The sequence below is a fragment of the Amblyomma americanum genome, chromosome 4 (genome assembly GCF_052857255.1).
Source record: "Amblyomma americanum isolate KBUSLIRL-KWMA chromosome 4, ASM5285725v1, whole genome shotgun sequence".
In the NCBI taxonomy this organism is placed as follows: Eukaryota; Metazoa; Arthropoda; class Arachnida; order Ixodida; family Ixodidae; genus Amblyomma; species Amblyomma americanum.
Window position 1 is genome coordinate 89,666,723 of NC_135500.1, and position 72,089 is coordinate 89,738,811.

Below are 72,089 nucleotides of genomic sequence, written 5' to 3' on the forward strand. Positions count from 1 at the left end.
AGAAAAGTGAGGAGCCTGTGTGACCAACCTGCCGCTAAAGGGCACACACGCAGTGCCGGTGCAGGCGTCAGCCATGGACCGTCAAGCACGCTCGACGATGTTTCCGACGAGCCGGCAGCAATAGAGGAGCCGACTGAGAGCTCATGCCCGCAGCAGCAGATGGGCTGTATTGCTGTTGAAGATCAGCATACGTTGGACTCAATTTGTATCCCTGCAACCTGGACCAAAATATCTGAAACACCTGCTGCCTCTGTAGACTACGCACGTTATGGAGCAGAGAAAAACAAGTTTGCCACTTTTTATATAGAAAGAATGCTAACATTTGGAAGCTTGATGCCAGAACGCAGCCTTGTAGTCGCTACAGTGTATTTTCTCGGAAAAGAACAAAGCAAGCGCGTGCTTACAACAAGCTCTGTTTTTTATCTGTTTTTACTGTATTCCAGATTTGTAAATAAGAATCAATATGGTACAATCACCATTTTCTTTTGTTCAGTTACAAAGGGAAGCGCAAGCTCATACACACCTGCATAAGTTGTATGAAGCAAGCTGTGATTAGCAAATCAAACAAATCAATAGTGAGACCTATTCCAACTGATTGTGTTGATCGTCGCATGCGATGTTTGAAGACGGAACCCGTGGTGGGAAAGAGCGAGAGTGCCCTGCTTTTCTTTTACCTATATGCGACGCCATTCCGGGTTTGCTGTTCTGCTCGCCATTGTCAATGGGGGCCACGACTCGGTCTTTCCACCTGGGCAGAGGTAGCCGAGCGCTCACTCAGCATGAAGGTGTATACAATATCCTTCACCCGCGATCGCGATGCTTGGATCGCAATCGACTGGCCTCTAGTCGAATAAAATCTCGATCGGAAGTTTCCATGTAGCAACAATGAGTCCGAACCATACTTGATCGTTCAATCACAACAACGTAATGCGGCCAACGCATCAACTTTCGTTGCTTATTTCAAGTTGGATATCTCACTGAACATTAGGCAGTCAATATACATCTGCTTAAGTCCTTCCGCGGTTCACCACAAAGAATAAACGAATAAAAATCGAGTAGACTGGACCTCGTGGTACATATCAAACGCTTCGGCGAGCGCTGTTTCAGTCCAGGATTTTTTTATTTTTTTTATTTCAAATATTTATTCCAACATTACACCATACAGATATAATGTCGAGCATGGCAGGCAAAAAGCCTCCTGGAGGCTTGACCGGTCCTGCATCCTGGTGTACACTTGGCAGAGCAGCGGTGGCAGTCAGCTCATCAGAACACAAGAAGTGAATAAAGAAAGCCCAAAACAAAACATAGAAACATTCACAAATATGTAAGAAGGAGAGACAGAGGTATTAAAGAAATAATAAAGACAAAAATATATTACATTTTATGCAGTATAGGAACGCATGAAGGCTTTAAAGTTTGACGGGTTCATGCTTAGAATGTCGATACCCATTTCAATTAGGGAATTCAACAACCTTGGTAAATTATTCTCAAGCATCTGTTTGCTATAATTAGTTCTGTATCTCGAAACATTCCATATTTCTGTGCGGCGTGTAGTGTAGGCAGGTACATTCTGATGCAGGTTCGCGATTTTCACTAACGTAAAATTATGTTTCCTGCTGCTATAGTAAAAATCCCGCAGAAGTCTGTATGTGTAAATGTCGTGAATCTTTCTTATATTATACTTCTCGAAGAGTGGTTCAGTGTGTTCCGTAAAGGATACATTGGCAGTAATACGTAGAGCCCTTTTCTGCATGATTAATATATTATTAAGATTTGATTGTGTCGTTCTACCTCATACTAAATGACCATAATTAATGTGCGAGGCAAACAAGGCATTATACAAAAGTATTTTAACAAAAGTAGGAAAAATGTGTCGATTGCGACTTAGCAAACCAACCGTACTGCTTAGCTTCTTGAGGACTGAATCTGCATGCTCGTCCCATTGTAGGCTGCTGGAGAAGGTTACACCAAGAATTTTAATTGAGTTAACAACCTCAATTTTCATAGACTCGAACATTATATTATGGTACTGTGGGATTTCTTTTCCTTGAGTTCGGAAAATTACTGCTTTTGTTTTACTGCAATTAACCTGTAGGCAATTTTTTTTCGACCAAATCGAAAGTCTCCCGAGAAGTTCATTTGCCATTCTTATTAAGTCTGTGTAATTGCAGGACGATAAAAAAATACTCGTGTCATCTGCGTACATTATAAATTTTGCTTCTTGATAAATCGATACTATATCATTAACATAAATGTTAAAAAGTAGCGGCCCGAGAATACTTCCCTGTGGTGCACCTGAGATTATGCCCTTGGTTTGCGATTTGAATTCGCCTAATGAGACACATTGGTGCCTGTTTTTGAGGTAGGAAGATAATAAAGCGAGTGGTGTGCCCCGTACGCCGCACCATTCTAGTTTATTGAGGAGAATATTGTGGTTGATATGGTCAAACGCCTGAGTGTAATCAACAAATACACCGAGAGTTAAAAGCTTGTTTTCAAAGTTTCTTAATATGTGCTCTTTCTGATCTAAAAGCGCTAGTTCACTGGACTTCTTTTTCTGAAATCCATACTGTGCTTCGGTTATAAGCTGGTGTTTACTGCAAAATGAAGACAGCCTATTGAGGATAATTTTCTCAAAACCTTTAGAAAAAATGGGGAGAATCGATATTGGACGGTAATTTTTTATATTCTGTTTGTCGCCTTTTTTAAAAATAGGAACTACTCTTGCGGTTTTCATTCTGTCGGGAAAAACCCCGCAAGAGATACACATGTTATAAATGTACACCAGTATAGGGGCGAGTTCATGTATGGGATATTTAACAGGCCGTATCTGTAGGTCGTCTATGTCGCAGCTGCGTGAATTTTTAAGGTTGAGATAAATGGAGCACACATCATCACTGTCAGTTGGCGCGAAAAAAATGGAATTATTGTTTCTAGGTGCAGTGAGGTCATTGCTAGGACGAGCATTCTGATCAGTATCTTTTGTTACAAAGTACTGATTAAATGCATCAGCAAGCTCCCGGTCTCTCACTAAGCGCCCATTTAACGAAATCTCTTGTGGTTGTTCTCCCTTCTGTTTCCGTCCTGTAAGAGCATTTACCTTGTTCCACAGTTTATTCGTCTGTCCGGCACAGGATACAAATTCCTGAATATAATACGCGTCTCTTGCTATTCTTAACTCTTTAGTTAACTTATTTCTGAAGGTCTTAAACAATTTGAGATGTGAGGGTTCTCGAGTTTTTAGAAATTTCGCATACAACCTGTCTCGTTTTCTAATTTTCCTTAAAAGCTCATTGGTTACCCAAGGCTTCCGAATCTTTTATTTATTTTTTGCTCTTTAGAGACAAAGTGTTTCTTGTATACTGTCACAAAGTGACTTATGAAGGTATCATAAGCCTCCTGTGCTGTATGTTGTAAAAACACGGTATCCCAGCAAGTACCTTGTATGTCGATGCGGAAAGCCTCTAGAGAGTTTTCAGTGATGCTTTGCAAGTTTATACATGCTTTCTTCGTATTCGGTGCTCTTTCGGGTGCTTTAACAGACATACATATTGGCATATGATCACCTATACAGCAGCTTAGTACGGCACTGGACACACATGGCAGATCGTAGTTCGTGATAAAGAGGTCAAGTAAAGTAGCTGACGTGGAAGTTATCCTTGTTTCAGATTTTATAACATTCGCGTATCCATAGGATGCAAGTAGTCTTTCAAAGTCTATTGATTTGCGAGTAGCACCTTTGATATCAATGTTGAAATCGCCGCCAATTATAACTCTCTGCCTATTCTGACTTGCAAAGACAAAAAATTTCTCAAGAAAATTGAAGAATGCACTATGGTCTCCATCAGGGGGCCGATAACATGTAGCAAAAAGTAAACAATTGGTTTCAACACAGCATTTCGTAGTCATCGGTCACGGAACAGAAATCAGATAACAAATCAGTTTTCATAGAGTCATCTATCAACATTGCAACACCTCCGCCACGTCTTGATGTCCTGTTCAAATAAAATGTGTTTTTATTGGGCAATCTAAATACCTCAGAATCTTCATTATACCATGTCTCACTAAACATAACAACATCACAGTGTATGTTTATGCCAGCAAAGTAGGCCTCCAACTCTGGAATTTTCTTATTGAGTGACTGGACATTCATATGAACACAGCTCAGTCGTTTTGAACCCAAGTTATGAAGAGTGAACCATTGTTCTTTTGGTATAGATTGCAAGCTGTCCATAAGGAGAGAAAGTTTCAAAAAGCTACAAAGTGGAAAGGACGTCTACGAATGTAGAGCGTCTAGGTCACTTTCACATTTGATCACTGTGGCTGTTTCACCTGGAGCCCTGCGCACGAGAACCTTGCCGCCTGTGTGCCACACAAATTTGTAGTCTGCTCCTTTCGCCCATTCTTTAGCGAATGTAAGCAGCTTCTTAGACCGAGACGTCATATTTTCACAGATGTACCGCTTCTCGTCAGGTCTATTCAAAGCTTTCCTTTTAGCCATGAAAGCATTCTTAAGTTCTTGGCGAGCACAGCGCATTATAATCCCTGGCGTGTTTCCGGGTTTTGCTGGCAGTCTGTGGAGTGCTACCACGTCCTCTCTAGTTAGAACTTTTAGGTTTAGTTCTTTCGCCAGGTCATTCACTTTCTCAAAAAGATCTTCGCCCTTCGTTTCAGCAACACCGTGGATCTCGATGTTGAGGCTTCCGCTACGCCACTCATGTGCATCTATGTCTGTCTCAAGCTGCACTAGCTGCTTAGTGGCTCCGGATTTCTCAATGCTCTCGACTTTGCGCCTAATATCTTTGAGTTTTTTTTCTTGGCGGTCCTGAAGTTGCTGTATGGCATCAAAGCGGTCTGAGAGTAGTTGGATAGACTCTTCTATGCCGTTTACCTTGGTCGGTAATTCAAGCAGCGTGTTTAATTTCCGGTCCATCTCTACAAGTTTAGCCACCACTTCACTATCGGATGTCCTCGTATGTGGACTCCTGGTGTTTCCTGTTTTACAAACTTCACACTTCCAAGACTTCTTAGCAAGCCTTTTGGACTTAAACTGCTGCTCAGTGACGCCAGAGCACGTTCCTACATGAAATAAAAATTCACACTCTCCGCAGGTCAATGCAAAACCATCATCACTCACTGCACACCGACAGATGTTACACCGCTCCATCATAAGCAAACGACAATGGTAGATAAGAATACTGCCTCTGCCTAGGGCGCTCTCAAACGTGCGTATCGCGTTTACATTGTCAGCAACCCATCACACCGGCAGCAAACGGCGGAACGCCTATAAACAGTGCAAGCGGCACTGAACAACAATTACTAACCTGGGACAGTACAGAAAGAAGTATTCAGCAGGCTGCGTGTGATCCGCTCCGCCGCTGCTGCCAAAGTGAGAGGAACCGCCCTCGCCGTTTCCGTAGCGTAGCTTGCAGATAACAGCAGCGCTTGCGCAGAATCGTTGCAGCGATGTGGCCAGCAGCGATGTGGCGCGTGTTTCAAAACGTTGGCTCCGCTAGGCCGTCGAAGAGTGCCGGGTACAGAACTTCTGCAGCACCTCGGGAGGCTCACAGTTCCGCTGCGTATTCCGGGAGAGCGCGATAACCTGGGACAGTACAGAAAGAAGTATTCAGCAGGCTGCGTGTGATCCGCTCCGCCGCTACTGCCTGGTAATGCCAGGCCGGTTAGACTGTCTGCAGCCAGTAGTGTTTTTTATGCAAAAGTGCTCTCAAAGCGTTCAGAGACAGGCTTCCGTAGCGAAAAGCGCAGCGCACCTACGCAGCCTCGGCAGCGAACGCGGCGTGGTGGCACCTTAGCGAATGGCAGCGCCGCCACGCGGTGGCCGCAGGAAGGCATCACCGCAGCGGCCACGCGAGCGCGCTCCCTCGGCACACTACCAAGTATATTCTAGGCACTATAGTGACGCGATAGCTGCAGCTGGCTGAGTGGAACTTGGTGACGTGACCAACCACGTGACAAGCCACATGATCACCCACGGCGCTGCGCCGCTGGCAGCTGCTCCGCACTACGTGACCAACCACGTAGCGGCGCATCCACAGAGTGCCGCGCCGTCACGCTGAAAGCTCGAAATGCTACTGTGGCTGCGTTCCAATACTCCCAAGTAGACGGCTACTTAGACGTCTAGCCGGACAGCCGCCATCTTGGGACGCGTTCCATTTCTCGGCGAAGCAGTCTCATAAGACTGCTTCGCCGAAGTCCACATCGATGCAGGCTAACTTGCTGTCTAAAGATGGCGGAGCTGATGTACGCGGATGAGCGAGTCGTGCTCTTGCGGGCGTCGGACTGTACACGGAGTATAGGAAAGGAAAAATGTGAGTCATTCTATTATGTTATTTGGTACGCAAACTAGTGGCTAATTAATCTTCGTGGACGTGCGATTCGTAGAAGTGAATCACGATGCCGGATCTTAATTAGCACCTTTATTTTAGAGAATACTGGTCGCTGTCGTTGGTTTCCTCGACGGGCGTTAAGACGGCTGGCGTGACGGTTAACAAATGTGTTCTTCTGTTGCTGTATTAGTTGCATCAACTCTTTCGCGTGCATTCTTTTTTATCTCTACACTCTCAGAACAAATACACCGGCATGTTGCGAATTGATTTTAGTCTTTGCAGGATTAAAGATCGCTGCTGTATTTAGGTCTCTCGCTGTCTCCGAGTGCCACGTAGGGCAGACAGCAGGTTTAATGTCACGTATGTGTTTTCCTTTTGCAGTGTATATTAGCCGTATCGCATTTCGTGCATATTGATTACAGTCTTTCGTATTCTTTCTTATGTTTACAGGACCGTCTGAACGAGCACGTTCGAGGAGCATGTACAGTTGAGCATCAATAATAAAAGAATAATCGCATATCTCTTTAGCGTCGTCTTCGGAGAGCGGCCCCGTCTGCTACAAGTAGACTGACCGATAGGCACATCCACCAGTCCGGTTTACGCGCAAAGTCATTGCAGAAGAAATGTGTAAACTTGTTGAAAACACGTTTTTAATTATCGTTATTGCTCACTTTGTGAAAAATAGTAGTACAACTGTTCATAAGCTTTAGTTACATTATTATGCCGCGAGGCGGCGTGAGCAGTAGACAAGTTCCAATACATGGACATGTAGACTGCTTCCTAGACGTCACACTAGACGTCTTGTTAGACGTCTAGAGTATTGGAACGCAGCCTGTATCACTACAATAAATGGAGGCGTGTTACTCCGCGCTTGTTCTGTCCCCGAGTGGTCTAAGGTACAAGAAAGCGACAGCTTCTCGTCAGCATTAAGAGTGCTTTTAATCAAGCTGATGGCAAATGTGTCATGAATTAAGCCGGCATGCAAAGAATTTAATATGTTTCTTTCACCAAAGAGAGCGCACTACTTTTCGGTCGTGGACTCAGGCAGCGCAAACAAGAGCGCTAGCTTTCACAGATTTGCACCTGATGTATGAAACGAAGTATAGATTTCGGGACCGATCCATCTGCCTTGGACGACAGCTTTGTGTTTCACAGCTCATGCGCATGTTTTCACGCTAAAAGCGAATGAAAAGGTTTTTTGTTGGCCGCGGCATCGGCCATCGCATTCATAAGCACCGAGCTGAGGCCAGAGGAAATAAAAGAGATAGGGAGAGGACAGGGATAACTGCCGTGCTGCGGACGCCCAGTGTTTCGTGACTGCACGACACATACACGCATGTCTTCGTCGCGACAATGCACAGTGTAGCAGTGTAAGTAGCACAAGGTTATTGCGGTCCTCTGCTGACGTAGAGGCGACTGGATGCCCCATTGTGAGCGGCGTCTCCCTTTTCTGGGAAGAGGGGTGCGAGGCTTTCTTTGTGCCCGCGGCCCGCCTTCTCTCCCCCGCGGTGCTGAGCCTTGCCGCGTAGTTGCCATTCTAACCAGGGTAGCATGGCTGCCTCTATTCCCGTCCGCGTCGTCTCCGTGCAGGCAAGTGTATTTGCAGTGAGCAGTAGCAAAGCTGGCATCCTCGAGTAGGAATCTGCACAACCAGGGAAAAATCTTGTTGGGAGTGGCTGAAAGGAATGCTTCCTAGAAGCCTCTTGGAACGGGTGATGAAGCGGCCGTTCGTCGCCTTTCGCAGGGCCATTTGGGAGTCCCTGAACCCGGTAGTGCGGTGGGTGGGAGAGAAGGCAGAGGGATTCAGCGACCGTGACCGGTTTTCGTCGCGTCGGCTCGCTTCAGGGAACGAGAATCAGCGGCCTAAAGGTAGGCTCACACTGGCGAGTCCTGGATGTCGCGCGACAGGTCGAAATCGATTTGCTACGCTCTCTCCCCGCTTTCCTCGTCCTTCGGGAACCGTACTGTCGCGCGACGTTTGCGACTGGCCATTGTGGAATCTGCCTGAACTCCCAGCTGGGACACAAGACGGCGCCACCATCGGGGATGCTTCGATGCTCTCCCATACAAAGAGTGCCTCATCGCAGCGGGCGCTGTTCGAACTCGCTCCGCTGTGACTCTGTCCCTAACATGTAACCGCGGCTTGTGTTTGCGGCAATCCTCTCATCCTGTATCGCTCCGCCATTCTGCGAGGCTGGCATGCACAAGGAGCTGTGCACTAGCACGCTTAATCTTAGTTTAGTTGAGACGTTTGCGTGTCCTGAGGTGTGCAGTGAGTGCTTCAGAGTGTGCGCGAACTGAGGTGGTGCGTGCTGAACGACTTCGTGGATGCAACCAGAGGCGGATGCCATGGAGCTTCGGTCATCGCGGCGACGTCCGTCTCCTCAGTCTCGGACACGTGACGGCCCCCGCGACTGCAACAGCGCAGCAACTGGTGAGCTTGTCGACACAGTGCTCGTGGCGGTGGCTGCCCCCTAGAGCTAGCTGCAGATTGCGTCGCGAGGCTTCTGCCAAACTTTTCCTTGGTTTCCGTTGTGCGCGTTCGGACCTGGTGGGAAAGGGCGGGAACCTAACTTCCGCTGGACATGCGTCAGTCGATTACTTTTCGCGATGGCCTCATGCTGGTGTATCCGTGCAAATCGCAAATAATTTGAGCAATATGACGAATTCTGACTTGCCACTAAAATGGCTCTAAGAATAGCGCGTTGCTATCGTCTTCAAAATGTATTTGCTACCGATGAACGCTCTGAGCCAGAACTGCTCAAAAACATTGATTTCACAATGACTGCCGCATGGTATCCCTTATTCCAGTGTCCTTGGACCCTTACAGTTCGCCGCACACTTCCGTGAGCCGTGCCACTTAAAAAGCACTTCATCACATATGCTCTCACGTCCACTGCGCATCATCCCTGCTGCAACGCCTCCTGTACGCGCACAGCATACAACCGCGTGAAAGCGTTCCGAGAAACAAGGGAACACTACGATGCCCGTCACGCCTGCTTAACAAAATTTATTACTTGCGAGGTATTCGGGATCGGCGGCTTCAGTCGCATTCGCGGAATACTGACCGCGCTAAAAATGAGTCGTGTGCACGAGGCAAGTCTGAGGCATTTAAGTTTATAAAAATTTATGTTCATTGCCTTTGTTGTACAGTGTACGCAGCATCCCTCAACTTCAAGTCACGATTTTTTCTATTTTTTTTCAGTAAAAATTTGTAAGCACTGACTTCCAGTTTCGAACATGAAAGGGCGAGCGTCGACTGCCCGGCACCGGAAGAAGGCGAGAAGGAAGCATGCGAGAGCAAGGCTAAGCTCGGCTTCATCTGCTAGGCTGTTCTGATTAGCGCAAAGCAACCCCTGCCCATCATCGGCGGTTATGCATCGGAGGCCCAAGAATCGGCGAGTAATTGTTCTTATCCGCTGCATATAGTGCGCATGATTCCGAGAAAAGCATACATTTGGGAGCAGCTTAGCACACCCTAGGAACCAGTTGCGGCAGTTAATTGCTAAAATCTGACTGAACAGGACCCTCTGTCTTGCCGCGTTAAATTCGTTAAAGCCAGTTCGTTAAGACGCTACCCGCAAATACAACCAAGGCCTCGTGCCTAGAAAGCTACACGTTCGCACCAGCCCTGAGCCAGAAACAAGCAGCAGATAGAACACGGAACAAACGCTCTCGGAACTCGGCCATAAAACCTGTCTCACAGTGGTTGATTTTCACGGAACAGCACAGCCAAGCAGGCGACGTCAGCCACAGCGGCATGTTCGGCGCAAATGCTCGTTCCCTCTCCCGGTTTCTGCTCTGCTTCCCCTTGTCACCGGGCAGTTGGCGCTCGCTCGACCATTGGAAGGGTGCACATATACAATCGGCCCAGAAAAAAAAAGGTGTCCTGGCACTTCGCTGTTTCGTTGTAGTGCCGTTCTCAGGTCACATTTCCAATTGTCTGGACTCCCAGCAAGACCTCTAGCTTTGAAGTCTAGGAATAGAGTTAGATGTACACATTGGGGCATGTAAATGAACTAAACCTTCTATTTTTCGGGCACTTTTTTGTAGTATAGATTAAAAACGCCCTTAAAGCAGTTTGTGCATATGGGTGCAATAACGTTGCCTGTTTCATCGTCAAGTTGTGTAAATGAGACGACTGGAGCCAGCACATTCTGAAGACGACGGTAACGACGCTTTTATTTTTTATGTCAGACTGTTCGTGATCCTCGAATGTGTAAACATAGGTGATCCTGTAAACGTAAAAAAAAAGACGATAAGCATAAAAACAATAAGCACGAAAGATAATACGGCTACTGCAGCGTGCCAGCGAGCGAAACATGCAGTTGCGTGCCATTATATCTACGGTCTGCCGTGTCACCCGGCAAGAAACTCAGAAAGAAAAGCCAGTTTTAATGTAAGTATCTAAAATTAAGGTGCAGCAAGCCGGCATCGTCAGGTGTGTTTTTCTTACGAGAGTGTTAGTAAAAGTGAATATGCACAAAATGATTTGATACACACACTACAGAAAAATGAACATGTGCGTGCCGTTACTCTAGGCGTCCCTACATGGAAAGGAACCAAGGACAGCAACTAGGTTTAACCTTAAACAGGCTATATAGAAGCAAGGTGCAAAGAGACAGCATCGTCTGATTTTAACTAATCCTACAGCATCCAGTGGTCTCAGTCCGTGTTTCAAGCAGTCCACTGATTTAGCAATACTCTCACGCATGATTTCCTTCCCCAGGATTCACGAATATGCACAGCCGGAAACGCACATCCACGAATGTTGCGCAATCAGCCGCTAGTTCACGTAATTAACTTAACGCTATGACTCACGCTTGATGGATGCTGCCTATCCGTAATAAAGCGGCCACATGGTTCGGCAGTTTGATCCCCATAGTGCCCGACCATGTTTAGACAAGAAGCTTGCCTGCATTGATGTCCTCGCTGCCTGGTTCGCGCGAGAATGGAACGCGTCTCAAAGTGGCGGCTCTCCAGCTAGACTGCTATTCGTTTAATTACACATCTATTTCGAAGTATCAGAACGCATCCTCAGTTTGTCGTGAGAGTTCGTTTAAGGGCTGGAAACATTTAATAGTGACGTTATTGGTGTCATTCCCTTTGTAACGGGAGATCAACGGTTAGACTTAGATCGGTCCGTAAAAAAGGGGTGAGAACTGCAATCTCAAGCCCGGTTAGCGACAGCACAAGGAAGCCGGTGTGGTGTTTGGACGGCGTCGTCAGTGGCGAGAGCGCGATAAGTGGATGAAGACATCGAAATCCAGATCACTGGGCCAGAGACTGGGTGTTTCACAGGTGGGCTTTTTGCCTGCGGCAGTGGCGTAGTGGTCTGAGGCACAGGCTAGCGGAACGCATCTGCTGGTATCGGCCTTGGATCAACTTGCGCTTCGGCTATGTAGTTTTTATTTATTTAATTTATTTCGCGCTGTGCAACATGAGTTAACGCAAAAAGGCGGAACGGGTTCTTTATGCTATAGCGTAAAACAGTGAGTTTCAGCAGGCACTTTGGTCATTCGTGATCATGCGGCAATGTCTCGAGAACACTACCAGAGCTCCAAGTGTCGCTCAGCCTGCTCCTACTCTCCGCAGTAATGCCCCTGCCACACGGCCAGTTTCAATGGCCATCGAGTCGAGGGCCTTCGAAATTCTGAATCGCCATCGAACTCGAAGGAGTTGTGTCGCTGCTACACGGCAAATCTCACTGGCCATTGAAATGGTTCTCATGTTTTACGCCAAATTTGAGTGGCGCCACAATCGCTACTTTGGATTTTGCAAAAAGAACAAAAATATTTGATAAATATATACTAAATTCTTAAATACGCGCATGTCGTTTAAAAGCCTTTTTATTGCACGTACGCGACGCACAGATACAGACACTGTTGTAGCCATTCTAATACAAAGCGAGCCAAAACCAAGCCAGTCCAACTACGTCGGAGGGCTGCTTTGTCAGGCTTAACACCTGGGAAATCGCCTTGATATCTGGAAAACACAAGTTTTTTGTCTCTTTAAATTTTAACTTTATGCGAGGGTAAGAATGAGCAAATCGAAGGCGAATACAAAAGTTTAGAACACGATTTTGCTCTGAGGGATTAGCGACAAAGCTGTTATAGCTGTGAAGCGGGCGGGCAGGGCGCCGCCATCTCAATGCTAAGTACGCAAGCAACGCAAAGACCGCAGCGCAAAATTAATGCGCTTAATGCGCTTAGAACCAGTCTGATACAATTTTAAAATTATTGTACAGACTGCTTGCATTAAAATTTAGGCGAATAATCTTTTTTCATGCTTTTGTACCATGAATTTATCATGTACGAAAGTGCGCGTGGCTCCGCTCGAAGCAACGCTAGCAACCTTGGGCCGCGTTCGAAGGCCCTCTAAATCTCGATGGAGTTCCGCGCTGCTCCGTTGACTCGATTAACTATTGACACGATGGCCATTGAAACTGCCCGTGTAGCAGCGCTCGATCACCTTTGAGTCGATAGGCTATCGGTTCGAGGGCCTTCGAAATGCCCGTGTGACAAGGGTATAAGGCTGCACGTTTTTCCTTTCGAAACCGACAGCGTTAGCGGGACTATCTGCAGTGGTGTGACTGGTAGCCCAAGTGTAAATACAAGCAAGATGTGCGGTCGTCCCGTTGCTCATAATTGCATGCTAGGGAAGCAGCTTTTCGCCGCGTGTAATCACCATGTAGCTCTGGTTTGAAACTCCAGAGTAGTCGTGGTACACGTTACAAAAATTAAGTAACCAATTGCAATTACTCCATCTGAAATGTAACTGACTACAGTGGTCACATCCCCAGAAAAACCGCAGCGGTGGCCGAGTGGTTGAGCGTCCGCCTCGCATGCGGGAGGCGCGGGGTTCGATTCCCAGTGCCATCGGGTACCCACCGGTGATACAATGGGTACAAGATTTCCCCTGCCTGGTGCTCGGACTATTTAATGTCGATGCTAGTGCGAAAGTCGTCTAAGAAACGCTATGCTTCTTTGTTGCTCGGTGCATTATGTGGAAGGATCCGAGTTTGGTGCATAGTGAGAGGTTAGTTGCTGGGCTATCGGAAATGACGGAGGTTACTCAGAGCAGCCACTTGATATTTTTCGACACGGGGACTGCTGTAAAATGCGGCAGTGGTGACATGGAGTGTGATGTGGTACGATCATGATTACACAAGATGCTCCTCCGCAGCTGGTAGGTTCTCGCTGTGTCACGGCGGAACTATTTCCGTGACCACCTGTGTTTTCGTTAAGGTTTAGTTTCTCCAACCTCAACCGGCCGTTAACTCTGTTTTAAAAAAAGTAATTTATCACCAGTAATCAATTACAGACAAAAGTAATTGAATTACGCGAACCATTGCCGTTTGAAAAAACAAGGTAATTGAGTAAAATTGCAATATTAGAAGGAAATGTAATTGATCACCAGCAATCAATTACCTGTAACGTTTTAGTTGCAAGGGTGGAAAGTTGGGCTAGTCAGTATCGATCCATGAGAAAAGGAGTGCGAAAACAAGACGACAGACGAAGACAGAACACACAGAACGAGGGCTAACTTCGGACAAAAGGATAAGCACAAAACCTTGTCGACCGGGACTTGAGCCAAACCACTGAGCGCAGGCGCCAGAGATGTGAAGCCGAAGAAGTAAAAGGAAAAAAATAAGCATAAGAGGATAAAGGCTATTACAAACGTAGGAATCTCAATTCTCGTTTAGATAAGAATATAGAAGGCTCGCTGACACACAGTTCACGCAAACTATACTTATCTGTGTGGCTTCAATGATTTCTATTGTCAGTTTATCTCTACTTCTGGCTCGACAAAGCATTTATCCAAAACTGGCACGCACCCGCATTCCTTGCAATGCAAGGCCCGATTGCTGCCCGTTAAAAACTTCACGTTGTTGTGGTCACGAAGCCTTTCGTTGAGGCACTTACCGGACTGTCCCACATATTTCTTCCCACAGGACAGAAGGATGCTGCACACGATGCCCTCTGTGCATTTAAGAAATCTTTTCCGGTGGCGGATGTTGCACTGCATTTTTTGGGGACGTTGTTCGACGGGCATGGTTCTTGTGCACATGACACTTAGTTTATCTGTGACTGAAAAAACCACCCGAACATTCGCTTTCTTTTCTATTTTCTTTAGATTGTGCGACAGACCATGGTTATAAGGGATGACAACTTTCTTCCTTTGCGCTTTATCTGCACTCTTGCTTCTTCCTGAAGTTTCTATTTCAGCAAGCTTTCAGACGCGGAAGCACTGATATAATAAGGATGCCCTGCTTCGAGGAATCTTCTAAGTTGTACTTGAAAGCTGAAGCTGCTAAGGTGGGGGCATGACTTTTCGAGAGCATGCATAGGTTAATGATGGCTCATTTCACGAGTTTAGAATGAGCTGACTTGTATGGCACCTTGCGCTTACAAACCCCTTCTGCCTAGTGGTGTGGCCTAGAAGTCTGGGCGTCCGCTTCGGCATCGGGAGGTGGTTGGTTCGAAACCCACCGCCGGACACCCACCGGTAAAAAAGTGTACAAGCCACCCCCGGCCCGGCGCCAGGCTTCTTCAGATGTGTGTGCTTGGAGGATCAAGGCTCTCGCAAACACCGCTGCGCCCTTTCGGGGACAAAACCAGTTTCGAACACTATGCCTGCAAATGTGGTCCGTGTTTCACTCCCAAGTGAAGAGTTCGACTCAAAGCTCGCACGCTCTAACCAGCGTCTCAAGTTCATCAATTAGCGATCCTTTGTCAGAAGTGATTCAGAATATCGCTGCAGTCCTGGGCAAGTCCGGTCTTTCCGGCTGTCCGACCCGCCTCTGCTTTGGAAGGTGGTGGGTTCGACTCCCGCTGCCGGCCGGTTAACCACCGGTTTTCTCAAAATGGTTACAAGCTATGGCCGGGCTGGTGCTCGGCTTACTAGGGTTACATGGTTTCGCATAAGAGCCTGCGCCTTCAAATCCCGTCCTTGTCCTTCAGGGGTGTGTGCTTGGAGGAGGCTCCGCAAACCCCGCTGCGCCCCTTCGGGGCCAAACGCAGCTTCGAACACTCAGGCTGCAAAGGTGGTTCGTGCTTCACTCCCAAGTGAAGAGTACGACTCTCAGCCTCGCTCATGCGCCTCGCTCATGTGCAGACAGGCTCCAGCTTACGCCCGTGCCCGTAGGTCGTACGTCAAATGTGTCCATCGAGTTGGGCTTTACAAGTTGAAAATTTTTGCTGCGATGTCCCGCTCAGTCGCTTGCGTACGAACCGGCCTTAAATAAGTTCGATCGCAGCCGTGACAGTCGAATTTCGATGGAAGGGAAACTTGGATGGAAGGGATGTCAGTGCACGTTAAAGAAGCCCAGGTTGTCGAAATTTCCGGAGCCCTTCACCACGGTGTTCCTCATAACCGGAGTACCTTTGGGACGTTATACACCCCAAAAGAAAAAAAAGCAAAGCAAAAAACAACCTTAAATATTGGAGAAAAGCCGGATTCACATTCTCGATTCGCGGAGGCCGCCCGACAGGTTCAGGTCGATTTCCTACGCTCCCTCCCGTTTTCCGAGTGCTTTGTAAACCGTAATTAATTGGCCGAAAGCAGTCGCGCGACGTCTGCCACTCAATTCGCCTAAAAGACGACAATTCTGTCAGGTGTAGGAGTCCCGTAAAAACAACGCATACAGATGACCAAACTTGGGAAGCCCTTTTACCACTTTGGAGGAGGTGTTTTTTTTTTTTTACATCCAGGTGGTCGTAGCTTGTTAGAACGGCCGCTCGAAAGACAGCAAAGTAGGCTTGGAAGTTCACTTTTGCAGACTCTGCGGGGTGTTCACAAAATTCAGCACTAGAGTATCTGGTAGCTGACTCTTGATAGTCCGCGCTTATTCAGTGTCGTGTCTTTTTTTCGTGCTGGCTTCTCACAGCACAGAGCACTGTGCAGAAATTAGTGTGCCGTTCTCCTGCTACAGGACGCGAGCTTGCAGTATCACCTTGACGCAAGCGGAGACTTAGCATCATCCACGTTAAGGAGATGCCGCCTCGGTGGTGGCGACTCCACGGAAAAACGAAGCACATGCCCCAAGAATTCACTCAAGGCCCAAGACAGCACTAGATCACATACATTAGTTCAACTCCGAACCAATCTTTGGTGGCTGCCCAACGCTTGTTAGAGGTGCACTTTGTCGTAAAAATTAGCGAGTCATCCTAAGATTAACACTGGAAGCATTATATGAAGGCCACAGATGTATAGTAGAGCTCAGAAACCAATGGGTCTGCGCATATACGCAGTCGACAGTTACGCAAGAAGCACCGCAGACGCGCCGCAGATATCGAGTGGCCGGATCACCGATCTCTTCCCCGTGAAAGCGCCTGAACTACATACAGCTCTCTGGTTTCAAAGAAGCGCTGCTGTCATTGAATGCTATCCGAGCTTGGATCCCAGAATGTAGGGCAACCAAACCCGCGACCATCTTTATCCCTGTGCCTGTATTCTCGACCGGCTCGAGCAGCGCTAAGAAGCGCAACTGCCCAATCAAAGTGGCGTTCGTTTACGACGTAGTTAAGTGCGGTTATCGCGCCCTGCCACGACCAATTGAATAATTACGGCACTTCAGCTCTAGAGTTCGTAATGCGGGCTCTAGACTGGCGCTATATTGTTCGTGAGCTTTGCAGTTTCTTTACATTTAAAGTATATTCTTTTCCGGTACTCGCTCTAAAGGTATCTGCGAATAAGGAATTATTTTGCGCGTAAAGAAAGAAAAATTGTGTGTCCAGACAGCAAAAATTCAGCGGAGCACTGCAGCAACGCTGACGGAGACCACCACCGACCAATGTATGCATGCAAGGGGCAGAGTTTCATCCCGTAAACCCTGGTGTAAATGCAAGTTACCATGCGGCGTCGCAGTCGAGATAAAATGGCAACCGTAAAGAGGACTCCGCCTGTGACCAGCTTGGGCGCATTAACAGGTTTTCTTGATTGAACGATTGACTCATGTTTTTGCATTGAACGTAGGCGCCTACAGGTTCAGCTAAAGGCTTTGCATAGTCGGCGTAATACATAAAACAGATTACAAACTGGCGATCGTCGACCTGTGCCTGCAAACGTCTACCATGCAAGGTGACCGTGCAGAATCATCGCCCACCTCCACGACGTTTTTAGTGACGTCAAGATCGCCAGCGCTGAGTGTTCCTACCCGGCATTGTCGCGTTGCATTGATTAGGTAAGCAGGGCTGTGCTTAATTGCTGCATAACGATGAAAGCTATAGAATGGATCGCGATTGTTTCGCTCTCGACAGTCGTTTGCTTGGATTTCAATTCAGGAAGCTGAGTCCCGGTAGCATTTACTTGCGCCGAACACTTCAGTTGAGCAAGCAACGTACTCACATGTAATATTCGTGAGAAGACCTGTTTACAGCGCTGGAGTGGTGTGCTGCGGAACAAATCATGGCGCGCAAGTGCTGTTCGTTCCTTGCATGTATTTCGGTGCAGCTTAGCGTAAGCGTGGGGTCAGGCTACGAAACGCAGCACCTGCTCTAAAATCTCACGCCGTTTGCTGCGCAGACGACCGCCTAAGCACTACCATACTAGCCTGTTCACGTCTCTACATTTACGTCGTGAGCATGACATCATCGATTCGAGGTGCGCCCTCGAAGTACTGACGGCGCGGATAGGGTGGTTTCCTTAGGTTTGATTTTTTGTTTATTTTGGAGACCGGTAAATACGAGTGCTGAGAACGAATAGACATCGATGCGAAAAAATAGAATGCAGAGAGGAAAAAATAAATCTTTGGCGCTTGAATAGCAGCTTCTGTTATCACGAGGTACAATTTGGCGAGCTTTACCGTCGCATTGCGGGAACAGTTACAGCGACAAACCACGATTAACACCCGAGTCGCTCAATTAAAACCAGAGAAAGGTATAATCGTGCCGAGTTCTTAAAAGGAAGAAACGAATCGTCTTCCTGAAAATGCCGCAAAAACACGACCATCGGCTGTTGGCATCAGCATCGGCTGTGACTGGTTGCCAATCCGCACTTTGGGAACACAAAGCTGCCTCCTCTTCGGGCTGCTAGCAGTGGTGAGCAATAGAATGGTATCTCCTGGCTGCCCTTCACAGCTGAGGGCCGAGCCTGAGAGAAGTGGATGGGATGAGGGGGATGGGGATACATGCTGGTCGTCGCGTGTCGGGAGGTTGGTTGGGGCAAGCCGCCTCGGAGCACAGATCAGATGTCAATTGCATGGAGTCCAGAAACTCGACGAGATGTCTGAAGGACTGCGGCACGCGCCCTGCGGACATGTGTGGTATTATCATCTGCATGGGCTGTGAAATCAGCCCCATCGCTAGGCAAAGAAGGGAAGGGGGGGGGGGGGGGGGGGACAGCTATGTCTTCCACTTTTCCGTGAAGATGGTATTCAAGTCCATGTTCTGACGTGTTTAACATAATTGAAAATATTACCCTTGGAACACAATGGAGCCAGTCCCTACGCATTCTATAAATTTGTTTAGCATGCCTCTGGCTCTGCGTGTATATCGTTATTCTGTTTTGGATTTTGTGCGCATTTTTTTCGTTCAGGCTGATCGCGTCTTTGATTTGTGTTCATAGGCTCCCTATTTACTGGCGAACAATCGAATGACGCATTCAACGTGGCATTACGGCTGTTCCCAGAATGCGTGAAACTAATTAATCCGTACGAATGCTGCTAGACTTGTGTCACCATAGACAAAGGGAGTTTCCTCTTCGCAGGTCTCGCGGTGGGTGTGCATTCACCGCGCGCTATTGTAATCTCTAATATCCCGACTCATTCGCCTTAGGAACTGGCGCCATCGGAGCTGACGACAAGCGTTTCCCGAAGCGTGTCGTCAAGCAGGCCAGCTGCGCAGAGGACGGAGACCACAGCGGCCAAGGGTCGTCCGGCCATCCCTGCTGTGAGTGGTGGGGTTCCCTGCCTAATAAGTGAGGTCAAAGAGAGAGTGGGAGAGAGATAGAGAGAAAGAAAGACGAACGGAAAGGCAGGGAGGTTAACTAGGCAGCGCCCAGTATGCTACCCTACACGTCGGAAGGGGAACGCAGTAAGAGATAGAAAGGGGAGAGAGAAAAAGGATATGATCACTTTTCCACATGCTCGTTGTTCATTACTTGCAGTGTACACAGGGCACACACTGTTAATTCGCAACCTTGCACTCAGTCCTGAGTCCTTTAAGAACTTGAAAAGGGAATTGCGTTATCGCCTGGTTGTGCTCGGGCGGCAGCAGCGGAAAATGCATCTTTAAATCGCCCCGGAGCGCACACTGATTATCACGGGCTATTGACAAATGAAAGGGAAGAATAAAAGTAAGTTTTATTGTAATCTGTTTCTGTACGGACCTGCAGTCTTTGACTGCTACGACCCCGGCAATCTAGAGACTTCATCAGACCATTACGGTCTGATATTGTTGTATATGGGGGTTGACAGTTTTAGTTGAAACCCCCCAAAAAAGCAATAAAAGTGCATCAAATGAGGTTTTAGAAATTTAACTTGAAAGGAAGAGGTTAGCATTATTGCAAGCAATGTACTCCTATGTGGCTTTTGTGTACGATTTACACTCAAAGATGAAAATTAAGTAAGTGGGGAAGCTGGAGCGTTATAAGACGCTGGGGTTGAATAAGCAGCGCGGTTTTGCGATTGTATGCATTGTGTAGCTATATAGCTTTCACTTGTGTGCAGACTGGAAAACTCCAACTCCTTGCCATTTATTAGCTAAGGACTGCTTCTTCACTGTTGTCACCTGCTTAGACCTGTTCGGTGCTTAAGTAGCTTTGCCAACTTCATGTCGGACATTGAAACGACACATTGCATTGGCGTCACGACAAAGTATTATGTCCAAGCTACGTTGACAACTGACCTACTGACCGGCAGTTCTGCCACTGCAATTAACACGCAGAATGCCTTAAATCCCGAACTCTCGCTGGACCCAGCGAACACTCCACTCATGACATATGCCAACCTACCCTTAGAAACAAACTTCCACTTGCGTTTTGCTCTGCCGTCTATCTGATTTAACATGCGTTACGTTTTTTAATGACGATCGCAGTTCTTTCCACAAGCAGAACTCCAAGTGCCGCTGTGTGAACGTTAATATTTGGTAAATAAACGTTTGATGCTCACAAAAACGCCGAAATAGTGTGAGCGACTTTTTTAACAACCCAGCATTTATACTTTAGAACTTAAAAAAAAGAGCCAGTAGTTCATTCATCAAAAAGAAAAAAAACAACGAAAACTGCGTTCTGAAATAACGAATAAAAAAGAAGTTCGCTAACATTTAAAAAATAAAAAACAACAAAAAGTTAAACCCCTTAGCTTCAGGAGGTTCGCGAGCCAAGGTATCGCCCGATGAGTGACAGACCAAGAGCAGCAGATGATAGAGTTTATGGCACGGTAACGGAAGAGCACAGTAATAAACAAAAAAAACAATTCGCTGGTACCGTGGTCCAAACAACAGGGCAGCACTCACACAAACGAAACAACTCAGTAGTGTCTCAGCTCCGTAACAGTGGGCTGGGTTCTGAATTCTACGCTCAGATGAAACAATCCGCTACAACTAATTCCTCGACGGCAGTCGAGCTTCTACACTACGCGATTTGCTGGGACGGACGCCGCAAACGCCGCTTCTTCTGCACAAGTTATCCTTTCTCGGTTTGCCACACAATATAAATTGATGGATACAAAATTATTTGACGAGACATCGTCAAAAGGCCTTGATTAATGGCTCCCAATCAACAGACGTTTCCGTACTTTCAGGTGTACCCCCGGTGTCAGTGCTTGGCCCACTACTGTTTCTGATCGACGTAAATGACATTGGCTACAGTATAACCTCCATAATTAGATTGTACGGTCATGATTGCGTCTTTTACCGAGAAATAAAACATAATTCCGACAGGATAGAACTTCAAAATGACCTCAACAGTATTTCTTTCTTGTGTCGCTCCTGACTTATGAACCTAAATTTGTCTAAATGCAAGCATGTTCGTTTTACCCGAAAGCATAAACCGATCAATAGACAATACTATTTAAACACTGAAATGATCTCTCATCTAAGCAAGGCAAAATACCTAGGAGTTACATATAGCTCCGACTTGACACGGAACCGCCATGTAGACTAATTCTGAAGGCTGCCCACTCTTTAAATTTCGTCAAACGAAGCTTTAAATATGCTCCACAAGCTGTCAAAAAACTGCTCTACGTAAAAAATATCCACCCAATCGTAGAATACGCTTGTGCCATATGGGACCCGTGCGCAAGTTCTTAACAACAGATTGGAAAAAATTCAGAACCGAGCCGCCCGTGTTGTATCCCACTATTCGCATCTAACAGTATCACTGACATCAGAAGTAGCTTAGAATAGCCTCTTATATCCTCAAGTCGGGAATTTTTTTCAACTCGTGTTTATACGAGACATATTTCATTGTCACATCGTACTGAACAAAGGTGCTTATGTTTTACCACCTACGTACATCACCTGATTAAAGAAATGTGAGCGTGTACCTGAATTTTTCATTTTTTTTTCACGAATAATCAGTGCATGAAATAGTCTTCCCCGCGACATACCTGTGGCTGCATCCGATTCAGAATATTTTGTGGCACTACGGGCTGCTCTGGTTTAACACTGATTTCCGTGGAGTAAATTAAAGATGGTTTTTTGCGTTTCTTCGGAGGGGCACAGGACCTCTCCAAACGGTGATTCGACGCTGTAGAAGGAGCAGACGATGATTGATGCCAGATGCTGGAGACAAAGAGAAAATATATTTGCAGGATGTACATTGACAAACTGCGTTACAAATTGAGTCACACAGACAGTCGAACTGTAACATAAAAGAAAAGATCTCACACAGAGAAACTCGACAAGACCTTACTCATCGACCCGATGTTAGAGTCTAGGTCTGTACAATTACGTGCCACTGCACGGAGCCTCTAGCTCAACTAGACAAAACTGCCCTCCAATGATTTTACATACAATTTGAAAGCTTTTGCAAACAAAGAAGTTAGGGCTGTCCGATTTCCAGTCCCGCCCTAAGCTTCGATAACCAATTGAGGTAGCCACAGCCCCTGAAGGTTGGACCCAACTTAGAGCCCGGGGCTTGGCTAAAAAGAAAAAGAAACACTGAAAACATTCTGGAAACCCTCTCCCCGGGGGGAGTTCTCGCCCTTATTGCCTGATGGTTTCCCCTTTCCTGCCGCACGCGCGTGTCGCCTATCGAGGGATGAGAAGTTATTTTTCAGCTAATTGGCGGGACCACTAATCCACTGGCTCGCCGCAAGAATGTCAGACGGCGGAGACCCGCGACGCTTCGGTGCCATTGAGAATTCAAAAAAAAATAGCCCATCGCGGAATGCGAGGTGGTTCGCACATTTCCGCAGACGCGCAGTGTGATGACCCCCATAATGCGCAGGTCCACACGGGACGGAGAGGCAAAGAGACACCGTATGGCTCAGTTTAAACAAACAGGTATATTCAATAATTACACATGATTAGGATTATACATCAGAGGCTGGGGCGTCCGAGCTTACGTGCCGACGACTTCATAGGGGCGATGGAGTGGCTCCGGAGTTGGGCTCGAGCGGTTGCTGGCAGAAGCTGCACGCCGACGGGCTTCGGCGCTGAAGGCCCTCTTGGCGAACGATGTCGTCCTGAGCGTGCTTGCAGTAGAATTTCAATAGTCGTCCGTTTCTTCGAGGATGGTTCACAAACCCTTCCTCTAGTGTCGTTCGGCTTGGAAGATGAACAGGAGGCGAGCTTGTAGATGATGACAGCAGAGCATAATTTTACAACAGAACAAACTTTGCACTTCTTTACTCATCGACCGGGCAGGTTAGTGCCTAAGTAGCATCACATTACATGCTAAGCATGGAGCCCCAGCTCAGACTGGACTGCATCCGTTTACATGTGCTTTTAAGCACTTGATTTACAAAGGACTAAGGGCGGTCATTTCCAGTGGCCCGCCCAAAGCATCAATTCTCCAATCCAAAATAACATGCGAGATGGGGACCACCCCTTTGGGTTGGGCTTAGCCTCGAACCCAGAGTCTGTTAACAATACAAACTAAATAAACAACAAAAACGCCACCACTCTCTCTCAAGTGAGAGTATACACAGGCTCTCTCTTCGGAGCTAATTCACTAGCGCCTGTCTTTCCACATTCTTGGCGAGTACTGCCTGTCCGCCATGACAGGTGTCCGTCGCGGCCCTTCTGGGAAGCTGTGGGTGCCTTCCCGGCGATAGCCCACGACAAAGGGGGGGGGGAGGGAAAGAATGTCGTCTTCGCGGTTTCGCATAGCGTCGGCTGTGGTACGGCGCGCTCTGGCCCGCTGACAGCTCCCTTGTCCTGGAATGTAACCGGAAATTGGGGAGGATAAAGCCTGTTTCCCCGGGGCGGCGGCGGGACCGGTTTTTCTGGTCGTCACTCAAAGAGCATGGCTGGGTAATTGATGATGCCGCTGTCACGGGTCTCCGTCTACGCCGCGCCGTCGAACGTGGATCCTCGTAGCACACACGGAATGTCACACTCGCTCACCCTCCAGAAGAATGTTCTCCGAACATTTGAGTCCACGCAGCTCCCCTTGTCTTTCTGAATCGCCTCGCACAGTGCGTCCGACAAAACACTTTTCGCTGCACTCAACACCACTGCACAACACCATATGCCTCCGCTGTCAATACTGGCGTCTCCAGGGGCAGCACTGATCTTCTTTTACAGATAAACATGAAACTCAGCACCCAAGCCTCTCCTTTCTAGTCCAAACTGGACGAAATAAATTTACCACAGTTACAAAGGAGCTCCCACTTCTAGCACGATCACGGCACAGACAAAAATATAGATAACGAAAGGAAGTAGGGCAGGTTCTGCATGCGCTCCGCATGCTCTCCTGTGCAGGTGTTACTTAATGACAGAAAGGTTTAACTACCAACTCCGATAACTTAACACATAAGCACATAGCAAAGTTATGAGCTGCGGCATTACACAATTCTAACCAGTTCACAACTCCGCTCTGTTTACGCCATTAGTCCGACTTAGCTTTCCGATTTCGCAGCGGATATCGGCCTTCATGAGTCATACTAAGTAAGTCTGTGCCCCTTTGTCTGCTTTGGGACTCGCGAGGGCTCGTGGCAGGAGCCTCTCCTGGCGTTATCTGCGCGGCAACCTCGCGCGCTTCTTCTTCTAGCAATGCATGAAGTAAATCCGGTGGCATTCCGGCCGTCACCTCGGGCGCCTGCCGAACAAATGCAGGAGAGGGCGTTTCTTGCGAACTATCTGCGCGCTCCGCTTCACTTCTGTCCCCATCAAAATGCGCGCTTTCCCTTTCCTCATTTCGTGAGTACTGAACCGGTGCCGACTTGAGGCGATTTGCGTGTATCCTTATCAAACGCCGGTTCACGTCTCGGACTCTGAAGTTTACCGGAGAAAGCTTCTCGACAACCTCGCACGGTCCTCTCCACTTCGTCTGGAACTTACGAGCTAGCCCAATCTGCCTTTGGCAGTTTTCAATGTACACGCTGTCCCCCACATCAAACGGCGCGTCTCTAGCACTGCGATCGTGCACCTCCTTCCTGCGCTTCGCCGCTTTCTTTAAGGACTCCTTTGCGATGTCCCTCGCCACTTGCAAGCGCGATTCTAGCTCAACCTTATAGTCGTCCAGTGAAGCGTATGGGACACGACGGGGGCCCTCTGGCACATCACTAGGCTGGTCCGGGTCTCGGCCGTAGAGAAGAAAGAATGGCGATTCGCCCGTGCTCTCGTGTGCTGCGGAATTGTAGGCAAACATTGCATACGGGAGCCACAAGTCCCAGTCCCGCTGGTCGCGCGAAACAAAATGCGACAGGAACCCGGCCACGGTTTGGTTCAGTCGCTCCACCGCGCCGTTGCAAGCCGGATGGTACGGTGTTGTCTGCTTCTTAGCGATCTTAAGCAGCTCGCAAACTCTCCTCATTAGCTGCGACACGAAGTTCGTTCCCCGATCTGTCAAGAGTTGCCTCGGGGGTCCATGTCGGAGCACGATCTGTTCGACAAATGCTCTTGCAACCGTGTCTGCCTTCTGATCTGGGAGTGCTACCGCTTCCGCGTATTTCGAAAGGTGATCGACAAATACTAAAATGTACTTGTTTCCGGAAGTGGTCGTGGGCAATGGGCCCATTATGTCCATACCTGTCCGCTCGAAGGGAGCCGAAACCTCAGGGAACGGCTGAATTGGAGCTGGTCTTCGTCCCTTGGGTGTTTTTCTTTCGAGACAGGAATGACACTTCGCACAGTAGTCTCTAACATCCTGTCGCATGCCACTCCAAAAGTACAAACGCTCCACACGCCTGCGTGTCTTCGCTACGCCAAAATGACCGGCGCATGGCGCATCGTGAAACGCGCGAAGAACCCTTTCTGTCCACGACCGAGGTATGACGACTCTCTCCCAAGCGGTTTTCTCTGGTCTCCCTATCCTGGTTGGCCTCGTGCGCCGACACAGGGTGCCGTCTTTGTCAATGAAATAACCTAGCTGTTCGGGGTGAGACGGTGCGCCCTCTAAGCTTTCGATTATTCGCTTCAGGTCAGGATCTTTGCACTGCTCTGTGCGTAATTCGGCGGGGTCGACTACGGGGACAAACTCATCTATAGCTGCCACGGCAGCTGTGCGGCTGAGTGCATCAGCATTCAGATGTGTCTTTCCTGACTTGTGCTCAACTTCAAAGCAGTATTCCTGCAGGTGTAGATTCCATCTAGCGAGTCGCGAGCTAGGGTCCCTGACACTCATCACCCATTTCAGAGGATGGCAGTCTGTGACAAGCTTGAATTTGCGGCCGTAAAGGTAGCATCTGAAGTGCTTTACTGCCCAGACAACGGCGAGGCACTCCCTTTCCGTAGCTCCGTACTTTTGCTCTGTGGGGCTCAGCTGTCGGCTAGCAAAAGCAACGGGATGTTCTTTGCCCTCGATAATCTGAGATAGCACGGCACCAACTGCGAACTTTGACGCATCTGTGGCCATAACGAAGGGCAAATTAAAATCCGGGTGGCGCAACAGCGGTGCACTCATTAGCTTCCCTTTCAGGGCCCCAAAAGCATTCTCCGCGTTTTCGTCCCAGCGAAAGGCGACATTTTTGGCTGTTAAGGCGGTGAGCGGCTTAGCGAGCTTGGCGAACTCCTCTATGTGCCTTCGGTAGTAACCGATCAGGCCGAGAAACTGCCGGACCTGGCGGACGCTAGTCGGGGATGGAAAATCCGAGACACACCTTAGTTTCTCAGGGTCCGGTCGCACGCCGTCAGCTGAAACAACGTGCCCGAGGTATTTCACCTCGTTTTTGAGGAATTGGCACTTAGAGGGCTTCAGCTTGAGACCCGCTCCTCTTAGTCGCACCAAAACCTGCTCAATATCGCGCAAATGGTTCTCAAAACTGTCACTGTATATGATAATGTCATCCATATACACGAAGCACAGCCTCCCCAGAAGACCTGCCAGGATAACATCAGCGGTTCTCTGCCAGACAGCAGGGCTGTTGGCCAGACCCATCGGCATTCTTTTCCATTCATAGTGCCCTGAGGGCGTGTTGAATGCCGTTTTCTCGGCATCTGCCGGATCCATTGCTATCTGCCAGAATCCCGCCGCCATGTCCACTACCGTGAAGTACCTGGCAGAGCCCAGCTGAGAAAGCGTCTCCTGTATATTGGGGATGGGGTATGGATCGATGCGAGTTACGGCATTTAGTTTGCGGTAGTCCACTACCAATCGATACGAGCCATCTGGCTTTTCCACCAATAGTGCTGGTGCTCCCCAGGGTGACTTTGAGTGTTCGACAATGCCGCGATCAATCAGGTCCTGCACCTGCCGCTCCATCTCCTCACGTTGGGAGTAAGGAATCCTGTACGCACGCTGGTAAACGGGCGATGAAGTGCCGGTTTCTATCCTGTGCTTTATAACGCCACAGCAGCCCAAATCCAGGTTAGACGCGGCGAACACCTCCGAGTAGTCGTTCAGCAAACCAGCCAGAGCCTCCCTCTCCCTGGATTTTACGTGAGAAAGATCGAACGACACCTTTGGAGCAGCCGAAGGACTAGCATGCTCTACAGTTGCGAGTACCGTATCGGTGGGCTCACGTTGCTCTATCGCAGAGGTGAAGAAAGCCAATGTTTTGTTCTTGGGAAGGCTCAGTGGCTGCTGGCTACAGTTAACCACCCGTAGGGGCACTCTGTGGGCGTCATTAACTGTCACGAGGCACGCGGCTGCCTTCAGGCCATTGCTGAGAGAGTCGACCGGCTCAAGCACTCCCACGGCGCCGCTCTCTACATCTGAAGGCACAAACGCGTACAAAATGTGCTCCGACCAAGGAAGGACGACCGCCTCCTCGACCAGCCGGACGGCAACCCGCGAATATACCTTCTCCAATGATCCCACTGTTTGACGGGTGTCAATATCGGTAATGCAAATCTCAGCCCCTCTCCTGTTCAAAAACGGAACTTTTGAGCCGCCCGCATTAACCTCTTCCTCAGAGAATGAGACTACTACCTTCCCTTTTCTCAAAAAATCCTGCCCTAATATACCTGACACTCCGTTTGGCAGAGACACCGTGTCCGGGCATACGTAGCAGGGGTGCTCCAATGCAATTCCGCCGAGAGAGAAGTGTAACCGGTAGAGTCCACTTATGCCAAGAGGATCCCCCGTTATGCCTACAAATTTGGTTGCCATACCACCAGACGCTTCCAACACCTCGCGGTCCCCCTTCCTTCGAAGCGTGTTAAAACTGCTCTCCTTAAGCAATGTCACCTTTGACCCCGTATCTATCAACAATTCCATACAACAACCATTTAACTTGCAACGCACAACAGGGCATGCCTCGTCGGCCACACAAACTACCACCACCTCATCATCTACTGCTCCCTCCCCACGCTCCTCAGGCTGGGGAGGACTAACTAGTTTTTTGACTCGGTATCTGGAGCCCCGCTGTAGGCTTGCTTAGGGCGTGTCTCGCCTGCTTCTCTTTGTGGCTCCCCACGGCGCACGTTTTGGCAGAACCTGGCGATGTGTCCGCGACCCTGGCAAGCGAAGCATACGATTTCTTCAAAATCTCGCATACCGCGCCTGTAGCTTTGTGGCGGTCTCCGGTTTCCAGCGAATGGGCGCTGTTGAGCGCGCGCTTCAACCTGGCATTCTACCTGCTGAGATAGCAGCTGTTCTAAGCGATCTAACCGCTCTGTCAAGAGAGCAACCTCAGGGTTGAGCACCGCTCTCTCTATGACGCGTACTCTCGCTGCGGCTGTCGTTAACGCCTCATTTTGTTCCTCATCCAATGCGGCCTCCACGGCTTGGTCGAAATTGCTCGGCTTGCGCGAGAGCACGAACCGGCGCACGGGGTCTTGCAGACCAGCCACGAACAAAGCGGTCACTTCCTCTTTAAGTATATCCTCCGCGTATTTCTTCTTAAGCTGGTCTCCTTCCTCCTCCCTGCTTAACGTATCGCGCGCTAAGCGCTGAAGCCGCGACGCAAACGTTCGCACGTCCTCCCCTACCATCTGTCCGGCGTCACGGAACCTTTGTACTCGCACGTGACGTGGTTCAGTGTCAAAATGCTCAAACGCGAGCTTCTTAAATTCCGCAAATGATTTTGTGGATTTTACTTTTTCGTCTCGCCATGAAAAATCATGAGCAGCTCCTGCCATCTTACACCTCGCCATTCCCAGCATTTGAGCATCGGACCATCCCCCCATTTTCCCAATCTCTTCTAGCATGGAAAAGAAATCGCAGATTGGAACTCCTGTCTTATCTCCCGTAAACGTCGGAATGACGCTTCCTAATGCCAGCATGCTTTCTCCGAGCGACGGCTGTGGAGTGGGAGCTCCCTCAGATACAGTCATTTTTTTTTTCAAGCCCTCCAGTGCCTCAAGCCTCTCAAATGGGGGTAAAAGTCCCACAATCAGTCCCGTGATTCCCTTTTGATTACAATTTTGAAGTCATGAATGTCACAGCATTCAGAGGACATTTGCTTTTGAGACCCCACTTCTGACACCAGTGTGATGACCCCCATAATGCGCAGGTCCACACGGGACGGAGAGGCAAAGAGACACCGTATGGCTCAGTTTAAACAAACAGGTATATTCAATAATTACACATGATTAGGATTATACATCAGAGGCTGGGGCGTCCGAGCTTACGTGCCGACGACTTCATGGGGGCGATGGAGTGGCTCCGGAGTTGGGCTCGAGCGGTTGCTGGCAGAAGCTGCACGCCGACGGGCTTCGGCGCTGAAGGCCCTCTTGGAGAACGATGTCGTCCTGAGCGTGCTTGCAGTAGAATTTCAATAGTCGTCCGTTTCTTCGAGGATGGTTCACAAACCCTTCCTCTAGTGTCGTTCGGCTTGGAAGATGAACAGGAGGCGAGCTTGTAGATGATGACAGCAGAGCATAATTTTACAACAGAACAAACTTTGCACTTCTTTACTCATCGACCGGGCAGGTTAGTGCCTAAGTGGCATCACATTACATGCTAAGCATGGAGCCCCAGCTCAGACTGGACTGCATCCGTTTACATGTGCTTTTAAGCACTTGATTAACAAAGGACTAAGGGCGGTCATTTCCAGTGGCCCGCCCAAAGCATCAATTCTCCAATCCAAAATAACATGCGAGATGGGGACCACCCCTTTGGGTTGGGCTTAGCCTCGAACCCAGAGTCTGTTAACAATACAAACTAAATAAACAACAAAAACGCCACCACTCTCTCTCAAGTGAGAGTATACACAGGCTCTCTCTTCGGAGCTAATTCACTAGCGCCTGTCTTTCCACATTCTTGGCGAGTACTGCCTGTCCGCCATGACAGGTGTCCGTCGCGGCCCTTCTGGGAAGCTGTGGGTGCCTTCCCGGCGATAGCCCACGACAAAGGGGGGGGGGGGGGAGGGAAAGAATGTCGTCTTCGCGGTTTCGCATAGCGTCGGCTGTGGTACGGCGCGCTCTGGCCCGCTGACAGCCCCCTTGTCCTGGAATGTAACCGGAAATTGGGGAGGATAAAGCCTGTTTCCCCGGGGCGGCGGCGGGACCGGCTTTTCTGGTCGTCACTCAAAGAGCATGGCTGGGTAATTGATGATGCCGCTGTCACGGGTCTCCGTCTACGCCGCGCCGTCGAACGTGGATCCTCGTAGCACACACGGAATGTCACAGCAGTATGACGGTCTGCCGCCGTGGCAATGTTGCCTAAGACCAAGCGGCCCCACGTGCTCGTTGTGTGCGCCTCGCTTGGTTTCTTGGTGCGCTTAATAAAGCCGGATGTCTGCGGCCGTCACAGCGGTGCTGTCAAGCAGCTAGTGCCTCCTGCGCCTTTGTCACTGCTTGCGGGGGGAGGGGTAGGCACGCGGGTAGGGGGGAGCTCGGAGCTTCACCGAGAGCTCTCCGTGTAGACCGGAGGCCCGTCGTGACCGCAAGCTAAGGGAATAAAAAAATGTACGCGTTGATGAAGCGCGGCCTTACACGTCCCCCCTAAGATGCTAAATGAGCTTGGAGTCCACTCATTTACGCAAAACCAAATAAAGGCCGCAACAACCTAAGCCTGCAAGCTTAGCTTCTCGTGCGACAACTTCTTGCCATAGCGGCACACAAATCCGCTGGTGCAGGGGTTATAGCCACACATACTAGCAAAAGAAACGGAATACACAACACTGGAACATGACGGCATACAAATCCGGATATGGCGCTAAAATGTCACATCAGAATAACTGACACACACACACACACACACACACACACACACACACACACACACACACACACACACACACGCACGCACGCACACGCATACACACACACACGCGCGCACACACGCACACACACACACACACACGCACGCACGCACACGCACGCACACACGCTCACACTTCGGCGCACAAGTCTATTAACAATCGCACAGCACACTTACACGCAGACACCCAGCACACGAAGCACACCTAAGTGCACTGTCGTGCAAGTGTCTCCACACCAATTTTTGGCGGCGCTGCACAGTTCAGTGCACGTTCCCCGTTGGGTGAGTGGGAACGTTCACGCCGACCGAGGCTGGCCTGGCTATGCCTCGCGATCTGTCCCAAATACGGATCGTAAGGTTCTGGTGCTTCGGTACGGCAGCTCGCGAGTCGATGCTGCCTGGTAAAGTTGATTGTCATAATGCGCAACAGGCCTATCGAGGGATTAAATGTTCTTTTTCAGCTAATTGGCGGGACCACTAATCCACTAGCTCGCCGCAAGAATGTCAGACGGCGGAGACCCGCGAAGCTTCGGTGCCATCGAGAATGCCAAAAAAAGGACCCATCGCGAAATGCGAGGTGGTTCACATATTTCCGCAGAGGCCCAGTATGACGGTCTGCCGCCGTGGGAATGCTGCCTAATGGCGCGTTCACACTTGGACTTTCGGCGGCGAGAGCGAGCGGAATCCGCTGACGCGGCGAATATTCCGCCGAAATACCCAGCGGAAAGGCCGGTCGGTCCAGGACCGAATTCTGCCACCGGAAAAAAATCCGCCGAATCTCGTCAGCCAATAGGAAGGCGAGTACCCGCGGCGACAAACATGGCGGCGCCCTTCGATGCAGGACGCCTCGCTTCAGACTGAATTCGTTGCTGTTACTGCCTTTTTCAGCGCGTTCACTGGCCTTAAAAGAGCCAGCGGTCTTTTGCTTTGTCTTATCTCGCCATAAGAACACGTTTGAGCGATAAATTTGCTTTAATTTTTATTTCGGGTGACGATTCCTCCCCTTTTAAGCTTAAGAGGGGCGTCGGTTTGTTGACAACAATGATTCCTCTCCTAACTACCAGATAGCGCCACTAGGCGTTTAAAAACAAATGTCGGAACGTCCGACAAAATAGCTGCATTTTGCTTACGCAAACGCGTATAAGGTTTTGGTATGTAGACAGCATCGATTAACCTCCTGTACGCCGTGAGAAGACGACACACAGATGATGAGCGGCGATGCAGTGGCCGGGAAGTGTGAACGAGACAGCATTTCGGCGGCCGCGGATTCCGCTTCCTCTCGCCGCCGAATGTCCAAGTGTGAACGCGCCATAAGACCAAGCGGCCCCACGTGCTCGTTGTGTGCTCCCCTCGCATGGTTTCTTGGTGCGCCCAACAAAGCCAAGTGTCTTCGGCCGTCACAGCAGTGCTGTGAAGCAGCCAGTGCCTCCTGCGCGTTTGCCACTGCTTGCGGGGAGGAGGGGGGGGGGGAGGGGCACGCGAGTAGGGGGGAGCTCGGAGCTTCTCTCCATGTAGACCAGAGGCCCGCCGTGACCGCAAGCTAAAGAAAAAAAAAATGTACTCGTTTGAAGCGCGGCCTTACACGTGGTCTGTATGTCGAATTTGTGTCACTATGTATGTCGACATTGTAGGGGGAACATTCGTTCTCTTTGCATCGTTTTAAACTTAGCAAATTTTTAGTGTGCGCTGCAACATTACTATGTATTTCCATTCAATTCACAGTGTTCATTTACGCTGATATTTTGTCGCATGCTCCTATGTCCTCTCGGAGTGCTTGCATTTTCCTCTATTATTGTAATACTTCCATATATAATTGTTTCCGCGGCGCTAATGTGTGATGTATACTGTGGTACACCCCCTACTGTAATGCCCCTGCGGGCCAACGTAGGTACATATATAAAGAAATAAATAAATAGCGCGAACCGTGAACGTCTGGCTGCCGGATGGTCCGCATTGTCATAAGCAAGAAGTACACGCGTGCACAGCACCCGCGCTGATCTCCCCGGCACGCTGCTCGCTCAGTCTTTGTCTAGCTGATGGCCAGACGCGAAGAAGCACTTGCCTAACATGCGCCTTTTTGTTGCACTCGTAAGCAGCCGTTCGCACCTGAAATACACCGGATGACACGTGCTCGGCACGCACAGCCTGCTGCATGGAGGCATGGGGCGCCGTGGGTCCAGTTTAATATACTAATGCAGCAGAAAGTGCATCTCAGAGCAGGCCTTTCAGCCAACGGCGTCGACTGAATGTCATGACGTCGCGGCTTATCCCCTTGCTTACTAGTGGGACATTGATGGCAGCTGACAGGCGCAAGAAAGTTATTCGTTACATTATCTCACTCCTGTCGACGTCTTGGCTTGAGGGCGCCTGTTGAAATGCATTCGCCGCCGCATTATTCAGTTATATGCCACTACAGTGCTTCTAGATGATGAGATTTTCGCAATAATTCTCACAGCGAGAGGTCTTCATGGGCCACCTTTTAATGGGACATGCAATGGTAACCCCGCTGAAGAACCATAACCGCTTTCCCTCGGGTGTCGGAAAGCAGCTGAGGTGAGATGGGAGGTTGAAGGGGAAGGGATCTCGCCGCGCACAGCAAATTCAACTCTCTCACCAAACACGAATGAGAGGAAGAAAAATAGCAGCAGGGAGGAGAGGGCGAGGTTGCCCAGCCTTGGTTCTAGCAGAGATGGCGTTCGCATATGTAACGCTACGCCGCAAAAAGCCACAGAACATGCACTTGCACAGGGAAGCACGCACTCAGTATAGAACTTTACGCGGAAATGTACAAACAATAATTTTGATTGTGACACGAAGAGGTTTCAGCCAGTCTCCCCCACTATAATGCACTAATGTGATTCATCACAGGACACTGACTAGTGAAGCAATTATACTATTGATTCTTCGCTTCTTAGGCCGGAAACCATTTTTGTTGGGGCCAATAAGACGAGCTTAAAGCAGCCATGAAATGATCGTTCTTCATATTGGTGTTTTGTGCTTCAGCAACTGATACAAGAGCTTATGATTCAGCTTCCGAAATTTGTCTGCCCTAGACGAGCCCTATGTTCCAAAAAATGCGATCGAAATTGAGAACGGAAACCTCCTCCCACCGGCAGCGAACGCCATATTGAATGCTATCGTGACGCCACCAGGGCATACACGGAGCAACGTCGTCTGCTCTCATTGCTGCGATGTGCGCAGCGAGGTCTCTTGCCCCTCTACTTCCGCGGGAGATCGAAGTAGCAGGCGTCCCCCATATATGAGTGACTGGTGCCGCAAAAGCGTTAATAATAGGAACGCAGTTATTCTTCGGTATGGGGTCCGGTTACACTAGGCTGATGCGACGGCGATCGGCGCTCGTAGTCGTCGCCTCGGCTTGTGCGGCCGAGCGAAAGCTTCACACCCGGTGAATAGACGGCCCGAAAAAGAGCGCTTCTGTACCTTATCCTTATCCAAAAAAGCGAAACGAGCGGCTGCATTTCATATCTTTACACTTCGTTACTAATCTGAGGGGAACTCCCTGCAAGATGCTTGAATTTCGGCCGACGATAGACCACCGGCGCCTTTCGTGACGAGGCCTATAGCGAGTACGCAGGATTCATGTGTGCGATTTCGGCGATTGCGGAGAGCGAATTCGCAAGTTTTAACGCCTGAAAATAGCTGTCGAGCGTAGTTTTGGCCACAGTTCCCTCAATGCGACCACTGCCTACATCGCAGGGCTCGAGTACAATAAGGGGGAAGTGCCGATATGTGACCCAGTCTGCACAGCATGTGCTAAGGCAGCCGGCAGGAGCCGTCGGCGTCGACTGTGGACAACAAATCCGGTTGTTTTCATTAATGCAAGTAATGTCCCAATGTATTTTTAGTTAAAGCGCATTAAAATAATATACCGATGAAAAGCAGATACAATTAACGGGAAGCGCAGGTCATACGCGAAGCGTTTCCCAAGCAGGCGATATAGCATCAGCAGCGCTTATTGCAGTGTTATCATAGTTTCTAAATAAGTAAAACTACAATCTGTGGGCAATACTACGTAATATTTAAGGTAAGGGGAGCCCACCTTGCGTTTTATGTCAAGCAAACGAGCAGTACTGTTTGCGCACTGCTATGTAAACAATCCAAGCTTGGGGCTGCAGTTGTCGTGATCATCGCATTCCTGGGCCACAATGCGCACGCACAGTAAACGCTAAAAGATGTACTATTATTTTCAAGTAATCCTTTAGATGGCGGCGACGATTCATCCGTGCGGGCAGTGAAATAATTCGAGTCGCGTAGTATTTTTCAAGCGGCTTGGTTTCTGCAAAAGAGTTCTACGGGCCCAAGGGAATGTATGTTCGACTTACAAAATCGCACATGCAGCGGGAAAGTCGTCTCATTCGGCACTTTTCTCTGCTTCTTTCGCGCATCACGGTTACTCTACTGCCACCTTGTGATAATTTGAGTTTAATCATCGAGCCGATTAATAGCGGACAAGAACTTTGTAGCTAGCTACAAAACGCGGCTTTCACGGCGCACATCGGCGAAGGCATGCACGGCGCGTGCTCCTTTCACATACAGGAGCACTTGACTGCTCATAAGAAACCACACTCATAACATAAAAGTATGTTTATGAGCATAAATAATAAAGCAGGGGTGCATCGATTTCTGTTTCCTCAACAATCAGAAAAGGGGTGCCACGAGCTAGTCCGCTTTCTTAAGGACCACTCAGGTGACGTACTAAGCTGACCGCTTCCTAAAAGAAAACACTGAAAATGTATTTTATTTCGATAAGGTAAAAAAGAAAACTTTCGAGCGTCCGCCGGCTATGGTGTGCATGCAAGCACCTCAACAGCGCGCAGAAGACGACGCGGAGCGGGTATGCTTCTCTGACGTCAGCAATTAGAGGTTGCCAGACCAGCAAGCAGTTCGTAGAAGAAACGGAAAAAATTCATTTTAAAAATATTTACGGCACAGAATCAACTGAATCTTGGGGGAATTTTAATTTAAGAAGTTGAGAATTAACTTCGACAGGTGGGTAAGCGTGAAAATAAACGGTCATGGTCCGTTTCAATTTTGAAAGATCACTTCGGTTTGTGTAAGAACTGATTTTTTTTACGTGTCCGACGCAGTTAATTTTTTTCACCTATAAGTTCATCCGTAATGATAGACACTTGATTCGGCTCAAGCCACTACTCTTGCTCTTAGCACACAAACGCTGCTTGCGTTTACAAGTGCTCGTAAGAATCTATGCCAAAACCATTCTTACAGCAACTTTCCTGCAATTAATCGCAGTTTCATCCAGGGAGCATACCGACGAGTCCCGGTACCGGAGAAGAAAACTAAAGAGAGTCAAGTCCACGGACTGCGAGGAGAACTCCGACGAATACCTGTGTGAGCTGTCCACAAAAACCTGACCCTACCTTCCTTAGAAAACTTGCGCACGTCGTAAATAACTTTACTGGTCACCATACGTTCCGGAGCAGCATTTGGAAAACTACTTTATACTGTTCATGTCTGACGCCTTGAAGGAGCCTGTTGAAGACTGCCTTTTAAATGATGACCAAATGAGGCTTTGGCACCTATAGACACACGTATTTCATGTGTATGTAAACTACTTCCTATTCCTGTGCCTCGTCCTGACTTAGGCCAGCGAGCATTACATAAAAAATGTTAGCCTTCGGTTTGCGTCTTCTGCGAAACCTTGACCTGGACACTATGCTTGCAGTTTGCGACGATTGCGGAAGTGACCACCCCGGCGACTGCCCCGTACACGGACCGTTGACACACATCAAGGACACCGAGGTGAGTGCGAAGCACGTGCATGCTGAGAGTGAAACGCTGCCTTGGAGTCCAGTTCATATCTGGCTATTCTCATTCCGCACAGACCGGCGCCAAACAAGACGGGCAATGTGCCGAGTATAGAGGGCAGTCCCTGATTCCAGAATTTACCTTCACCTGCTGTAGCATACATACATTATGGGAACTGTCCACTGCAGCCACTACACTCTTCCTGTTTCTCTCCTTTCACCGCCTCTTTGTGTCTTACCCGACCCACAGGGAGGCACACTAACTCATCAGTGCACTCACATCGCCGCACTCACTCTCAAGCCTGTGAGTGTGAGTGTCAGTTACTGGTTGGGAGTGTGAGTGCATGTGCGTGTCAGTGCGAGTGAGGGGATAAGAGTGTGAGTGGAGATGAGTGTGAGTTAGTGGATGTGAGTGTGAGTAGTGATGACTGGTGAATGGACATGGGTGAAGAATGGATATGAGCTGATGTGAATGGGTGCGAGTGGTCGTGAGTGGATGTGAGTGGCGTGTGGACGCGACAGTGAAATTTCTCGTGTGTGTTTCGTGATTAAGGTATCCGCTATTCATGTTGTTGACAGCTTAGGGAAGCAACTATTCATGACCGAGGGCGCCTCTAGCCGCATAAGGCACCATGCCGGTGTTTTTGGACGACCGCAGCAGGGCATTTTGCTGGCGCAGGAACGTGAATCTTTCGTTCGTGTTCGCGTTACTAGTTCACAGTTGGCGTGGACGCACGCCCTTCGCGGGTGCAATGAGTCGCTACGAATTGTGTCAGATCCTTTGATCGAAATTCGCGTTGCCACTGCTAGAAAGGTACATTCTCTTGTCAGTCCTTCTACATGGCTTGAGCTCATATACGAAGAGTTTCAATGCGTGCTGGTAAAACAGTGACAGTAAAATGATCTGCAATAACTAGCGTAAGGTGGGATCTCGAGTACTGCAGTGGACGGTTAGGTTTATATCCCGATAACGTTAAGGAGCTCATGTCGCAGAAAATCCGGCGTCATGACTGACCGTGAGCAGCAAAAAGACCACGTATCCCCAGGAAAGGAACCTAGGATGCAGGTGGGCCACCTTGGTCACGTGATCTTGTGTTGTGATCACAACCTGCCCACTGGACTGTGAACAACTGCTCTTCGTGGTAGGTGGCAGTTAAAAAGATTGGCCACTTGGGAAGACCAACCTGGGGCACAAAAAGCCGACCTGTGGCAGCACCTGCCATCGCAGGGCTGTGGCGCATCGCTTAACCTCTGCACCACTGGCCCCGGAGTTCTAAGAATGTATTGAAGACAACGACCAATTGTGCATACATTGAATTAAGTCATTATGCTGTCACGTCATATTCTTGGCAGAGCTTAAGTGTCCCCTGCAATTTTTTCTGTGCCCTGTTGTGGGCATTGTAGAGCTGTGCTCTGGCCGTATTTTTTTTTATTGAACTCGACCCATGTGAAGAACCTGACGCATTTGGCATGGTTCCTGAACTGCACAAATCGGCTCAAGCCCGGAAAAAGCACGAAAAGCAAGTGCTCTTTTCTGTAAAGCCAGTGGTTCTTGTTCCTATCGTATACTTGGAGGAGGCCATCATCGCAAATCAAGCATATATATTTTTTATTTCTTTGTACACATAAGATCAGACATGGTAACACCTTGACGCCAAGGAGATAGCTGTCATGGCGAAGTGGTAATATAAATTGCTTTAATCTGCTCGATAATTGATTTTTTTGTGCCGAAGGTGGCGAAACGTTGCGGCGATTTTCTGCAGTAGATATGAGGTGGGAGCCAAATGGGCCGCACCCATTTTGATTGGCTGGACGTAGAGTTCTAACTTCATTCTTCTACACTCGAGAAAGCGATCGAAAATATAACGTCTCTGAGTCTTGTCTGTTCGCTCTTGATAAAGAAAGCTACAGAAAAAAAGCAACAGAAGTTAGTGGACTTTGCTCGAAGAGCGGGAACGAGCTGAGGATAAAGCTCCCTGAATCGCCACAGAGTCCAAAAAGCCCTTTTATTTATGGTCGTGAAAAAACTGCCGTCAGTATCAATGTACGCGGAAATACGCCGCTGGTGATTTGTGCTGCTGGAGGCTTCCCTGGAAATCAAAAACGTCATACGAACTTCCGCTGCATGTGTGCAAGGCGTGGTACTGTTTGGCGCGCCCCAATGATCGGCACTATAGTTATATTTCTTCACACGTTCTTTCCCTCTGTCGGCACATGGAAGGAGCTTCCCTGAGAGCTTCCCTGAGGTTGAAATTTATTCGTTCACATCATCATCCGAGTCAAAAGTTCCTCCTCCACCCTTCTACGTGGTCTAAATGCCCTTCAGACACAATGCGCACCAATAGGGTCAGGTTCAGCCCTGGGGCGGAGACGCCCGTCCTCCGGCAATGTTCCTTGTTTCTATCGGCGATGGCGGCAAATCAACATCGGATACAGGGTCTCGCCACGTAGGTGATACCATCGCACAGCTGGACTTCAGCTGCACGTTCTCTATATCAGCAAAGAGTTCGTCTTTGCGTCGCTGCTGCCATCACCGCCGCCATCACCGCCGCGGCCCAGCTGTAGTCTCCACAAAAGTCGGACGCGAACCTTCGCGCATCGCACCCGCGCAAGGACGTCAGTGCTGGAGCATTCAACAATTTCTGCCGCATGGCGACCCGGCACTAGCAGAACCGCCAAGCCAGGGGCCTTCACGCATGAGACTCGATCCACGCTCCCTCGCGGTATACTAGGGGGTGGGGTCACCGAACTGCGCGACACCAGCGCTAATCCTTTCGGACTCCGGCGGCGACTCGCCACGGTGCACATGCCGCCAACGCTTGCAGATGGCTCGTCACTGCCTCCAAACTCTCCCCCTACTTCCCTCGCAAGAGCACGTCTCGCCGCCACGTTGGCCAGGTTCTCTGCTAACCGGCCTTACCCGAGAGGGACCATTCATTACTGATGTTCTTTCACTGTACCAAGCTGGCTCAAGGAAGCAGCTCATTTCCGGTCCATAGGCGACCTTGCGGCAGGCGTCGAGCGCAACAGCACTGGTCGTGTGCAATGGGCTTCTTAAATTTTTACCTTTTTGTTTTCAGTTCTGCATGTCAGCGGAAGAGCTTCTGTTTGCACGCTCCGATTTCAACAATTCTAGCTGCACTGATATCTGGGAAGCATGAGGAATCCTCACAACCGGATAATGCGATTGCCTCTTTGAAATTCTGGATAGAGCTTTTTCCCAGTAACGTCGAGCCGTTACAAAAGGGCTTGTACCGCAAAATGGCTAGCTATCTACGTACGCTACGTTAAAGTTAGCTACGTACGCGTTCTTCCGAGAATGATATTTCCTCAACGAACGAAGAGGCTGACTACGGTGAGAATAATTAGGTGCAGTGTTAGCACCCTCTATGGCAACGCAGATGCGCACATGGCCTCTGTATGTACCGCCCTCAAACGAGAACACCACACTGGTCTCTAAAGCCCCCTTCAGAGTGGGATTATGTGCAACGCAGACAACCTACTGCACGGCAGGCATGTCCACAGATCGGTCCCGCATGCCTTGTCTAGCTAGACGAATGCCTCCGAAGTAGGTTACCACTCCCCTTTGAATCCTTTTTTTCGGCAGGGCAAATCTGTACTTACTGTGTTACTTGGCGTTAAGGTGTGAATTTAGGGCTGTTGGTTATCCACAAAAACAGCTTAGCGCAAAGAACGGGACGAGAGAGGGCGTTTTCGAGCCGTTTTCTTTTTCGTGAGGAATTGACCATTTGCGGAAATGTTTCTGCGCATGCGAGGTGAAGGCGCCGCCAGCGCTCTCTGCAGGCGATTCGGTTTTGGTTGGAAAACATAAGCCTTCCGTGCATTCCTCCGTTATAGTGCGACGACTGATGTGAGCTGTAACTGCCACGTCATTGCCATGTAACTGCAAGAATATTTTGTCAAAACTAGCTGCGCGTTTTACAACAGCGAGACTTGTACGTAATGAAGGCCGCGACGAGATGCAAGGCGCCAAAAACGAGCCCGTTGATGGGGTCAGTAGTGCGCACATCCATCACGTTTCGAAACGGGTGTTTCTGCTATATTCCGCGCTTACTGCAAAGTGCACACTGCTGTCGATCTAGAAGAGTTCTGCCATCGACACACGAAAATCAAATGGCTTATACTAGTATGAACATTCACCATAAATGCTGCAATGTCAAACTCAGTTATCCGAACAGCGGGAGCACGGTAGAGCGCAACTTCGCGTATATTCGCGCTTTCTATAACGCTCCTGCGGCCCGTCCGTTAACACGCAAAGCAGCGCTCTGCCGTATCAGCGCTAGCCCTGATTAAGGTAGTACTACGGGTCGTTTACTAATCAGCTAAGTGTGCCATGAGGCGAAATGTGCTGTGCGAAGTTAAGAGAAACTCCTGCCCTATGAAGGAAGCGCGAACTTACTCATCTGTGCGCTTTAGGAAATTCAAAGAGCATCTATTATAATGTTACACTCGCCCGCGCCACCTACGCGCACATCTTCGCTTAGTCGTTAGGCGTTCCGTTGACGTAGCAGAGTGCAGGTATTGCTACGCATTGTCGTTTTTCGGGATAATACGCGAAAACTCTTCGCTCAACCCCGTATCTAAAAGCGAAAATGGGGTGTTCTCCCCCTCTATCATCCTCTTTCGCGAGCAAACACATGTTTCCTGCAAATAAAGAGCATTAAAACCACAAAACAAGCGCGCGTGAACGCTGGACGCTGTCTTGCATATGCTTTGTCGAGAACCCGTTTCCAGCCAAAAGGGCCAGCGGAGCTTCTCTTTTTGCACGACAGGTGGCGCTCGCTATTCCGCAAATTTAAAGGGTTCACAGAATCCATTCATCCACCCATGGTCAATTCCCCGATCTTTTCAGAAACTTTCTCCATTTCTCAGGATGCGAAAAGTATTCACAGGCACGAGTTGCGTCCACAGTGTTCATACAGACTTAGGCAGGCCATTCTAAAGGCAAGCAAAATATTGGCACTCAGACGCTATCCAAGACCCTTGTCAACACAAACTCATTATTGTTACTTACGCGCTGTCATAGGCGTGTGCAGCGAGGAAGGGGGACGAGGTTGCACCCCCCCCCCTCTCGCTATTAGCATCTATTGGGGCGCCAAGTCTGCCCCATGCCTTTATTCTCTTAGACCTTTTCCTTCATTGCTTATAGTGCAGTGTTCTGGGCATGCAGCTTTTTGACGATACCGGCAGCCGAGGTCTCGTGATGCTGCGTTCAAAGAAATGTTTACTTGCCAGTTCAGTCTGAGGCGATCTTTTCAGTTTCTTTTTTGCAATAAACAAAAAAGGATGAGTCATATTTTCTTTGGCTTAGATATTATGAGAATGCCTTGGAAAGCACGTTGTTAAATTGATGTCTCAGCGGTGCAGGGGCGGTTTTCATCTGCGTATGCTACACCTGAAAGGATGAACTACAGCTCAATATTTTGTATAGCTTGCAATTGCATCATTGCTCATCTTAGCGCTCATTTTTGATCCTAAGGCCCCAGGTGTGAGGAGGTTGGGAAGTAGGGGCCGCTGCGCTGAAACTTTGCTCCCCGTAATGAACAACCGTGCGCACGCCTATGGACACCGTTCAAAAACGTGCCTAAGCATCATAGCTGACGCGAAACACGCACTCATTCTCTTAGCAGCAAGCGCGGGAGCACACGTGCGTAAGATTGGTTCGGGACATGAATATGCGTGATATATGACAAATTCTTTCGAGCGTCGAAACCGCGAAATTTGGCTAAAGAACCCGATAGAGCCCCGGGTTGCTCACCAACGCATATGTGCGAACCAGGCTCTGCATGGGGAGCCACGAGCGTAGTCGGCCGTGGCAGTAAATATTTCATTCCTTCCATTGTCCAAAACAAGGAAACAGTGAGTAAACGGGAATGTGAGCGAGTGGACATGAGCGTCACTAAATGGCTGTGGGTGTAAATGGTTGTGTGTGTGAGTGGACATGAGTGTGAGTGGCCGTGAGTGTGATTGAGCCACATCTCACAGGGACGAGGTATGCCTTGACCACTTTATTCAGCGGACAACCGTTTCTTACGGAATTACTGCTCCCTTCGTTTTATCGTGATTACCCGCCAACATATCACATATCTGGACGACCTCTTTTGAGCATAGATTCCAAGGATTGTGGCGTTCATTAAAATGCAAATGAACAGAGTTTTCTTGTATGAAATTGCAGCTCCACTGAGGCTGAATGCTGTAGTCAGTCTGGTTTTCTAGTGAATGCTGTGAAAAACAGAAGCTGGGAGCAGTGCAGGCATCCACGAGAGGACGTGCCGCTCGCAGGTGGAAGCCGGGGACCCACTGCGTGCAAACAAGAGCCTCCCAAAAGATCTGTACATCCGCCGCTACGTCTTCAAGCGCACCGAGTTCGGGGTGTTCACGCTAAAACCGCTGCCCAGGAGGGTCTTCTTCGGCCCCTACGAGGGTAAAAGGGTGGAAGCCAACGGCGAGAGCAACGCCTACACCTGGCAGGTGTGTCTATTACGAGGCCTGTTTAGAACCATGTACCACGGCTGCGTTTACAGCACAGGCGTCTTCTGTCTTCTACTACAATAGCTCTAAAGTTGAAATATTTTCTAGTTGGTGGCTCAGTCGTCATCTGATGAGGTTCGGAGAAATTTGAGTGTATTCCGCCTCCACGAACGGCAGATATTATCATGCGCACTGCCATTCAAGTGCTCATGATATAGCTTTCTCAAGACGAATTTATGTTTGACACTTTATAAACAGCCCCACATCTTCCATTGCTGCCTCCAGCAGGATAGCGGTGTCCAGCGCAGAAGGATAGGCAGAATTTCCACCGTGATCAAACAGAACGGCAACTCAATTAATAGAACTAATACATAAGTTATCGCAAAGCATAGATAGCCGAAAACAAACCGACCTAATACTACTTGATTTTTCGAAGGCATTTGATCGAGTTACGCATAGCAAACTAATTAATAAGCTTGAGGCGACACTAGGTCAAGGACCTATAGTTAACTGGATTAGAAATTATACATCAGATCGAGCACAGTTAGTACAAATTAACCAGCAAGCTTCCCACATAGTCCAAGTTGTATCCGGTGTTTCCCAGGGGAGTGGCTTGGCCCCCATCCTCTATTTAATCTTCATCAATGATTTAGCCGCTAATGCTAATGTCAACATACGACTTTTTGCAGATGATTGCATCATTTATAAGGAAATAAACACAGTTGATGGCCATCAAACCCTTAACAATGCGCTTAAATCTATAACAAAATGGTGCACGGACTTGCAGATGCCCCTCAACGCTACTAAATCAGCTCATATGACAATAACAAGGAAGAAGCATAAATCAAATTTTCCATACACCATAAATAACACACCACTCACTACCGTCACGGAACATAAATATCTCGGTCTACTAATAACTGATGACCTCCGGTGGAAAGCATACGTGGACATGATTACATCAATAGCTCTAAAACGACTCTTTTATATTAGACGACGACTGCGACTAGCCCCTGCCCAATCTAAACTATTAGCGTACAGCACTTTGGTTAGATCTGTCTTAGTATATGGTAACGTCGTTTGGTTCCCTCATACTAATTAAAATATTGCCAAACTCGAAGCAGTTCAAAGAAAAGCTGTCAGATTTATATTTAACAAATACCAAACAACTGACTCAAATACAGAAATAATGAAACGTGAGGGGATACAAACACTCCAAATACGTAGTAAACTCGCGCGACACAGATGATGTATCAACTAATTCACCAGCAATTAAAACTTGACGTAATAAATATATTTCCTTTTCTAAAGCAAGACCGACACGTCACAAACATTCTTAGACACTTAACGAGTACCCTTTCCATACTGACTGCTTCAAATACTCATTTTTTCCGTTTGCCACTCGTAAATGGAAGAGTCTTAAACCTTCAATAACTAGCAGCTCATCGTTAGGAAAGTTCAGCGCTGCCATCGAGAGCACGGTACATAATTAGCAAATATTTTTGTGTGTGTTTTCTGTGTTGCTAATATTGCTTCCTATTCTGTGTGCCTTTTTAACGTTAACTTTGTTCAGGTATACACAGACTACCAGTATTGTTTTCTGAACTATTGCGATACAACTTTTGTCATGACGCCTATTGTGAGATTAATTTGCCTTGTTTCGATAGGGTTATGATACAGTTCTTTGTATTGTTATTCTGCGTTGTTGTACTTTTGGTTGTATTTCCATAGTTAATTCCAGTGCCTTTGCTTTACCCTTAGTATTAGTTGTCTATTTTACGATCTTCACCAAAATGATGTATTTTCTGAACTCATTACTAACCCTATTTTGCCCTCCTGCAACAATCCCAAATGGGACTAGCAGTATGTATTTATCAATAAATAAATAAATAAATAAATAAATAAATTTCATGGTGCCTTTTTATCATGACCTGAAGGATTGACACACAGTCGAGTTTATTCGTGGTGTTCCCAGGTTCGCAAGAACGGCAAGGAATTCCTGGTGGACGGTCGTCCACTCGAGAGTTCCAACTGGATGCGATACGTGAACTCTGCGGCCAGCCCGCGGGAATCTAACTTGGTGGCCTACACGCGCCAAGGTAACATCTACTACAGGACGTGCAAGGCTGTCGGCACGGGCGAGGAGCTCCTCGTGTCATGCAGCCCATCGTGCGCCCGGGAGCGAGGGCTGCTCACCAAGCCACGAGCTTCGCGGCCACCCGGGGACGGTGAGGGGGTCGGCTCTTTTCGCGGATGTGATTCACTTTATGTAGGAAGGTGATATCACCTCGAGCTCGCAAGCTTAAATCAATGTTCTGCCAATGGAATAAGATGTCTGCGGCTACAGAATGCCCTAGCGACGTGCTTAAATGCGCGACCACCTTAAGATATGACCTCGAGCGTACCAGAAGCTTGGAAGAACGCTAAGATTATCTTAATTCATTCCAAAGCAGACGCCAAGGACTTGAAAAATTAGACCGATCAGCTTCCTGTGCGTTGCCTAGAAAGAATTTACTAGTGTAATCGCTAATAGACTAAGGGCAAAAATAGACTTGAATGAACCAAACGGTCAGGCAAGCTTTCGTAAAAGCAATTAATCAACAGATCACATTCACACTATAAATCGGGTGATAGAAAAATGCGCACATTATAAGCGACCCCTATATTTAGCCTTCATTGATTACGAGCAGAGGTGGGCAACCTCATGAGGTTTCGACCTCACCAGGTCAACCTCAACCTCAAAATGACCTTAACCTCACGTCGTGAGGTGAGGTTGAGGTGAGGTCGGCGACGGCTCGACATTTTGTGAGTGAGGTCAGCAAATCAGACTTCAACCGCACGCGTGAGTTTCAGGTTGAGTGAGCTCGAAGTTTTGAGGTCAAGACTTTTTGAAGTTGGCACGTCTTACTCCGACGAATGCCGCTTCCGAAACGGAGTTGCAGTGCATCCCCGCAATGACGCTTGGTCTTCGACTTCCCCTGTTTGGACAACCGGATGCCACAGTTCCTTCTTAGCTTCAGGGTGCTGCGCCGTAATGTCCGTTCAGTCCTGAGCCTACAGGAAGACGCACCCCTCCGGTCTTCCCGGAAGGATCGCAGCACGCCACTCTTTCTCCCCCTTGCCCCGCCGGCGTAGCACCCGGCTGCGTGACGGTCGCCTCAAACTCCCGGGAGTGCGCAAAACACTTAACTCATGTTGACCCGCGGTAGCTTTGTTTTATGCCACAAACAAAGAAGTTCAGTCCAAAAGGCACGCAATAAATTCTTCGCAGCGTGAATTGCCGCAAGCAAGACTGCTCGGTGTTCATGCGCTGATGCCACGGCTCTTCGAGTAAAGGAGGTCCTGCTGTACATTACAAGCTGACTTAACAGAAACTGGAGAATGCAGCATAGGCGAGAGAATGTGATTCAGGTTGTTCTTAACAACGACACCTGCTGATTTGATTAGAAAAGCACGAAGCCAGAAAAACCTGTATAACATCGTCGAAGCTTTTGATAGGTGACTTCCCCTTTCGAATCTCACACTAATTCTGTATGTTCCCGTTCCGTAATGCAAGCAGATGAAAATATAATTTCACTTTTATCCTTTCGAACAACTTCTCCTTTTGATCTCCGGTTCCTTGTTCCTTCTCGGAAATTCGCTTATTATGTCGAAATACGGCAACACGAGGTGAACGCACCAGCATACGGTGTTGCAGCGGCGAAAAAATGCAAAAGTATAATGATTGTACGGTGATGTGGTAGCTGATTTCCTTTTCCTTTTTTTAAATTAATATGTATGCATGGAACTTATTACATGCTGTGCTGCTGAGTCGCTGTTTCAATCCTAATATGAAGTTTAATAGGGGCATACTGTTGTTCGCTTCCGTTTTTAGTGTGCAATTTTTGTTTGTATGTTTCTAATCATTCGCTTTTTTTTTCTTTTCTCGTATGGGATCAGTTAGATTGGCGGCCTGCCTTGCAGACGACCAGGCGTTACCCGTTATCTTTCCATCAACTATTTGGCAGATACACATCATTCACCTTAAACGGCTTCGTAGGATGCTCGCGTGGTGCTCGTGGGTAAAAAATGTCGAGGATGCTGGCGCACCATTGATTAGTTCAGTTTTCAAGAAAAGAAGTGATGGACCTAAAGCAGCTTGTCTCAGACTGGTTGACGAAATGGTACCCAGAATTCTGTTGAGGCGTATGCGTATACATACTACAAAGATCATGCAACGACACATGCTTTTGACTCTCGAGATGATGGCGATGATGATGATGCAAACAGTATGGACCTCCCTCACCCCGCGACGTCACGAAGATGCGGTGGCGCTGATGTTAGCAGCGACTTTCGCATGGTAGGCAAAACAGGTTCCGCTTGCCCGTGCCTACCGCAACTGCCGCAGTTACCGGCGGCTGCTTCAAGCCTGTGCACTGCAGAAGCAGCATGTATTGACCAGCTGCGTCACTGCTGGGTCCGCGTAGTAGCATAAAAAATATTAAATTAGCCTCGATAGGTTTCTCGCGCATAAATGCCGCATTCGGAAACTGGCTAACAGGCACTGGGCCACGGTAGTAAAGCGCGAAGTCTGGGAGTCGATAGGCACTGCCACTCAATGCACTTAATGCATGCAAGTTACTGCGTTCATTCACCTGAACTTCAGGATAGTAGGCTGATAATTGCTCAAGGAAAAAAAAGATATATGTAGCTGCACACGTACTTATCACCTTGAGCCGGAGTGCACGGGGCGCCGACAGGTTCACTCGCCCCCAAGGAATGCGTTTTTTTGTTAATAGCACACCATGTTTAAATGGCGCGTTTTGTGACATTTAATAGTTACTTGAAACTGTTTCTTGATAGGACGACGTAATTATTTCATTCGAGTAGAAAGAAGTCTGGTAAGTTGTGTCAATCTTGCGCGGTCGCGTTGGTGTGCTTAGAATAGCGTACCTTAAGTGTGCTAAACGCCATATGCTTTTTCATTGCATCATGCATGTGTCATGTTTTATGAGGTAATACATGATCGCGAAGCTTGTTTGGAAAGAAGCAGCCGCAGGCGTGCTACTAACAGACACGTGGCGAGATTGAGAGGGGACGCGGCATGAAAAGTGTTTTCGTTGTAACTAAACTTGGTGCAAATATGAAATTCCTACGCTAGTTTCAGTCATTCCTTTTATTTATAGCTATACCTGGCGCAGTTCTGGGTAATTATAATTAACACTGTCGTCAAGTTCCCCAAAGCTAGGTCCCTAATTGAGTGGATAGTGCGCAGTTTTTTTTATGCCAGCATGTGCATAAAGCCCTGTTCTGTATGATGACGCGATTAGTTGTTTTTCTATATGGTCAGTACTTATGCATGCGTAGTTACATGAAAACGTTTCTTACAAAAAATAACTAACACAATACTGCACGTGTAGGGAAAAAAATCGAGAGATTTATTACGCTCCTCAACGTCTCAGGAATAGTTGGCGACAAATGGAATCATTTGATTTTCATGCGAATTACGAAGGTGAGTGATCCAGTTGCAGAAAATGTGAGAGGTCAGAAAACGAACCTTAAAGTTTATTCCCTCGTTTATGGCATCTTCGCTTTCGCTTTGGTCAAAAAAAATGCGGCACTGAAATCAAAGAAATTACCTCACAATTTTTGACAACCACACTTCTAAAAAGCGTAATTTATAAATTTGTACTCAATATTTTGCTATAATTTTTCGTCACGAAACTAGACTTCAGAGCTAGGAAAGGAAATAATTCTAGAAATCAAAAATTTTCACCAAATCGACCAGCTTAACAAGAGTACAGGTCGGCCTGGCTGGTGCGTGGTCATGCGGCTAAAAACAGCGCTAAGCGAGACAGGAGATCGGGGACACGACTCTGTCCCCACTTTTCGCGCAGCGCGACACGTACGTATGTCAGCAGACGATGAGCGCATGTCTGCTCCGGCGAAACAACGCCAGCACTTCCCCTCACTAGTGTCCCGAAGTAAAATCATTCCGGCTAGTGCAGAGTGTCAAAACTTGTTTTATTCAATGCCTAGCGCATAAATAAACGGCAGGAACGCTTTCTACATGTTTACTACTAACCATATATACAATACACAGTGGCAAACTATTTCTCTTTATAGGCCGCACGTGGACACCGCGAGCTCGTGTACTTCGACAAATTACTAAGTTGGAAGCATCGACCATTGCTGTGATTCGCAGAAACTGGAAACGCGCCTACAAGCCTTGAAAACCCGCGCACAACACATATCCGCGACGCCACTCCCCGACCTTTTGCCTACCACGAGCTCACTAGCGACTGCAGCGCCACCTCGTTTGTTTACAAACATGCAGGAGGTCCATATCTTTGTGAGCCCGGGGAAGTCTGATATAGCGCTATCAATATGAATCCTGACAGAATATTGTTTATTGTATATTACCCAGCAACCGAAGACAACTATTGTGCATTTTGAAAGAGCTAGATTATGTTTTCGAACACTCTGCCAAATATTAAAATCACACGGGTTTAAACAACTGGCCTAGAGTGGGCAGCGTGAACCGCTCTATCTGTCCAGAGCACCATGGCTCTTTGCTCAAATTTCCCCGCAGCAAAATCTCTCCAAGACGCCCCCCCCCCCCCCCCCCTCCTCGGGCAAAAAAAAAAAAAAATACGCCTAAGCCCACATGAAGTGGCGCGTTTACCTGCTGGACAATTCGAATGCCATTTATGTGGACCGGGTTGTAGGCACTCTTTCTAATGCGTTTTGCGCGCATGTGTAGTAAAGTGGGATACTTGTATGTATCTTGAAATGGGGGTGGAAGGGGGGTGGATGGGGTCCTGGTATGACGAGAAATAACATCGTTGTCACTTCAGGCGGTGTGATTTCATATTAAATCGTCGTCACGTTACTAGGTTTGATGGCACAATACATAGCTGTCAATTGTCCTGGTATGATGTCACACTCACATGATGTCAGCACTGTTTATACTAATTAGTCTTAGCACTACGTAATTATACTAATTAGCGTTAATAAATATGCGACGTCATCATCGTCGTCGCGTGACTCGTCGGCTCGTGGCGTCACATGGCGCTGTTTCTTGCGGACACTTTTTCCGGATATGACCTTGAAAGTAAGCCATTTAATGCTTTCGCGATAATAAAAGAAGCCGCTCGCTTCTACACAGACACAAACACAACGTGCCTCTCTTGGTGTACTACAGTCGCAGCTTGTAAAATGTTTTCGAAGGCAACACACAGGGGACTGAAAAGAGCATTCTCGCTATGCCGGATAGAGCAAGAAAACAGAATTATACTGATATGCGTCTGCATAGCCATCGTCTGCATAACCATCGACGACCAGTTTCTTTATATTTGGTAACTTTTCTCAAGCCTGAAAAGAGTATCGTGAATACGTTCGCCCTCCTCCCAATTTCTGCTGGATGGTGTAGGAGGGCTGTGTTTGTCAATTACCGGTTCGTGCGTGAATGAGCGACAGCCTTCCAATACGAACAAGTATACACAAAGCAGGCTGAAAAATATTGACACATAAAGTACTCACCGACGTACTGCTGGTAACCGCGTATGGGACACCCCTGCCCGCGGGCCACATACTTGAGGATACATCCCAGATTATAAGCTTCTCCTATTGCGTGTACATCAATAGTGTCTGTATACACCTTATTAAACAATACCATCATCATTTCGGCTTTACTGTCTCACATAATTCTCAGAACTGTTTTTAACTGAATAACTTCTGAATCGCTTTTTGTTTTGTTTTTCGTTAGTTTTCTGAGGTCGAGCAGCCGACCTGAACCTCACAATTTGAGGTTGAAGTGAGGTTAAGTGAGGTGAGCAGTGGTTTCAGGAAAAGTGAGGTGAGGGCATCTAAGTAGACCTCAATCTCAACTGATGAGATTGAGGTTTAGTGAGGTTGGCAAATTCTTTTTGACGTTGAGGTGAGGTATAGATTTTTGAGGTCAAATGCCCGCCTGTGATTACGAGAAAGCATTTGACTCAATGGAAACCCCTGCATTCATGCAGGCATTGCGGAATCGGAGTGTAGAAGTAGTAGTAGTTTATTTAAAATAAATAAAACAAACGGAAGTAAAAGAATGTTGCCGGCCGCGGCATTAGCCATCTAATATCTTAAGCACCCGAGCTGCAGCCGGTGGAGCTGAAAGGGAAACAGAGAGGATACCGAGGAGAAGTATAGAGGGGAGCGATAGCCAGAAAGGACACGGGAGACCTTTCTACACTATTTACAAAAGACATAAAGCAATCAAGTTCGCGCCGCTCATGCGCTAATGTTGGGGCTCTGTGAGTGTAGAAGCGCCTGATGCGAAAAAAACGGAAGATATCTATAGCGACTGCACAGCTGCCATAGTCCTCCATAAATTCTGCAATAAAATTCTAATTAGGAAGGGCGTCAGGCAGGGAGACACAATCTTGCCAAAGCTGTTCAGCGCCTGTTTGGCGGAGGTATTCCAATGCTTAAATTACAATAGTTTGGGATAAGAGTTAATGGAGAATACCAAAACGATTTGTCATTCACTGATGCCTTGTTGAATCAGTGGGGAGATGAACTGCGAAGCATGATCAATGAGTTAGGCAGGAGGGCAGAACGGTGGGTCTAAAAATTGACGTGCAGGAAGCTAAAGTAATCTTCAACAGCCTAGCAACGGAACAGCAGCTCACAAGTGGAAGCGAGGGGCTTGAAGTGGTAAATAATACGTCTACTTAGGTCAGGTAGTGACAGCTGATCCGGATTATGAGAGGGAAATAACTAGGAGGATAAGTATTGGGTGGAGCGCATGTGGCAGGTTCTCTCAGATCATAAATGGCAGTTTACCAATACATCCAAGAGAAATGTATACAACAGCTGTATTTTACCGGTACTCGCCGATGAGGCAGAAACGTGGAGGCTAACGAAAAGAGTGCAGCTTAAGTTAAGAGCAAAGCAGCGAGCTATGAAAAGTAAAAAAATGAGAGGTGTAACGTTAGGAAACCGGAAGCGGGCAGAGTGGGTGAAAGAACCAACCCGGGTTAAATACATCCCAGACGAAATCAAGAGGAAGAAATGGGCTTGGGCAGGGCATGTTGTGCGCAGGCAAGATAACCGCTGGACCTTAAGGTAAACAGAGTGTATTCCAATTGAAGGCAAGCGTAGCAGGGGGCGGCAGAAGGTTAGGTGGGCGGATGGGATTAAGAAGTTTGCTGGTATACGGCGGGTGCAGCTGGCAAAGGACAGAGTTAACTGCAGACACATGGGAGATGCAGAGGGCGTAGTCTGCAGGGGGTGTAGTCTGGCTTATGATGATGATGACGAAACTGAAGTGGACTCTCGACACGTTTTTTTTTTTAGTGTATTTTGCCACTGTCGTGAAGGATATGGGTCGGCAAGTTTGTCTAACATGTGGGGTGGCCGAACATATAACGACGAGAATGGGTCAGTCTCGATCTGAAATACGCTGGTTGTATAGCTGTCACTTTGAGGTCAAGGGGTGATTTGCTTAGTGCAAAAGGAGCTGCGTGGAGGCGTATTTTTTTTTATTAAAAATGAATTTACAAGGTTACAATACGCACAATGCTATTAGACCCATAGTTGAAGGCTAGTTTCGGGTCCATCCGTACATTTTTTTTTTCGGGTCCATACTGTGCATTTTAAATGCGGCATGCGAGGACAGTACATTGCGTTCATAAAATAAGTCAGATTCTAAACAGGCATAAACAAAAGTACGCATACACAATACATACATCCTCAGAAAAACAAAAAAAGAACACAGCATAACGTCACATACTCATCAGGAATGTTTTTAATGATTCCACACAGTTTGTTCTCTGTTTTATAAGGCATCAGCCTTAGCACTGCCAGTGCCGAAAAGAAAAAAAACTCCTTCCTTCCGTGTGTAGCCTCGTTTGGCAGGGGGAAAGTTATGAGAGGAAAATGTGCCCCTCCTCTCAAGGAAAGATGAGGGACAGAGATAGTGGGTTATGGAAGACGGAGAGAGGTTGTAAGGCGCTGGTTGGCGAGGGGAACGTGGAAAGGGGTATGGTGTTTCACAGTGGCCCTCTTCAATTTTCCGCCTCTGTCTGTACGCGGTCTGCCTGCGGGTCGCCTGAGCGTGGATCCAGCGTTGGCTGCGTGTGGCCGGAGAAAGACGGGTGCGCCACGGACTTTCGTCGAGCGACGCGTGCGGGACTGCGGTGCAGTGAAGACATTAGAGAGTTATAGCATAGCGCAATCCGCGATCCGCTAGCGTGACCCGCTTCCGTGAGGCGCCACTGCGCACGCGCAGGTCGCCCTGTGGACGCCTCATGGCTCCACGTGCCCGTCAGCTGCGTGCGTGCCGGCCGTGTCGGCACCAATGAGCGTGCACCCAGCGGCTTCGAGATAACGGACCACGGTAGCGGATCGCGCTATGCATAATTCTCTTTTAAAAGTCAAAGGCGGGCTAGTTGGTGGTTAAGAGGGAAGTGCATATTGTAACCGCGCAAAACGCGTTGTGTCTTGTGCGTTCTTCTCGTCGTCCCTCGTCGTTTTGCGCGGTTGCAATATGCATAATTCTCTATTGGAGCACATACCCCTTCTCTGCACCGCTTCTTCAGTGCCGCGTCGGGATATGCTCGCGGCCTACAGGCCACTGGTAATCATCCCGCCCATACTCGAGGCGCTGCTGTGCGTACGGCCCCAGGGCTGTGCGCGCACCCGTGACAGAACAATGGTGAGCCTCTGTGTGTTCATCGAGCAGGTGGACTTCCGCTTGCTCTTCGCCAAGTAGTGCAAGCGTGACATGAACGCTCCGTGGGTGCTACCTCTCACAATACGCGCGGCCGGGCGCCCCACCCCGGCCGCTCCTGTAGTGTGCCGCGCGCACGATTTGTTCGAGACGGGGCGCTACGTGCGCGCGGCTATGTATGTAATTTATTTTTTTTCTGCAAATAATTGCGCACAGTGGCCGCTTGCGCGCAAATATTTGGGAACAGAACCTGGATACTGACGCGTGAGCGGGGCGAACTTCACTACTTTTTTGTATTTTGTATATAGCCTACAGAGCTCTCCCCTGTACATCCTTGCTATCACTCCACTTTATACTTCTCGCTTTCCTCTCCCTTTCCCATTCACCTCCGCCGGCTGCAGCTCGGGTGCTTAAGATATAAGATAGCAAATGCCGCAGCCGGCAATATTCCTTTCCTTAATTTTTTTTTTTCGAGCTGCTCCGCTCACTTTCGGTGGCTGCCCCGAACGCGTTAGTTTTTCTCTGGCTGGGCGGTTTTCGGCTGCTAGCGGGCAGCCAGACTCGCCAAGACGATTTTGTGCTGGGAGCACTCGGGGCACTCGCAGACGACGGAGAGATGGTAGGGGAGCGGGAAGCGCGCGCAGCCTTTTTATGTGAAATAGAAGGACCGCGGTTCTTCTTGCGATGATTTGCGCGATGCAGGCGATTTTTTGAACAGACCATGGTGCATATCGTCCGCGTCGCCTGCAATGGCTCCTTTGCGGCAGTTCTTGCTGTTCATTTATTTTTTTGCGTAGATGTGTGTGATTGCAGTCGAAGGTCTGATCACCTCCTAATCACAAATGGTCGCTTCGTATTACAATCGCAAAATTATTTCTAAAATATATCGACTGTTAATCTTGTGCGACCGGCTGATATTGCGATGGTGTTCGAGGCCTTTTTGTTCGAGGCAGATTCCAGCTCCCAGTACGCGCGCAAATACGAATGTGCTGGACGTGTTTGGCGAGTTAAGTCTAACGCGACACGGCAGCGTATGGAAGCGTCTACTCTGCGTTCTGCGTAGTGAAAAGGCGGATGTGCTTTGAGTAATGCTTTATTGACTGAAACATTTCCTTTATAAAAAGACGTCATAAGCACATTGCTCCTGGCATCTGCGAGAGCATATATGTGGTCACACAGGTGCACTTTTGTCAGCCGAAACGAGAGCTGGTTGCGTCGTCTCCGATTGCCGTACTGCTTGATGCTCAGGTCTTCTGCCGCAGATGCTTAAAATATCTGTGAAGTACCCCGCATATGCATCGTCCTCGCGTTTGGCTCATTAGAAAGATAAAGAGAAGAGTTTCCCAGCGCGGATCATCATGCAAGCACACGCGATGCGTTAGGCGCCGACACGTGTATGCTCGTCTATGTACGCTAAGCGCACGCATTTTGCGGCAAGTTATGCGATTTGTCACATTAACACATTTCGTTGAGCGTATGCAAACGGAGATGTAACGATAAGCTCAGCCTAGTGGCGCCACCAGGTTGCCAGAAATAGGGGAATTTTTGTCAAAAAAATTGACGCTAATTTTTGAGACTAGAAGCGGCATAATCATAGGCTAGGTAAAACAATAAGGCAATTTTATTGCTCATACGTTTTGCTATAGCCGAGATGAGACTAAACGAAAGCCTAATTTATTGCCAGTGAACGCACTTGAAAACGACAGTAAAAACGACGAATTCAGTCCTAGGCAAGAGTCCGAGGGGTCCTTCTTCAATTGGCGCCGCCATTTTGGAAAAAGATGTTTTAGAGCGCGCAAGAGCCGCGTACGATAAACTGGGAAAGTAGGGTACGCAAAGCAAGCATAATGTAATGCTCGATATGAAATAGCGTTTGGCGCACGCACACCTTAAAGCACGCTATCCCACATGCCTATTTTATTTCGACAGAGTTAATTGCGGGGCTAGTTGGTTCATAATGCACAGGTTTGTGTGAGTACGGTGTTGTGTGTGTGCCTCTTTGTTTTATCCTGCGTCAGTTTCGCTGGTTCCACCATATGTGCCTAATTTACACTGGCACTGCATCCGCAGCGTCAGAATGTTGCCATTGAGCTCATCGCAGCTGCGTTCGGAAGAATGTCTCGGGGCGGCAGGCCGCGACTTTTCTTGCTCCGAGGGGGTCAAGAGTGTGTCACTTGTATCTGGAACTGATTGAAATGTCGTCGCCCTGGTCTCGCACTACAACTTCTCCGATTAGTTGGGGTCATGAAGGCAGGAATTAATGCAGGTGAAGTTTTTACGCCTTATTTCTTGAAGCCGGACGCAAACGCCGCCCCCGCTACCACGCAAATAAGTGGTAACGCTCTAAAGAAATATTTCTTTATTATTGGCCCGCTTGCAGACTTGTACGCGATATGACCACAAGTTGGCTTTCATTAGTCACAAATCACCCACTTAATAAGTATTTTCAGAACAGCTCATTTAAACTTCAATTGCAGCTCGGGAAGTTAACTACAATGGTCCACTTTGCTAAGTAGTTGTAATTTAATGTTGCCGACCAAGCTTGACTATTTTACTGCGGTCCTATTTTATTTCTTGTAAGCAAATCTATGCTGGTCAGACTCTAAGGATGCGTTTTGAAGTGAATGATCTTGAATTAAAACCCCCCTGCGTTAACTCAGAATGAGAAAAGGGGAGAGGAGTGAGTGGTGTTAGGAAATAAAGGTGTGATGAACACATATTCACTGCGCTCTCTGTCACCCTATTCGAAATCGTGCTTTAGTTAAACTGCGGGCAAGGTTGTCGTTTGTAGGAGCAGTAGTATAGGGAGAATTCTACCAAGCCACAGTCACCGCCATGTTGGTGTACTTGGGGCAGAGCGAAAGGCAGCCCGGTGTGTTTGCCGCTGAAGCTGCGCGCTGTACAACAAAATGGCGCCCGCGATGTCTCGTGAATATTTTCCAAGGATGAGCCTTCGTACTTATTTTACAAGAAAGCATCGAGTGAAATGAAGTTTTCATTCGAGTCTTCCTTCTAAAGAACAAAGGTTCTGACAGACAACTTCGCCTGTTTTGTTGCCGTGCGTTTCCGGTGGGCGTTTCTGACGATTAGAGAAAGGGCGGTATTAAAATGAATATGGACTCAATTTTACGGTGTCTACCAAAACATTCTGTCTACTCTGATCCATTCTCAGAGGGTGAAAACACTAAGTCTGCTCCTGTTCCGGCCTTCCCCTGTGAGACATGCGGCGACCAGTTCTCCGCACAAGAGCTTCTGGAGAGGCATCGGCAGAGCAGCCACTCGCAGAAGCTGAAAGGGAGCTACAGCTGTAGATACTGCCCCTATTCCAGCAATAACAAGTAAGCCAATATATGTCTTGCTCTCATTGTTAAGACATGGTGCAGAAATTTTTTTTTTCTATATTGTGATTACTGCGCAAGCAGGGATTTCTGCTACGTATAAGACGATCATGAGCGGGCAGAGGAATATCTTCCAACGGGGTTATAACCACAAGATTATTTCCACGTAGAAGACGATATGAGCGGGCAGCGCCGCAGGACAGAACGCTCGAGATGGGCCGGCTGCGAACAAATGTAGAACAGAAAACGGACGGTTCTTCTCTGCGTTGGTACACATCCAATTAGTGCTTAGGCACTAATAGCGCGCACTGGACGGGACATAGAAACGAAGGAAGGCACTTTACGTGGAGAAGGCGGCGCGCGTGTTGTGTCTTCCTTCTCTTCTGTGCCCCGTCGAGTTCGAAACTGTTTTTTCACGCGTTTTCGAACCGTCGACGGTACAGCGCAGTAACTCAGCTTCGTCGGCACGTGGAATATAGGATATTACTGAGCACGTGTAAATGCACAGTTAACACCGCTGATTTCCGTTTCTTATGTTACACAGTTCATTAGAGAACTGCTTTAGACCGCGTAAGAGTCGAATTTTTGCAAGAACACTTTTTTATTCGTTTCTTTTTTTACATGATCTACTAAACGGAAGCCATTTCTCATTTTCTCTGGTGATTGTGCTGCTTGTTTGGTCGCATTCTGAAATCCGAGCGAAAATTTCTCGCTTAAGCAACTGAATACAACCAAATTTGGTTTCTTAGTTATTTGGAAAAGCAATTACCGCACCCAACAAATAATTTACTATTCCTCGTCGTGATGTGCCTTACATTTTATGCAATTTGCATTATGACTGGCTTCGCAGCAAAAATCGACGTATAAAAAAAACATTTGAGACCATCCAGGAGGCAAGACCAGGAGTTGTTGCGCTATGGCGTTGACGGAATGGAAATGCAGCACTGTGATTAAAGCGATTATGCACGGTATTTCATGCTCAGCCTTGCTGAACCATCCCCTTTTCTTTTCCGGAATTATTCATTTTCAGTCCGGAATAAACGGAGTTGGAGATGATCAATACTTTGTTGTTACAAGAACAAACTGAGCAGAGTCTTGCGGTTGCATTCGGGAAAAAATATCTGAATTCTTCATGCTCAATTCTTTATGGGCGTAGCGTTAAGAGACCGGAAGCGAGCAGAGTGGGTGAGGGAACAAACGCGGTTAAAGACGTCCTAGTAGAAATCAAGAGGAAGAAATGGGCTTGGCAGGGCATGTAATGCGAAGGCAAGATAACCGCTGGTCCTTAAGGGTAACGGAGTGGATTCCAAGAGAAGCCGAGCGTAGCAGGGGGCGGAAGAGGGTTATGCGGGAGGATGAGATTAAGAGGTTTTCGGGCAGAGGGTGGGCGCTGCTGGCGAAGCGCAGGGTTAATTGAAGAGACATGGGAGAGGCCTTTACCTTGCAATGGGTGCAGTAAGGCTGATGATGACGATGATGATGATGGATAGACGCAGGTTGTTTATGTATTATGCAGGAAATATTCCTGCTTTTCTGGTAATCGTTGTCAACTATGCCGGTGAAAATATGCTCTCTTCCCGCTTCCTTTCATTTGCTTCCATGCAGAAGCAACGTCACCAAACACCAGCAGACCCACACTGGCGAGCGGACCTTCGTGTGCAAGGAGTGCGGAAAGGCTGTTGCACGGAGGGACCACCTCACCAGCCACCTGCTGACACACTCGAAGAAGAGACCTCACGAGTGCACCGACTGCGGACAGCGCTTCAAACGCGCCTCTGATATGACGCGTCACCGCCAAATGCGGCACTCCTCCGGCGGCAGGTTTGCGTCACTCGTTTGTCGTTTCTGCGGAAAGGGTTTCTACAACCTCGGCCTCCTCAATCAACACATACTGACGCACACCGGAGAGAAGCCCCATGCCTGCTCGCATTGTGGGCGGAGGTTCGCGACGCGCAGCAATAAAACAAGGCATGAGAGAGTAGTTCACAGCCGCCAGTACACGCTGCACTGCACGCACTGCGGTCAGGGCTTTGGGGACGTGACTCATCTGAGAATCCACGTGCAGAGATGCCACTCTTCCGCTGAGAAAGAGGAACCGCAATACAGCGAGGACTGAGCGAGCTCTATTATGCGCTCACACGCGAGGGAAGGGGTATGTGCTTCTGTCCTAATGCCGACGTGAAAGACAGATATAACGCACAGTACATAGTGTATCGTAGCCAAGTTAAGCTTGGGCGACAGAAAGGAATGATCGACGACCTCCAAGAGGCAGGACAAAGCCGAATGGAGTGTAAAGCCATTGGAAGAGCCTAGTTACTATCGTGGGCAAAAGTAGCAGACCACCCCTCCAGGTTGCGATTGGTGCCACTGTGCGGGAAGCGCCACTTGGCAAAGCACTTCTTTCTTCGAAAAGTACACTATACAGAAGGGCACACTGCGCCGGTCTCGACAGCTGAAGTAATTTGTAAGGCGGCGCCCCCACGCACAGTGGCAGGTGTCGGAAGTTGAAAAAGGAGGTCTGTTACTTTTATCCGAGATGGCGAGGAAAACGACCCATCTCATCTAAGTTGGTCAAGAAAGTTTTCAATAAAAACAAAAAAAAGTCTCACGAGAATAGCATCTAGAGAAACACAGAAATACTAAAACAGAAAAAAAAACAGCTGCCTCGCGTGGAGCCGCCTACATTCGATAAGTACTTTCCCAACGAAAGGAAACAAAAGCAGGAATTTTGTTTACTCTAAATGCTCAGACAATCATGTGCTAATAAGCTTGGATTTGTCCCGCTTGTGCAATTGAATTTGGCATTATAACGCCGCAGAAGTCATTGTGGTGCTCGCAGATGAATTGACCATCCAAAATTGTGAACTGACGCTGCTCTGTACTCGTCCTGTTGATGTTCTTCTGCTCGGCTATCGATACTCGGCGCCGCTGTCGGCGTTCTCTAAAATGGCGCAGATCTTAAAACGAGCTGGAAATAAAGAACGGAAATAGGTGGCGGGCTATGTTTCCGCCGCCTACTGGAAACCTCATTTTTTTGTTTTGCTCCCGAATGTCATTCGAAAACTTCTATCACGTGCTACAGTCCTCGTCATTGGCCTCAATTCACTGCGGGTTTATTTCCCTCTCGCCTCAGCACAGAACCTATGCGTAGCCATCACTGGCTGTTGAATGGGTTTTCACTTTAATTGCACCTGCAAGGCCTATTTCACAATTCCACTTAGACGCGACAAGTTCGCCATAATGCTTAGTTTATTTTCCTAAATATCAACATTTGCAGCTTGTGGTCGCCAGCACTTGCAGAGCTCCATTACAGCGCCTAAAACGTTCCTGTTTAGCACAAAATTTATCTCGAATTGCCTGGCCGGCATGTGCGCATGTTGAGTATATACCCAGGGTGTTTAAGCGAAGGTAAAGCGCAGTTTTTAAAAATCCGCTTTCTGAGATATTGAAGCGGCATCTGCAGCGTTGTGTTCGCGGACATATTAAGACGCGCGAATCATGCTAAACGATGAGTTTCTCATGCGGGCTATAGCAAGGTACTTCGAAGTATTGCGGTATTGAACTTCACTAAAAAATAATAGAGGCTTCGATTATCTCTCCAAAGTTTGAGTGCCCATGAGATAGATATTGGGATCCGAGAGCGACCGTTGTATTGACATTCTCACGGGACGTCGCAAGGACATGCAGGCTGCAGAGCCGTCTGCAATGCGGTCTGCGGTTTCAGTGGACATGCCTCCTTTCGTCTACGATCGAGGTTGCAGTCGCCGCTCGGTGAAGAGATTCCTGCTGACGACCTGAATTGCGGCGCTCCTCGCAGCCTTATGCTTGTTAGAAAAGCCGAAAGGATGGGCTAATTTTATATGATCATAAATTAACACTTGGAAGTGATGGGATTCGCCTGAAATTTCGTTCGATGCCGGCCAGGCTGACTACTTCCTCGACTTGTAAGCCTAGCAAGTGTGCAGATTCGTGTGTTCGATACAGGCGTTTGATTAAAGCGAATTCTCAAGTTTCACCTTATGCAAATGACCATCTAACGTAGTTCTGTCAACTGCGACCTAAATAGAGCATTGCGTACGTCTGGGGAAGCGCGTACAGTAAGCATAATGTACTGCAGTGATTCCATGTTATGAGACAACATACAGGCTGCCAGAAGCAGTTGGCGCCAGCTGTGGGCAACAAATTTGAGTGTTTTATTAAATTGATACGGTCACCGGGAATGCTAGTGATTAGAAACATTCACAATCAAGTATGTTTTCACATTGAAAAAAGAAGATAGAATTAGCGAAAGCGCTGGTCCTTAGCTGTGTCAACAAAAACCGACCATCAAGCTTCGTTTCCCAGGCAGGCGATCGCATCATTTGCGCCAATTGCAGCGTTATTGTAGTGTCTAAAGAACTGAAAATACAACCGGTGCGCAAAAAATATTTTAGATAATGTGAGTTTAGATTCCGTTATATGCAGTGAAAACAAGCAGTACATGTTTGTATATGCAGTTACGTAAACAATAGCATATTGTTGCATTGGCGCACCATAGTAACCGGTGCTTTCCTGGCGAAATTTTCCGCTCCCACAGCGAGTAGTCAACGGTGTGCTACTTTCTTGACGCATTCATTTAGTTAATACACGAGTGAAATTCGCATGAAATTGTATCAAGGCCAGGCGATTTTGAGAGGTAACTGATAAATTGCTACTTATACCTCGTGAACGAGCTGCCAATAAAGAAGCAAGAATGTTCTGATAAAGCTCCAAAAGGGACGTGAAATGCGACGGAATGTGGGATTACGGATATGAGAAGGAGCTCTACACATTGCCGTGTAAGAATTGATGAAGGAAAATTTATGTTTCGGACATGCTCCTTAGATTAAACTTCACAGTCAAAGACAGTGCTCGTTGAGTAAAGCGTTTCATGCCTGGAGTTCACAGTTCAAATCACGCTTCGTACAATTTCGAACTGAGGCGGCTCTTTATCGTTGGGCTCGCATTATGATTTTTTGATTCGCACTTCATAATAGAAATTTCAACCATATTGGAGACATGCTTTGCGTGTTATTTCATTCAAGCTGTACAAATTTTGTGAAGTGCCGGATTTTAGCCTTTCCTACGAGAGTAAAGAACAGCCGAGTTCAAAATCTTTCGCACGTACTTCCTCCTTAAAAAATACCGAAGCGGCAAACAGGGGAATGCCACAAGAAGCACAATATAGCAGTTACAGTCGCATATGAATGAAACATTTTTGTTCCGAAGCGCACATTGTGCATTAAATTCTGAACAATGAATGCCTCCGAGCTGATCAAACAACCTTCAATGATCGCCAAATGGAGCTGGTAGTTTCAGATAAAAGCCTATGTGAAGGGAGTGCGGAACATTCTTACATTGAACAATACGAGCGCGAGAATGCCCCCGAATGAGCGTGAACGAGACAGAAGGAGTGCGAGATGCTCCCGTATTGATAAGCACAGCGACACCTGCAACACGTGAGAATACTTTTCGCTCTTGTCCCTGGGAGCATCAAAAGTAGCACGACCTGGCGGATGACGTACGCAAATAAAGCCACCCATTAGCACGACACGCCAGTCACAGTCTAGCAAAGCAGCCATGGTTTGAAATAGACCAATGCGTTCTGCTGTGGTAACATCATAAACATTATTCGGTTGCCGTGGCGGCTCCTATCTCACTAAACCAACCAAATTTAGTAGCAGTGAGTACCACACTTCTTAGTTTGGTTGTTTTAATGATTTATTGGATAGCAAATTTTGATGAGTAACTGCTCGTAGCACATTTTACTACCGTAGCCTCTGCTTATTCGCTTGGGTACGCGTCTCGGCTGCGAGAGCTGGTTGGTTCGAAATCGAACGCTTGCCGGAAAGAGTGGGTACAAGAATTCCAAACAAAAACGTATTAAAAATATAAAGTGCAAGCAAGAGAAAAGAAAAGTATAAAGATGAGAGGATGTATCCGTGTATTCGTGTGAACAGGCAGTAAATTTTTGTTTGCAAGTCAGAGCTTGTCTGTGTGTGTCTACCTTCAGTCCTTGTCTAACTCGCGCTGTTCTTGAAAATGGGATACAAACTCGTCCAAGCATCAGACTAAACGTTCGAACAGTATTTGTTCACAGGCTGGCAGGTAAGAAAGAATTAGGCACTAATAAGGACCCTGAGCAGAAAGCTATATCGATAAAAGAACAAACAATTATCTGTTCTGCGCAGCGATACGAACACATCTAGAATTATTCGAGACTAATGATGTGCTTTCACTCTGTACTAAGTATAACAAGCCAACTATCAATATCACGGGCCGCCAACAACCCCTATGGACCTCCTTCATGTTTACAAACGAACGAGTTGGTGGAGGTGGCGCTGCAGTCGTTAGCGACCTAGTGGTAGGCAAAAGGCTGCGAAGCTACATTAAGTTACAGTGCGACCAAGCTAGCGAGAGTGAGCTGTATGTGCTTTTTTTGTCTGCTTGATCGACCATGCTGTCCGCGAGCGATTATGTCGTGAGCCTGAGCGGTGCGGACCAAAAGCAGTACATGGAGAAGCTCCATGTATACGGTGCGCAGTGTCCGGACCCGTACGCCGTACCGGAAAGCGAGTGGGTACTAGGCGCAGAAGGGAAGCGTCGGTGTCCGCCGGTGAAGATGAGCAACGTTGTTGTATATCTGCTGTTTTCACCGAGCAAATTCACTGCGGAAAACGTTGAGAACTACAAAGCTCTGGAGGCTTACAACTACTTTGAGTCAGGTAAGTGGCCGATGTGTCTTCTCGTACGTAAACAAGCAGGGCGCGCAGACCGCTCAGCATGGCGCGAACCAAGCATTCCGCACAGTACTTCATTGGTTATAGCACCATCGCATGGCACTTACGACCGCATGGCAGATAAGTGTAGGTAAGCACGGCAACGGTAGCAGGGTGTTGCAAATGGGTTGCAAGCCCCAAGGGTAGCGTTGGCCTGGCGGCCTGGGGCACAGCTGGAAACATCCGAAGGCCCTGGCAAAGGATGAGTCGACTGGCAACAGAACAACTTGTTTATTCTGGCATCGCAAAAGAGCAGCCGGTCAGGGCGACCACGTTACTCGACGGAAGAAATCGAAGTCTCTCTTTGGCGTCCGGGGCAACTGCCTTTATACCCACGGAGTCGAGGGCAAGAAGGAGCAGCTCGGGATGAGGCGCCCGACACGGCGACGCTCGGACATGTTCAGACGTGACGTGCGCGTCCGCCGGGCCGGCGCCGGTCAGACCTCCTCGCCTCCCAGTTGGGGAGCTCCTCTCCCCGGCTGCCGCGCTTTGACAAGCGTGGGCACCAACATGCACACACATACACGCACACACGAAGACACGTGGCATTGAAACCTGCCTGGACGCGCTTGGCGGGAGGCGTTGCGGCAGCGATGAACGGGTCCAAATGACCGCCACCTTGAACGAAGCCCCGGCGTCGGTTGTATCCGCGCCGGCTATACCGCGCGTCGTAGGCGAAACGTAACACAGCGCCAACGCGCCGTAGGGACTGTCAGGCTATGTAGTCCCTTGTTTTAGACGGTTGAAATCGCTGCATTAATTGTGTCGCGTTTGTATCCGTTTTGTGCGTTTGTGGCATCGCTGTCGGTGTTACCTACCGCATTTCAAACAAAAAGAAAATTATTATATTCCCGCAAGAATACTTGTCAACTGTTTCTTCTACTTGACTCGCTGCGGTAGCGCAGTAGCGGGATGCCTTCAGCCTGCGCGAGCAGCGGCGGCAACGCACACATCGTGTGCCGCGTGATGTGTGGGCACGTTAAAAATTGCGCGTGCACGAATTTAATCTGGCGCCTTCCATGGTAGCTTGCGTACTGCGGGACACCTCCTAGACGCTAAACTCTGCAGACCAACCGGTTATCAGATAAGTCTATATCTGATGTAGGTACAGCTTCATAAGTCAGAAACTACCGTTCGCCTTTAAGGCTGGATATTTTATGCATTTTAATTTTTTTCCCTCGCTGTGCCTTTGGATGGGAACATTGGGATTACAAGTACATTTTTTAATCTCCTGGTGTTCTTCACTATCCTCCGTCTGCAGGACTGGTCCGAAAGTGTCGCCTGTGGAGGCCAGGTGATGTGCAAATAAGTTTTGTGCGCGCCGAGGTCATGCCCTCGCAAACCGCGGCTGCAAAAGGCCACGATACATGGGTGTGTGTTAACGACACATCAGGACAAATACTGGCAGGCCACTGCCAGTGCAAAGCTGGGTAAGTTGACCTCTTCCACTAAATCCTTCTTATGTCAGGGTGATCATCGAGTACTTTGTTATGCAGGCTAGGTGAAGTGTGCAGCCATGTTGCTGCACTACTGTTTGTACTCGAGGCAGCGGCTCGGGAGCGTGCAGATGTCTCATGCACCTCGCAGCCATGTGCTTGGCGTGCAGCTGTGTCCAAAAAGGTAAATTTAACATTGGCATGAGATAGCTTTCTTGAAACAACTAATACCTGCATCATGTTGTTATTGTGCATAATTTTGTTATATTTTAGGCCACCATGGTCCCAGTTGACCAGCTCAACTTGAGCATGCCCGGCAGGAAGGCACGAAAACTTGCTGCGGAAGCCAATCACACTTCTGAGACCTATGACGCGAGAGATATAGAAATATTTCAGTGCTTGACGAAGGCAAGCTCAAGTGCTGAAGTTCTGAGAAGCATTCCGAAGACAGATTCAGAGGACACAGACTCTGCTTCAGAGGATGAAGATATGTACACGTTTTTAAGGTACATTTCTCACGTTTGAGTGCCATCAGGTGTCTTCATGAAAGCACATTTGCCCAAAAACAGGAGCTTGCATGAATTAGTATGTTTTGTTATATGTTTGCTCATTTGCAAATTCTTGTTGCCACTGTCATGCACAATTCAGTAATAGGTCAGGATCAACCCAGGCTGTCCATGTTCTGCTATGGCTTGCTTTTATTTTATATAGACCTCTTTCTTGATACGTGAGTTTCTGTGCTGCATCAGGTAGCTAATGCTAGCAGCAGAATTTTTAAACCAACGTACAGGGGCGTCCATATCTAGATTGAACGCGCGAGCGGCATGTCATGGCTGCGCTCTAAAGAACGCTAGTGTGTCCATTCCACGTGTGCATCAAAGCAAAGTGGTATACGATTAGAAGCACCACATCTAGAACCTTTTACTCTTGTTCCACTTTGCTTTGATGCATAGCCATGTTGGACGCACTGGCAATCTGAAAAGCACTGCTGCACCTCTCGCATGTTCAAGCTAGGAATGGACAACCCTGTATCTACTCTTTCGGAAAAACAATGTATCCCATAATTTCTGCTGCCTTTTGTGATCATGCGAAAAGTGAGTGCATGACTCTAGATCTCAAACTCTAGCACATTCATTTGCAACGCAAGCTGTACAAGAAAAGAAACATGAATAAGAGTATCTATAAAAAGCAGTAACAATAGCAGAACACACTGCAATGCTAGAAGGTCGACATTTGAAACAAGTGAAATAAATGTACATGCACTTAGCTGCAAACAGTGCAAAAAGAAATGGCAGTGAAGTTTTCTTGCCATGGCAGAGTAGGCACTTTGTTAGGCCTGCATGTTTAGCTCTGAGATTATCGGCTGGTGCATGAAAGGTAGTTGGTAAATGACATGGCTAATTATACGTCACTTAGTGTTTCATCGACATGCTTAATCAGTGCTGCACCTTTGATAATTTTTGCAAAATATTTGATTGAGGTGAAATGAGATGTTCAACTTCAAAATATAGTCAGTATGCTTTAAATGGAAAAAAATTATGCTTAATTTTTCACCCAGGAATGCTAGAAAAGCACGAAGCACAAAGGAAGACTTCCTTGAGGATATGTTTCTTCCGCTCAGTGAAATTGAGCGAATAGAAAAAGCCACGAGGTTAAAAAGCAAATCATCGTTGTGGCATGAAGCCAGGTATGGAAGGCTCACTGGCACCACTATGCACAGGGTGAGAAATCATTTTTGTACTTGTAACTATTTGCTTGTAGTGAGAGCATAGGAGTAAGTGAATTAAAATAGCTGCATCTTATTTTTTAGATCCGAACACTGAAGGCAGACACAAATGTCCAGGGCCTTCTGGACAGCGTCCTGCAGCGGCGGCCCCCACTCAACATTGAGGCGGTCAGATGGGGTGCAGACAAAGAGAAGGTGGCCAAGGAGCAGTACCTGGAGTTCATGAAAGCACATCATGCCAACTTCGAGCTCCATGAAATTGGCTTTGTGATTGATACAGATGTATGTTTCTGTTCAATTCACATTCACTTAGCGGCTTTGTAAGGAACTTGATCGTGGTCTTGTTCATTTTATGTGGTGCATGAATTTACCTCCACAATATTTTTTCCCAGGCTCCCTTCGTTGGTGCAACCCCTGACGGTCTGTGGCACTGCAGTTGCCATGGTGTGGGCCTACTGGAGATCAAATGTCCCTGGTCTCTTAAGGAGCCCCACCACCAAGTATCGGAAGCCTCATACTTGAGCGCCAGTGGGACCCTTTTGGAGACCCACACGTATTTTACACAAGTGCAGACGCAGCTGCACGTTTGTAGAAAAGCTGTGTGCCATTTTGTGGTGTGGTTGCCGCACCAATTTGGAATTGTAGAGGTGCCATATAGCAGCCACTTCTTCAAGCCTCTTTTAGAAAAAGCTCGTGCTGTTTGGGCCGAGCATGTGCTTCCTGCTCTGTTGTAAGCTGGCCTGCAAATACTACTGGCCATGTTTTATTTTCATGCATGCAGTTCATTCATTCTTATTGCTTAGCAGGCTGTGCTAAGTAATAAGTGCTAACAAATCTGTGGTATAATAATTACAACATGGTTACCTTGGAAGACCTCTCCGGCTAGAATCTGAGCATTTTGTTTAACCTCAGTTGCTATGCATACATCTAGTAATTTACTGCATCCGGATTTTTTTTCAACAAATTTCAATGCTTTTCCCACGCAGTAACCCAGGATAGCGTTCATTGGCCGCTTGGCAACTAAGAACTTCACTGTACACAACCTTTGCTCATTTGGGCATGGTATTTGACATTCAGCTTCAATGGGAAAGGAAGCTCCTGACTATGGTGCGTTACAGATACATGCAGTGGTTTCAGGTTCATTAGCAAATTCCATGTATGTGTTCTATGTTCACGTCAAAGCTCATGTTGCTACTGTGACCTTCAGACTGTTGCGACTGTTGAGCAGTGTTTATGTTGAGACTGTGCAGGAAGAGCTTGTTCTGAAAATCAAGGAGCCCAGTTGTACTAACTGTTGCCTCACCGAGTTTGCCTACATGTACTTAGAAAATGCCTGTATTTCTTGCAGCAGGAATATTTGTGTGAGCAAGTGGAAGAGGGCCAGGAACATGGCTTGTGCGTGCACCACAAAATGAGTGATTATTTTACTGCTTCAGCTCCAGTCTGGGATGTGGAGTTCTTTATTTTTGTTTTATCTTTGCTGCTTTAGTGACTAGCATATCCAGAAGACCCACCATAATTTCTGCTGCTTTTCTCATTGCAAGAACATTGTTCCTTGATAAGGAACATTCTCAGAAATCTACTCAGTATTGCATCTCTTACAACAAAGCAGTTGCAAACAAGGGTTTCCAGCCAGATTTTGCCTGCTTGCTTCTTGAGCCATTCAAAATTCAGTAAGTGCCTGGGTTCCTTTTTGCTGCATTGAGTTAACGATAGCTGTATATTAGCATGGTTTTTCGAGCACACCAAGTTAGCACATAATTTGTCGCAAACGATTCCTGAGATCTTGAGGAGTGTAATTTTTCTCTCGATTTTTTTTCCTACACGTGCAGTATTATGTTCGTTATTTTTGTAAGAAACGTTTTCACGTAACTATGCATGCATAAATGCATGATCATCTAAATAAAGAAGTAATAGCGTCATATGCAGAACACGGCTTTGTGAACATGCTGGCATAAAAAATTTGCGCACTTTCTACTCAATTATTTAAGACCTTGAGGTGACTTGACGAGGGTGTTAATTATAATTACCCAAGAACTGCACCAGGTATAGCTAAAAATAAAAGGCATCACTGAAACTAGCGTAGCAATTTCATATTTGGACCAAATTTAGTTTCATATGGCGTGCAATAATAACGAAAACACTTTTCATTGCCGCGCCCCCTCTCAATCTCGACACGTCTGTTAGTAGCACGCCTGCGGCTGCTTCTTTCCAAACAAGCTTCGCGGTCATGGACTGCGTCATGAAATATGACACATGCATGATGCAATGAAAAAGCTTGTGGCTTTTAGCACACTTAAGGTACGCTATTCTAAGCACGCCAACGTGACCGCGCATGAACTTAGTAGATTTCTTTCTACTCGAATCAAATAATTACGGCTGTCATATTAAGAAACAGTTTCAAGTAAATATCAAATGCCATAAAACGTGCCACTAAAACATGCTTTGCTATTAACAAAAGAACGCATTTCTTGGGGGCGAGTCTACCTGCCGGCGGAGGCCCCGTGCACACCGGCTCAAGGTGATAAATGCGTGCGCAGTTATAAGCGTACTATGCTGATGTTCAGGTGAATGAACGCAGTAACTTGCATGCTATTAAGTACATTGAGTGCCAGTGCCGATCGACTCCCAGACTTCGCGCTTTAGTACCGCAGCCCATTCCCCGTTAGCCAGTTTCCCAATGCGGTATTTATCGCGAGAAGCCTATCGGGGCTAATTTAAATTTCCTTTTATGCTACTACGTGGTTTGAACAGTGACGCAGCTGATCAATACATGCTGCTTCTGCAGTGCGCAGGCATGATGCAGCCGTCGGTAGCTGCAGCAGATGCGGTAGGCACCGGCTGGCGGTAGCTGGCTGACATCAGCGCCACCGCAGCTTCATGACGTCGCGGCGTGAAGGAGGTCTATAGACGTTTACTATGGACCTCCTTCACTCTGCGACGTCACGAAGATGCGGTGGCGCTGCCGTCGATAGTGAGTTTCGCGTGGTAGGCAAAACAACGCCTCACTCCCCTGCCTACCGCAGTTAGTGTATGGTTCGGGGTGCTCGGAAAAAAGCAAAATCACCATGCCGACTAGCTGTGTTGCCGTGGCGTGCACTGAAAGACACATAAAGGGAAGTTCAGTAAGCTTCCACACGTTTCCAGTCCAAGAAGCTCGCCGTAAGCAGTGGGCGGCCGCGGTGAAGCGCGAAGGATGGATACCGATGCCGGCTCATCGAATATGCGGAAAACACTTCGTCACAGGTAAGCTGAAGCTGATGCAACTTTACATCACTGTGATGTGCCTGCGCAAGAGTCACCATTAACTCCAATTTGACTTTCTTCGCGACATGTAAGTGCATCTAGCGCTGTGTTTGTATGTAGGGTGCGATTCCGAATGTAGTACGTACGTAAATACGTACACGCAGACAACAAAGCATTTGTGTGATGCGAAGGCATTTTATTTGTTGTCGCAGGCTTAGGATGTGTTAACCTGTGCAAACAATTGCTAGAAAAAGCTGTGTCACATACACAACTGTAGATATGCGTAGTCAGCGGCTGCGCGAACGAACAAAGTTGCACTCGGCGATGGTTTTGTTGTCGCGGCTAATCTAGCAATTTTAACCCTTACGAAAGGGATCGCTAACAAGTTTAGCCGTGTACACCTCGAACTGCTTTCCTTGATTTCATGATGAAGAGAGTGCATGTGTTAACTGATAATCATTTGCTCGATCAAATCCGATTTTTTCTTTACCACGTGCATGAAGTCTATTCACAGCTAAGTAGCCGAGCGCCTTAACCACCAAGCGTTCGCGGCGGGTACAGCTCGTAACTGTATAACGCACTCTAAAAGCGCAAAATGTAATTTCATCCTTGGTACACAGGAAAGCCATCAGACGATCCTCACCACCCCGATTATGTGCCGACAATATTCGCGCACAAGAAGAACAAAAGGACTGCAGCAGCTGCTCGCCTGCAGCGCGCCAAGGCCCGAGCCCTCGCTCGAGAAGTGCAGGAACCAATGGACACTTGTAAGTAGATTATAAGCCTGCACTTAAATGTATCATGTATTTTTACTGCTTTTTCCCCGGTTGAAATCTTTAGCACTCAAGCTTCCTACACTTCCTGATGCTTGTGCATTTCACTTTTTTTGGTCAGCACCCTCATCAGATGATCAAGTTATGGAAGCTGACGAAGCCATCAGTGATGTTGGTGAGCTGGTTGTGGTTCAGTTCTAATTAAGACCGCACTTTATTAACACAGCAGGTCATCTTTTATTATTGTATGCGTCATGCTAGTTACATTATTTCAGATTCTCAGGCTGAGTCCTCTCAGCTTGACATGGGAGCTACTTATTCACAGCATGCCGGTGCTGAAGGTAAGAAAGCAAAAACACGAATATCTCAATGAACCATTCAGCTCATTCATATGCAGGCCTCGCAGCTGCACATGCATCATGAAGGGATGAAGAGATGCCATCTGCTACATCAAGCATGGGTGACGAGCTGCTCGTAGCAGTACCATGCTACATTTGCAGTAAGTGTTTTGCAGTTACGTGTGGCGTGCATCATTTATAGCCAATGCTCTTGTTTCAGAGCCAGCATATCAAGCTTTGGAAAGAAGAGCTGCTACTCTTGAAAAAGAAAACAAAAAGCAGGAGCGAGATATTGATGTCCTAAAAAAAGCACTGCATTAATCCAAAGAGAGGGCTGCAGAAGCAGGGCAGAGTGTGCAGCAGGGACGCTTCTCTGCAAACTGTATCACGGAGCAGTGTGTGAGTGTGTACACAG

At 47.9% G+C, this 72,089-nt stretch overlaps 1 protein-coding gene and 1 long non-coding RNA gene across 2 annotated transcripts; both read left to right on the plus strand.

Moving 5' to 3' along the window:
* Positions 1–6,100: 6,100 nt before the first annotated feature.
* LOC144130244 (uncharacterized) lies at positions 6,101–6,869 on the plus strand. The gene is made up of 2 exons (XR_013314024.1): positions 6,101–6,329; positions 6,798–6,869. It is a non-coding gene; the product is annotated as an uncharacterized LOC144130244 (long non-coding RNA).
* Positions 6,870–8,696: 1,827 nt separating this feature from the next.
* Positions 8,697–59,524, plus strand: LOC144129652 (histone-lysine N-methyltransferase PRDM9-like). The gene is made up of 8 exons (XM_077663763.1): positions 8,697–8,781; positions 19,124–19,237; positions 36,315–36,413; positions 36,748–36,824; positions 43,133–43,321; positions 45,297–45,549; positions 57,193–57,358; positions 58,964–59,524. Exons 1-8 carry the CDS (start codon positions 8,697–8,699, stop codon positions 59,472–59,474), a joined length of 1,494 nt encoding a protein of 497 aa, XP_077519889.1. The 3' UTR covers positions 59,475–59,524.
* Positions 59,525–72,089: the final 12,565 nt, after the last annotated feature.

What these genes read in the sequence shown, in the direction of transcription:
- LOC144129652 (XM_077663763.1), top strand. Translation starts at nt 8,697, where the DNA reads ATGGAGCTTCGGTCATCGCGGCGACGTCCGTCTCCTCAGTCTCGGACA. An exon ending in GTCGTCCGGCCATCCCTGCT is followed by an intron (nt 19,238 to 36,314) that starts GTGAGTGGTGGG and finishes AATTAATCGCAG; the next exon opens with TTTCATCCAGGGAGCATACC. An exon ending in GCAACGCCTACACCTGGCAG is followed by an intron (nt 43,322 to 45,296) that starts GTGTGTCTATTA and finishes TGGTGTTCCCAG; the next exon opens with GTTCGCAAGAACGGCAAGGA.